Source organism: Panicum virgatum, chromosome 5K (genome assembly GCF_016808335.1).
Source record: "Panicum virgatum strain AP13 chromosome 5K, P.virgatum_v5, whole genome shotgun sequence".
Lineage (NCBI taxonomy): Eukaryota > Viridiplantae > Streptophyta > Magnoliopsida > Poales > Poaceae > Panicum > Panicum virgatum.
In genome coordinates this window covers 22,005,684-22,076,716 of record NC_053140.1, presented here as the reverse complement: position 1 = coordinate 22,076,716, position 71,033 = coordinate 22,005,684, and the positions used below count along the sequence as shown (strand labels likewise).

The following is a 71,033-nucleotide window of genomic DNA, read 5'->3' as shown; positions in this document are numbered from 1 at the left end:
ACACATGGCCAAAACAATGCACAACAATAAGCATACAAGCAAACACTAACAAAAACTAAGGAACAGTACATCAATTCATAAAAACAGCACACTAAACTAGTCTAAAACTACTCTACGCATTACAACGATCGCGTGGATATAAAGAACGCTTAAAACGGAGCTAAAACGCATAATCTAGGCTTAAAACAAGTTTCAGGGACTTATCTGCAAGAAAAATAGAGTTTCTGGGGGTTTTCTGCAAAAACCGAGGACTAAAATGTAAAAACTAGAAAGATCCGAGGGCCAACGAGCAAAAAGGCCCTAACTGGACGGCAGGTTCTATATTTAAAAAGCTCAGGGGGTTCGTGTAAAGTTCTGGGCTGAAAAGGAATTATTTTTTAATACAGCTGGATTGCGGGTTTATTTCGAGAAAACCCAGGGACTCTTATGCAAAAGAGCCTGGCTGAAGCGGTACGCACGGATCTGATCCATTGGATCACGATCCGGCGGCTGAGAACAAAACGGTTCAAGATCTAATCTTAGCCGCAGGAAACAGATCCGACGGCCGGGATCAAACGGGCGCGCGGGGCGGCGGTGGAACACGCCGGAGTTCTATCTCCGCAGCGGCGCGCGGCTCGGGCTCGCCGGAGTTGGCCAAATCCGGCACTCTAGGGGTCGGTTTGAGTCGGGGAAGGGCCGGGGAGCATGCCCGCGGCACGCGTGATACACTGGTGGCTCTAGCGAGGCACGGGAAGGCCCGGGGTGGCGCGCGCATCAACGGCAGCGGGTCGGCATGGCGGAACATCGCCGGTGAGTGGCGTTCTAAGCACTGGAGTAGCCTACGATCTAAGACAACCGGCGCCCAAGAGAAAGGGGATCCAGGCGGTGCTCACCGGGCGTGGATTGGGTCGGGGACGTGACACAGCGGGGTTGGCGGCGAGCTCCGGCGGCGAGGATGGCGCGGTGTTCTTGGACGGGTCGCAGGCGTGCAGCTTCGGGCTTCCTGGTCCTGCGGATCGACGCGCGAGGTCCCTGCGGTGAGGCCAAGGGGTTCAGGGTGGTCCAGTACTCAACGGTGGTGAGCAATCCCGGCGGTGGGCCGTGTTACCTGTGATGGAGCTCCGGTGAAATTCCGGCACGTCCGTGGACCGAGGTTGGAGATGGTGGCCGCGGGATCGTTCCTGGGCCCGAGGCGAAGCCGGTGCGTTGCTTGGCCGGGGCTCCGGTGCTGCGGGGAGGCGAGGTCACGGCGGCGCAGGTGCTCTACGCTGCGGAGCGAGGGGAGGCGGCGGCTAGGGTTGCGGCTAGGGTTGTGGGGTGGCGGCTGCGGATGGGACGAGATGCAGGAGAGGCCGGGGTTCACATTTATAGGACGGCTAAGGCCTAGGCGTGCGTGCCCGAGAAGGATAGCTTGCCGGGGATCTCGGCGTGACGGGCGCGGCCGTTGCGCGAGGTTGAAGGAGGGCCTGATGCGCGGGCCATGGTTGTCAGCGGGGCGCGGGCCGGCGTGCGGGGAGCGGGCGTGGGCTGGCGCGCGGGGTGCTGCTGGGCCGTGCGGCTGAGGGGAGAGGGAAGGGAGTGGGGTGAGCGTGGAGCGAGATTGGGCCGAGTGGGAGGCGGGGTCGCGGCCCGTGCCCGGTGGAGCTACTTTGCAGTGCTGGGAGTGGGAAAGCGAGCCGGGTGGGCCAGGAGGGAAGAGGAGCGGGCCGTGGTTTGGACGGGCCGTGTAGGAGAAGGGAAGAGAGGAAAAAGGCTGGGCCGCTGGGCTTCGCGGGCTGAGCTGAGAAGAGGGGTTGAGCTGGGTTTCCTTTCTATTTCCTTCTCTCTTTTTCTTTCCTTTTCTATTTCTTCTCCTATTCCATTTCTAACTCAAACTCAAACCAAATGAATTCAAATTTAAATTTGAATTCACTCAAGCACTCAAACAAAAATAAATGCTCCAGCATGATGCAACAACAAAATTAAACCTATGATAAAATTTTAATTACTTGAGGAACAAAAATTTGATTAAATGCAAGACTAACACAATAATCCTTAGAAATTTAAATAAAGCCAATTAACTTTATTATAAAATGCTGGAATTTAAATTAGGGTGTTACAGACCCTACCCCCTTAAAGAAATCTCGTCCCCGAGATTTAGCTGGGCTGGCTAGCAAAGAGATCTGGATATGTCTTCTTCAGCTCATCTTCTCGCTCCCAAGTAGCCTCAGCTTCACTGTGGTGACTCCACTGAACTCTGCACATCTTGATGCGCTTGTTCCGAGTAACCCTTTCTGATGTCTCCAGAATCTTCATCGGATGCTCAGTATAAGTCAGATCTTCCTGAACCTCTAACCCATCCAGTGGTGCCTGTTCTTCGGGTACTCGCAGACACTTCTTCAGCTGAGATATATGAAAAACATCATGAACTCCAGAGAGACTGGGGGGTAACTCCAGGCGATAAGCAACTTTGCCTTTCCGCTCTAGCACCTTGAATGGTCCCAAATACCGAGGTGCTAACTTCCCCTTGACATTGAATCTGCGGATCCCTCTCATCGGAGACACCTTCAGGTTCACATAATCATCAACACTGAAAGTCAGGTCTCTCCGTTTGTCACCAGCATAGCTCTTTTGTCTGCTCTGTGAAATCCTCAAATTTTCCCGCACAGCCTGAACCATCTGCTCTGCATCTTCTATGATATCAGGGCCAAAGAGCTACTTCTCACCAATCTGATCCCAATAGAGAGGAGTCCTGCACTTTCTGCCATACAATGCCTCGAAGGGGGACTTCTTCAGACTGGCCTGGTAGCTGTTGTTATATGAGAACTCAGCATATGACAGGCACTTATCCCAACTAGTACCGTACTGAATAGCATAAGCTCCCAGCATATCTTCCAACACTTGGTTGGTTCTCTCTGTCTGCCCATCTGTCTGAGGGTGATAAGCCGTACTAAAACGCAGCTTCGTATCTAACGAATCATGGAGCTGCTCCCAGAATCGAGAAGTGAACTGAGACCCTCTATCAGATATAATCTTCTTAGGCACACCATGTAAGCAGACAATCCGAGAGATGTACAACTCTACAAGTCTAGCACCGGAGTAAGTAGTGTTCACTGGAATGAAGTGAGCAACCTTCGTCAGACGATCCACTACTACCCAAATGGAGTTGTACCCTTTCTGAGTACGAGGCAATCCCACAATGAAGTCCATAGTGATTTCTTCCCATTTCCACTCGGGAATCTTCAAAGGCTGCAACAGACCTGCTAGCCTCTGATGCTCAGCCTTGACATGCTGACAAGTGTCACAAATAGCCACGTACTCTGCCACTGAATGCTTCATCCCATACCACCAGAAACATTCCTTCAGATCATAGTACATCTTCGTGCTGCCCGGATGAATAGAGTAAGTTGTATCATGGGCCTCACTCAGAATCAACTTCCGAAGATCATTCACATCAGGTACACAGATCCAGTTCTTGTACCACAAAGTACCCTGATCATCCTCTCTGAAGTGTGGGGCCTTGCCCTTCTTGAGCAACTCACGGATCTCCTGCAGCTTCTTATCTTCCTTCTGATGCTGCCTGATCTCTGCCTCTAAAGTCGGTACTGCCTCGAAAGCTGCACTCGAAGTATGATGCAAGAAGCCCAGACTCAACTGCGAGTCCTCGCATAACTCTGGAGGCATCTGGAAAGCCACAGCCATGTTGATATAGCTCCTCCTGCTCAGAGCATCTGCTACAACATTGGCCTTGCCCGGATGATAGTGGATCTCCATGTCATAGTCCTTGACTAGCTCTAACCATCTTCTCTGCCGCATGTTCAGCTCATTCTACGTGAAAATGTACTTGAGGCTCTTGTGATCAGTGTAAATATCACACCGCTGCCCATACAAGTAATGCCTCCAAATCTTCAGAGCATGCATAACTGCGGCTAACTTAAGATCATGAGTAGGATAGTTCAGCTCATGCCGGCGTAGTTGCCGTGAAGCATAAGCAATCACTCTGCCCTCCTGCATCAGAACACACCCAAGACCATCCTTCGAAGCATCACAATATACCGTGAACCTCTTGGTCTGGTCTAGCAGAGTCAGGACTGGCGCCGTAGTCAACCTTTTCTTCAACTCATCAAAGGCCATCTGACGCTCATCAGTCCATACGAACGCCGCATTCTTCTCCAGCAAAGAAGTCAAAGGCTTCGCGATCTTGGATAAATTCTCAATGAATCTCCGATAATATCCAGCTAAGCCCAAGAATGACCTGACTTCCTTCACTGTCTGCGATGTCTCCCACTCGAGCACATCCTTCACCTTGCTCGGATCAACAGCAATACCTCCCTTGGAGATGACATGACCGAGGAATGGAACCTCGTCAATCCAGAACTCGCACTTGCTGAACTTGGCATACAGCTGATGCTCTCTCAATCTCTGCAAAACGAGTCTCAGATGCTCCTCGTGCTCTTCTTCTGTCTTGGAGAAGATCAGAATATCATCAATGAAAATCACCACAAAGACATCCAGATAATCCATGAAGACCATGTTCATCAGATGCATGAAGAAAGCCGGGGCATTAGTCAAGCTGAAAGACATGACTGTATACTCATATAGCCCGTACTTGCAGGTGAATGCCATCTTCGGAATATCCTCAGGACGGATCCTCAGTTGAAAATAGCCCGAACGAAGATCAATCTTCGAGAATATACGAGCACCTCGAAGCAGATCAAAGAGATCCTCAATACGGGGCAGTGGATGCTTGTTCTTGATAGTGACTGCATTCAGCTCCCGATAATCCACACACATCCTCTTCAAGCCATCCTTCTTATCTACCAGCAATAATGGAAAAGCCCAAGGAGAGAAGCTGCGACGGATATAGCCCTTGGCTAGCAACTCATCAATAGTTTTCTTGACTTCTTCATGTTCTATAGGTGCCATACGGTAGGGCCGCTTTGCAATAGGAGCTGTGCCAGGCAAGAGATCAATACAAAACTCAATGGCGTGTTCAGGCGGCATACCTGGCAGATCATCCGGAAAGACATCCGGGAATTCCGACACCACGCGAATACCGTCTGTGGGTCTAGCCTTCATCTGATGAAGAAATCCCGAAGGCTCTGAAGCACTGACTGTCACCTCTTGGCCTTCAGATGCTGTCAAGTGAACTGCCCGATGAGCACAATCAATTCTGACTACCCACTTGGCAAGAGTATCCATTTCCAGAATCACATCGATACCCTTGGTGTCTAGCACCCTCAGATCAGCACTGAAATTTACCCCCCTTATGGCTATACTGACTCGGGGGCTAACAGTATGTGATCTCAACTCCCCTCCTGGTGAAGAGACTAGCAGGCACTTCCTTAATGCAGTGATAAAGAAACTATGCTGCTCAACATATGACTTGGTGATGAATGAATGAGTAGCACCGGTATCAAAAAGCACTGTAGCTGGATGGGAGTTGACCATGAACGTACCAATAACCACATTAGGAGCCTCGGCCACTGACTCGGCTGTCACGTGGTTCACTCTGCCCTGTGCTATCGTCCTGGACTGAGCTGGGCGTCCCTGTTGTCCCGCCTGCGCCTTCCGAGGGCAAGAGTTGGCGTAGTGCCCCGGCTGGCCACAGTGAAAGTAGACGCGTGGAGGTACCAGAGCCTGCTGTCCGGTAGGAGCTGCCGGACGTGGAGCCTGCGGTGCTGGTGGAGCAGCATGAGCCGGAGGTGCCGGTAACCTCGGGCCCTGCCCCGCCTGCTACTGCTGTCGAGGCGGGTACTGCTGCGGCCTCTGCTGGAACTGCTGAGGAGGCCGGGACTGCTGCTGCTGGTAGTGCTACTGGTACTGTTGGGGCTGCTGGAGGCGAGGACGAGTGTTGCTGCCGGAAGCAACAGGGACAATCTTCCTCTTCTTGTCCTCCATCTCATGGTGCTTGCGCTCCGTGTTGAGCGCGCTGTCAACCAGATGGTTGAAGTCGTCGAAGCGGAGGTTGAGCAGTGCGTACTGGAGGTAGTCCTCAAGGCCATCCATGAAGTGCTCCAGCTTCTTGCGATCATCCGCAACCTCAGTGGGGGTGTAGCGAGCGAGCTGCAGAAAATGATCACGATACTCCGTGACCGTCACAGTCCCCTGCTTCAGTGCAAGGAACTCCTTCTGCTTCATCTTCATAACACCCACGGGGACGTTGTGGCTGCGGAACCGCTCCCGGAACTGGATCCTGGTAAGAGCCTCGCGGTCCTGAACTGGGTGGGACTCCCACCAGTCCAAAGCTGCCCCTCGCAGCTGTCCTGCTGCGTACAGGACTCGCTCTCGGTCATCGCACTGGGCGATGTCCAGCTGACGCTCCACTGCTCGGAGCCAGTCGTCAGCCTGAAGAGGGTCGGACGTGTGAGAAAATGTCGGCGGGTGACCCCTCAGGAACTCAGCACGCCTGTCGCGAGGCTGCGGTGGTGGAGAAGGCGGAGGCTGAGTGTGAGCCTGCTGGAGAGCCTGAACAGCATTGTTCGGGGTGGCCATCATCTGCATCTGGAGCTGGAAGTACTGCTCCAGAGTCAGAGGCGGAGGCATCAGGATCCCGGTCCCCTGGGTGTTCTGCCCTTGGTTGTTCTGCCCCTGCTGGTCAGAACCACGCCTGGTGTTCACCATCTGATTTTGGACAAAAGATTTCATGGGTAAGGATATTGCAGGATTAAATTCAGATGGATATGATAACGTTTTGCGGAAAAAGACTCAGACATGATAAAGTAGACAGGATAGAGTGGACTGTTTTACCCCCAACGATCTAACTCATTTTATTAATTAGTTAACTTTAACATAAGAGTGATTTCCTTTAAACAGATTTAAACTACTAAGCTATGCAATCATTCAAAAAATCCAAATCAAACATGTAACATAATAACAAGCAGACAATTTCACAAACTAGCCGAGTTTAACACACGACTCGACTAACACAACGCGTCGCAAAACGTGCTATCGTATTATTATAAAAGGGTCACCAAGCTCATACTCATGGTGGGCAGATGACTGATTCAGGCCAAAATCTACGAAAACTATTCTTTAGAGAGAGAAATCAAGGCAAGATGAGTAAAATGCATAGAATTCAAGGGGTATAATAGTGAAATAGTTTCAGCAGGCAAGGATTGAAGAGAAGAGGTCCTAAAACTCGACCAGTTCTATCTAGGCTTCGTCCTACAGTCGATATGGCTCTGATACCACTCTGTAACATCCGGTTTATAAAAGAACATAAACCGAGCAATCATATACGTGCCAGGATCAAGTCACACGTATATACAACAGAATGAACAGTATATCACATCACATATCACGAATAAGACATAATAAAGCGAAATACATTATTTATTACATTAATGACAAAATGTCTGATACAGCGAAAGCGAAGTACAAAAATACGATAAACTCTCCGAAGCTGAGCAGGGTGCCACAGGGATGTCGACTGGGAGACGAACGCCTAGAAGTCCTCGTTCTCCTGGAAGCTCTGAGTGAACTCCCTCGCCTCGGCAATAACTAAGCAACAGTAGCGTATCCAAGAGGAAAAAGTAGTGAAGAGGCAAGCGTGAGTACACAACCGTACTCAACAAGTATAACACAAACTATGAGGCTCTAAGGTTGGCTGACTTAACTGCATTAGCTTTTAAGTCTTGGAAAATGTTTATTAAAGCTAATTACAAGTGGATGAATTACCATTAACCCAGTTACATAGTAATTAATCAGAGTTAATTAAGAAGCTACTAAAAACCAAACCGAACCAAGCCACCCGGGGAACCTGCCTCGTCAAAGGAAAATAACCCCACTAATCAAAAGGAGGATCTGGGCCGCTCATGACCGTGAGCACGGCTAGTATACCAGTTTTACACTCTGCAGAGGTCGCACATCTTTACCCACAAGTCGTGAGCTACGCTAGAGGTTCATCACACTTCCTTAGGTGAGATGACTAGCAAACTCACTACGAGGCCGTTACAAAGGATCACGTTGGTAAGGGGTAACCGCTAAGGATTCTGGCAATGCTACGATAGGGCCCACCTCGAGGGGGTACAAAACAAAAACACAGACCAAGCCTCGTAGCGTAGGGACCATTGAAGCTCACCACCCCTCCTGCCCCATCGGTAAGTTACTCCCGAACCAAAATGACCTAATTAGTAAGCCAAGACCGTCCCATTCCGGTCTTGTGGTTGCGCTGTTGTCCCAGGTTGTCGTTCTATGAACCGGTCCTTATGGAGAGTGGCCAACTAGGCAATAACCACCGTGCTGACCCCCTAAACCATGTTTCTAACAAAACCAAATTTTAACGAGACGTGAGACCCTCAAGCAGGCCACTCCCAGAATTAAGTTGCATATACCATTAATTAATTTAATTAAAAAGGACAATTATGGGTGAGAGCGCAGCAACCTAGCACAACTAACCAAAATGCAACCCAAGGTGTATATAAAGGATATAAAGTGGCTAGGAGAGTCCTTATAGGCATACAATATTTAAATGCAGTATGAAATTGTATTTAAAGTGATAGGTGGCGTTCATGTTATACATGCCTTCCTCGTACTGCTCCTGCTGCTGCTCAAACTGGTCGGAAGACGGCTGCTCCGGGTACTGGTACTGGGGCTCCTCAGATGGATCAGCGTCTACTCACGAACACATGGCCAAAACAATGCACAACAATAAGCATACAAGCAAACACTAACAAAAGCTAAGGAACAGTACATCAATTCATAAAAACAGCACACTAAACTAGTCTAAAACTACTCTACGTATTACAACGATCGCGTGGATATAAAGAACGCTTAAAACGGAGCTAAAACGCATAATCTAGGCTTAAAACAAATTTCAGGGACTTATCTGCAAGAAAAACAGAGTTTCTGGGGGTTTTCTGCAAAAACCGAGGACTAAAATGTAAAAACCAGAAAGATCCGAGGGCCAACGAGCAAAAAGGCCCTAACTGGACGGCGGGTTCTATATTTAAAAAGCTCAGGGGGGTTCGTGTAAAGTTCTGGGCTGAAAACGAATTATTTTTTAATATAGCTGGATTGCGGGTTTATTCTGAGAAAACCCAGGGACTCTTATGCAAAAGAGCCTGGCTGAAGCGGTACGCACGGATCTGATCCGTTGGATCACGATCCGGCTGCTGAGAACAAAACGGTTCAAGATCTAATCTTAGCCGCAGGAAACAGATCCGACGGCCGGGATCAAACGGGCGCGCGGGGCGGCGGTGGAACACGCCGGAGTTCGATCTCCGCGGCGGAGTCGGGCTCCGAGCCGCGCGCCTTCTTCTTCCTCATTTCAACCTGTTACGCAGGGTTTGTTTCGAGTACGTTCGTTCCAGATAACGAGGGCTTCACCTTAGACGAACTCGACAGCTTGACTCTAGAGTCACCTGACGCGCACGGGGACCCCGATGTCTTGGGGTATTCACAGCTAGGAGTAGCACCATTTTGGATCTCTCAGCAACAGACACCGCAGCCCCATTTGCGTCCTGAGCGACAGGTGCTGTCTCCGGATCATCTCACGTACTCCGAGGGCCATGTCCGTGCCCAGTAGAGGGCTAAGAGGATCAGACGCCCTAGGGGTGGTTAGATATATCTGATGTTTGTATCTCTGATGTTTATTTGTAATGAGATAGCTGTGGACCGCTTATTTGTATCCGATATTTATGATTGTGGTAGTTTACTTGTCATTTGTTTATATAGATACTATTGATGTGAACTTGTTATGTTTGTTGGTTCCATAATGCTCGTGAAATAAGAGAAGTTCTTGCGAATTTTTTCCGTGATTTAATGAAGGACAAGTTAGGTGCGGTAGGAATTAGCGGCCGAGATCCCGCCGACGATGATGACGACTACCGCATACAGTGTAAATTTCGTGACACGCTCGAATAGCTCAAAATAGGGACCATAGTATATCTAGCTGCGAGTACGAGATCACAGCTTGCCACTGCTCAGCACGGCAAGCACGGATTTCCGACATGTCGCATTGTTTGCCCAGACATACGTGACAAAAGATGACAACCCAATAGCATCGCCCTTTCACCATTTCAAAAAGATGTGACAACACGGGAACCACACCAGTTCACCTTAAAAGCAGTCTCTCTGGTGAGGACGACGAACCTGTCATTCTACAGCGAAGGTCTGTGGCGTGTAGTGAGGAAGGTGGCATCTATGCGCGATCGACCGAGCGGCAGCAATGCAGGAATCTAGGCTTTTCAGTGTTAGGTCAGCTAGCCTCTTCACTGTGTTGTCATGTGGGCTTGTCAGGTGCATTTACACTCCACACACCGGGTATCAGACCTTTGTGCGCCTATAAATACTTCGAAGTTTATGAACTCCCAGCAACACTCAAACACCAAAGCTCATTGTATACCCAATGTCTGGAGGTGGGTCTAGCGGGAAGAATTACTACGATTTTGGGAAAGAAAAAGGGGGAAGAAAGGGAGACCCCATAATATGGGAGGGGCCTCTTGGACCTGATTCCTTTCCGGAACCAGTGTTTGAGTTTCCGCCACAGCACAAGAGTGAATTTTCCAATGAAACTCCTCTTCGACAATACAATAACCATAGAGAACCGTGGCCAAAATGCAGACATGGTGAGGACTGTTTAGTGCAGATGTGCACCGACGGGATGGATGGCGGTCGGCATTTCTTTAAATGTCCACACGCATGGGTAATACTCGGTTGTTTCATTTCTTTATCTTCAATGAGACACCTTACCTGAAATTTGTTTTGCAGTCTTCTGATGCTCCAGAAAACTGTGGTTTTACTAGGTGGGTCGATCCTGCACCAATTGATTCAATTCAGAAGTTCATCGAGTACCTCTAGATAAAGATCTTTGATCTGGAATGCAAGGTGAACCATTATGAGGAAGTGAGCGAGGGTAACAAAGACGACGAAGATGATAATACCAGCAATGCTGCCGGTTCACAGGATGAACCATGCAGTATTCCTTACTGCAACTGCCCTTGTCACAAGAAGAAGGGCCCCACGCCTCCGGCACCACCGCCTGCACCACCTACAATGGGTGGATACTGCGGAGAAGGCTCAATGCAGTTTGCTACGTGGGGGTATGGCTACTAGGACTACCCTAGTGTTAGTGACATGCTGCATCGTTTGTGTTTATTGTGTTTTTTTAAATTACCTAAGGCATGTTAGGTTAGTCCAGAATTTGTTTACAGTAGTTTGCAACGGGTTCTGCCATGCCACTGCATGTGTGATGTGTGTTTCATTACCGTTGTATTATGATGTAAACTTGATGGTTCACATTATGTAATGTATTTCTTAGTTCTTGTTTCTTATCGTTATATTAATTAAATGTGTGCTTTTTAGTATTCTAGTGACACGAAAAGCTCCGAAAATATTAAGGACAAGTTCAAAGATTTCATAGATTCTCGGCTACAACTGTAAATTAATGGTAAAAGTTACAACACATAGAGTCAAGCTCTCAACTGAAAATATAAACAACTAATTGCAGTGGCATGTGCACGCGACAAGGTAATTTCTTGTTGCATCTAAACCCACCATGCCTTATGGAATGTAAAATGCCGGAATTACATGGTACTACTCTACTGAGTGCACCGAGGATATTTGCCCTTTCTAATTGCTTCGGGCCCGGCTTCATTCGCACGGCATGCCCTCTCTCGCTTTCTCTCCCTGTCAGCTTCACGTTCCGCCGCCGCCTTACGCTCCACCTCCTCCATCCTCTTGCGGATCTCTTCTTGCTCTTTCTTGCGCTTCTCCTCTTGCTGTTTCTCGTGCTTCATTCGGCGCCAACGTTCTGCAGCCCACCTTGCTTGTTGTTCCACAAAGTCCTTTGGCTGCTGCGACTGCACGGTGTCGAACGACTGCATAAAATCACAAAGAGGCGGAGGAGACTTTTTCCAACAAAAGTTAGAATCATAACTCAATGTTAGGTCACAACCAAAAATAGCGTCTGTTGTCCTGCTACCTTGGCCCGGTCTTTGCCGTATCGCTTAGGTGGGTCATATTCGTAGTTCTCATACATAAAGAACCTCATGCCGTAGTCATCTCATAAAACCTCAGATTGCATGAACTTGCATAACGAACCGCAGAAGCACATTGGCACATCAATTCCTTCGGATACGGTGGCTTCACACTTGCTCCACGGAATGTAGGTTGATTCTGACGAAGACATTGACGCTATAGTGTGGTGCGCCAAATGACGAACAATGATTTCAATAATGCACTTATCGTATACCAAATCGATGCGTGAAAATATAGTTACTGTCATAATTCTATTGCCTTATGTTGCAATATCTATAAGGTACTGTCATAATTCTATTCTAATTTATAATTAATTTAAAAATAAGTCTGTAATAGTACTGAAATTGTAATAATAAACGAGTGTTCTAAAGCACCAAATCTAATTCAGCTAATCCGCTAATTAAATTAAATTGTTATACAATATCAACGGATTCATACGGAAGTTACCGGTAGATCACAAGTGCGGAATTCGACAGAGCTTCGCCGTTTTTCTTCTCCTCACCCCTCTCTTTTTTCCTGAATTTTTGGGCTCAAATGAGAAGGGAACGGAGACCAGAGCTTATATAGGGTGGGAGACCCCCGTCGCCCGTGGGGGGGGGCCTGTCGCCCGTCCAGGGATCTCTTTGTAAATTCCAAAAAAAATTATATTAGGGTCCTGTCGCCCGTTGCTCCCTGTCGCCCCTGGGCCGGGCAACCGGGGTATACTTTTGAAATTTTTGAAAACGAACATATATTTTTGAAATTTTTATATTTTTGAAATATAAAAAAGAAAAAGGCGCCTCACTTGGCTTACCCATCAAGGCTAGAGGCCGGCCCAGCTCGGGATTCAGGGCCTCAGGGTGTGGTCCAGGAGCTCAAGTCGCCATCAAACAGGGCCTTCGGTGGACCGAAATTGGAGTCGGAGTCTTCTCCGCTCTCTCACCACCACGGCGGCGGCGACGGCGGCGGCCACTTCCTCTTTTTTTCCATCGGTAGGCCAGCCCCTGGTGGTCCCTTCCGAAGAAGACAAGCGGGAGGAATCCAGAGCCAGTAGTACTCTCCAGGTCGCCGCGTCGACTGGCTCGGTGATCCAAGTTTCCTTTTTTCTTCTTTTGTTGGTAAGAACCCTAACTAGATGACTTTTCTTGGAGTAATTTGTTCTGGGAGATAGATCTGTTTACAGGTTGCCTGCTTCTATGAGCTACCGAATCCAAATTATGCTGTTCAATTCCGATTACGCCCTCTCTGGCTTGTGCAACTGGTAAAGTGTGCTCTTTGCTGATATTTCCCATTGATTGATTATTGTTCAATTCAGGTTATAGGGAAACCATTCTTTGTTGTTTGGCTATTCTTAAAAGTTTAAATGGGATCAGAAGGACCTTCAGCTGTGACTGTCCATGTTACTGGATTCAAGAAGTTTATTGGAGTTCCTGAGAACCCAACTGAGAAAATAGTGAGCAATCTTCAATCTTATATGGAAAAGAAAGGCTTGCCAAAAAACCTTGTACTCGGCAGCTGCACTGTTCTCGAAGCTGCAGGGCAGGGTGCACTTGGCACACTATATGAAGTTTTAGAGTCTGCTATTTCAAACAGACAGGAAGGGTCGCAAATAATTTGGGTTAGTGCTCACCTTAGTCTATATTTGATAGTCTGCACTAATATCATGATTTGTGAAGCAGCGTTCCTTTATCTTTCACCTGAAAAGTTTTGTTTTGCTACTCTTTGTTTGTGTTCTCTTGACCAGGAGGTTAGCATTAAAACTGCCTTGGTTCAACTGGCATGCTTCTTAATGCATTGATAACTGAAACTATATTAAAAAAGACTGAATTATCGATTCTGTAGGACTCCATGAATATATAAACTGATATTCATTTTTTCTGGATGACTTCGTAGAAAATTGCTTCCTAGATAAAAGGAACCTCCCAGTTCAGGAAAAGCACAATGAGGATGTGCCATTTCCTACTTTTTTGCAGTTTTCATTAATTTGTACTTCATGAATATGCATTTGACTGTGTGGGCATCTAATGCTGAAGCTCTACTCTTTGGTGGAGGCGTGGAGCTGATGTTGGTTGTTGGTATAGTTGATCTACTTTGTCTTACAGCAAAGCTCCATTTAAACATTCAAATATTTATATTCAATGATGTCCAGATTGCAACAGTGAAATTTATGAGGGAATAACATAGAGATAACTGGAAACCAATGCTTCAGCTGCCATCCATCTCCATTCTTGTGTTGTCATGTTTTATATCTGAAAAGGTCATAAAAGTTTCTAGTTGTATCCAATGGCACATGAATGAATTTTTTGTGTGTATCGTTTCTCAGATCCACTTTGGGGTTAGTGGTGGTTTACCAAGATTTGCGCTTGAGAATCAAGCTGTTAATGACGCCACATTCGCTTGTCCTGATGAGCTAGGATGGAAACCTCAGGTTGCGTTTTTGCGCAATTGTCAATTTTCATGATCTACACTTACAGACAAATGTTGTCATTCTATATGTTTTATTTACTTCATTGTTTCTATGCAGAGGGTCCCTATTGTAGCATCTGATGGAAACATCTCACGGGTTAGAAAGGTAACTGTCAATTATGAAATATAGCTAGAAACTGCAGCTACACTTTCTTTGATGTCTTTTTGCATGAAATTCTGTTCCTGTGAATATTATCTCTAACAGTATTTTTCTTTCCAAGTTAGCAAAGTTTATAACTAAGCTACCTGAAAAATATTTTATTTGTTGTACATGGCAAAAAAATCTCTGATTGTAGAAGTACTGGAAACTTTACCTTGCTGGTTTAGTTCTCTTTAAATTACATAGCATCAGCTAGTGAGGAAAAAGGGATACGATAAATGTCTGTCATCACCTGATTGCAGGAAGAAATTATATTTTAGGTGACTACGGCATGCTCTCCATACTGATAATCATTTATGCCAATTTTGACAAGAGTTGTTGGAATAGAGAAACTGTATTCTGGAATCAAAATATTGTTCCTTGTTACAGAAACATTACTTGCTAGATAAATGGGTTCTCTATACACACATTGCATCAATACAAATTCGACTTTACGGCTTATGATTGTGAGTTTGTGACTTCTGCATCTCATTATTGAAGCATTATTTATGTTATGGTTAACTTGTTATGAATCAGACTACCCTTCCAGTTAATGAATTAGTCAAGATTCTTCGAAAGATTGGCCATGATGTGATGCGTTCAGATGATGCTGATCGATTTTTATGCAACTATGTGTATTATCATTCTCTCCGCTTTGCCGAGGAACATGGCATCAAATCTCTGTTTGTGCATGTGCCCCTCTTCTCGACAATTGATGAGGCAGTTCAGATGCATTTTGTTGCTTCCCTTCTTGAAGCTGTTGCTAGCTTGAACTAGACAGCAGCTTGTTTCCAGGTGGGTCTAGTTAATCCTTTGGTCCATTGATTATGTTGTAGGAAGAGCCTGTATAATCTTACTCTGTTTTGTTGATTTCTTGCTTGCAGATCAATGGTTGTATGATGTAACCAGAGATGTAAGATGGTGTGGTCTTTGGTGTCATTGTTCTTGCTCTATAAAGAGTGTGTTCAAGGAAGGGTTGGAAACATGGAATACATGCACCAAGTACAAGAAGACAATTGTGTATGATGACATTTTTGAACTTTATTTTGCACATTTTCTAGAAAAAAAATTCTTACTGTTTATAGACAAATATATACCCCGTTGATTCAAAATACATGTTTTGACCAATTATTTATGAGAAAATATGAAATTTCAAAGTTTCAAAATACTTATCATGGCAAATCCAGAAATATCTATCATATATTGTTGTTACTCTATGTAATATTTATATTAGTGATCAAAGTTCTAATAGTTTGACCTACAAGAATCCTGAAACGACTTTGGGTTTGAAACGAAGACTATGCAATTGACACCAGCTAGACCTGAAGCTCTGAACATTACTACAGTTTTTGTCTAAGATCTGACAGTCAGGGTAGAAACTACGATCACAACAGCTAGAGGAAAAAGAGAGTACAAGTTTGCCATCCCAAAAGCTCTACTTGTCTGAACCTGGTACATTTTAATTCAAAACTAAGTGAATTATTTTGAAGAGACTTAAATAAATAACAGAACCACGTGAATTTAGATAAATAACAATTGAAGACAACACGGTCAGTGGTTTCAGGAATTGAACAAAGTTTGCATCCAGTATCCTTTCCACGCTTTTCTTTTTAGGCTGACCCCCTGGCTGTAGCCTGTTCTTGAAATCTATCCAAAGAAACACTTCAGTTTCAATGGTATTTCGCTCCACAACCTAGCTGTCTTGGGTAGGAAGTACTGTTCACGCCGTGAACAGTAATAGGGTCCAGATATTAGGAATGATTAGATTATATTGGTTTGTTATTTTCTTAAATTTAGAGATTGGTTTCTTAAGGGTTAAGTCAGAGTTTCTTAAAGTCAGCCCATCTATATAAAGATGGGATTGTATCTCTTTGAATGAAGCAATGAAGAAAGAACAACCAATCCAAATCCCCCAAATACTGTAGTCTTCCTCCACACCGACTTTGCCCGGCCATCTTCCCGGCAATGGTTATCCTCCCTATCCCCAAATGAACTAAGGTTCATAACATCTGGTATCAGTTAGCTTTGGTTTCGATCTGATTTCATGGCTTCTGCTACCGGTGATCCATTATCATACGGCAATGTTGCGCACAGATCCAAACCGTACTCTTGAAGTTGAAGGAGAGCTTGCGGCGTAAAGAAGCGGTGGTGCGGCTACAGGCGGCGGCGCGTGGATTCCTCGCAAGGCAGCGAGCGCGGCTTCTACACGGGAGCAAGCGAACATATTGTTCCTGTCTCCATCCGTCGGAGGTGGTGGCGCCACTCCAAATCGGCACGCCAGTGGCCATCTGCTGGGAGCCGCTGACCGTCATTCCACGTAGGGACAACATCGTCGGAGGACTCGTGCTTGCGGTGCCGCTGGCCATCTACTCGGAGCAGCAGGACGTCAATCTGCGCAGAAAGGCGATCACGGGTGGAGCCGCTCCGACAACCATCCACACGAAGCCACCAGTCGTCGTTCTGCTCCATGTTAGTAGCTCCGACTCGTGCTTGCGGTGCCGCTGGCCATCTACTCGGAGCAGCAGGACGTCAATCTGCGCAGAAAGGCGATCACGGGTGGAGCCGCTCCGACAACCATCCACACGAAGCCACCAGTCGTCGTTCTGCTCCATGTTAGTAGATGTGTACGTTCTTAGTCTTGGCTCTGGATGGCTAGAGGCAAGTTTGGTGGTTTTCCATGGGATCCAGAAGAAACAAGCATCACGTGCAGATCAGAGCTACTAGGGGACTATGAAGGCTAGAACCATGGCCTCCACCAGACCACCACAGCTCGAGGGCGAGCTGTCTTCGAAGGAGGGAGGAGATGTCATGTGTAGGAAGTACTGTTCCGTGAACAGTAATAGGGTCCAGATATTAGGAAAGATTAGATTAGATTGGTTTGTTATTTCCTTAAATTTAGAGATTGGTTTCTTAAGGGTTAAGTCAGGGTTTCTTAAGGGTCAAGTCAGCACATCTATATAAAAATGAGATTGTATCTCTTTGAATAAAGCAATGAAGAAAGAACAAACAATCCAAATCCCCCCAAATACTCTAGTCTCCCTCCACGCCGACTTTGTTCGACCATCTTTCCGGCAATGGTTATCCTCCCTATCTCCAAATGAATTAAGGTTCATAACACTAGCAAAGCTGGAACCTGTGACCTGTTTTAAGCTGCTCAAATTAATAAGCTACCTTTTTTCTTTATTGTTGACCATTCTAATTTTCTTATAATATTTTGTTTAATGTTTGGCAATCTAATTTTGCACTATAGTTATTTTTATATCCAGTCACAGCACTAATCCGCAGGATGATGATGGCGGTGACCTCTATTGATGTTGTGCATCCATATTGGTCTGAACGATTTGGAAAATGCTCCTATCTTGAATTTTTCAGACCTTCCCTGTACATGCAACCCTATCTTCTTTCCTTGCTCTATTTAATTCTTAAATATAGTATAATAAAATATTGTTCTTCGACTGGTCATCATCTTTTTGAAGGAAGCTATTTTGACATTTGCAAGGCCGGGTTTGAAAGCAACAGTATGCTATGCAGTAGAGCTGGGACTTGGGTCGTGCCGTGCCGGCCTGGCCCGGCCCTCTTGTGTCTCGAGCCGTGTCGGGCCTAGATTTCAAGGCACAGTCAGCACATCGTGCTATGCCGTGCTGGCACGACAAGTCTTTTATTAAGTCCAAGCACGGCCCAAGCTCGACCATCCAGATACTTGTAATTAGATTCTACATGCATCTATGGACAAATGTTACTATTGCAATTAGGAAGCATATAAGCTATGGATGGTTGGTAAAAATATGTGATTTTCTTGAATAAATATTTACTTCCATGATTGCTGTTAATTAGAAAGGAAGATTAACTGCTATATTAGAACAACGAGCTAAGTATGCGTCGACAGGCTATTTTCGTGCTGTGCCGGCCCAAGCACGGCTAAAAAAGCGGGTCGTGCCATATGGCCCATTGTGTTCGTGTCGTGCCGGCACGGCCCAAAATATTTTGTGCCGTGTCGTGCTTTGGGTCGTGCCAAATGATCATGCCGCAGTCCGTCCAAAAATAGCATGACCCAAATTGCAGCTCTACTATGGAGTCACAATAAAGGTGACAAGTGCTTGCAGTATGGCATGTAAGTATGAAAATTCTAGATATAGCATGTGTTTCCAGAGATAACAAGTCTTCATCTAAACTCTAAACTTTGAGTGAACTTGCGGCCCATACTCTCCAAGGGCAACATTATTTTCCATATTTTGAGCACGGAAAATTTGAGTGAACTTGCGGCCAAACAGGTGGCTTTTTAGTATAAGGAATTATTGTTGACTAGGATGTGGGTGAGTATGATTTTACCAAATATTAATAATTATTTAGTTGAGATATACATAATATTTATTTTTCATAACGTAGCAATCTACTTCAATCCAAATATTTACTATTTAAGTTCTTCAGAGTTATTTTATGCATCCAATTATTTTTTAAACAATCATTGGTTAAACACGTGCTAGGATACGGAGGAACATCAAGGTTGTCGGAACGGAGGGTTATCGGAACGGTGAGCCTTTGTCTTAGTGGCAAATATCTCATCTGACTTGGTTAGAGTTTTGGTGGCGAGCCCAAGTTTTTTTTAGAGAACAGGAGGGGGAGATCCCCTGCTGAATATATTAGAAATAAAAAGTGATTACAAAGTTATTACAACAAATTAAGCAGAGCAAAAATTCTGTAGCAAAAAAGACATCAATGGGGCATTCTGTAGCAAAAAAGACATAAGTGGGGCATTGGTGACCGAGAACATATCCTTAGTGGAGCTCCAACATGGATCAGAGGTGTTAGTTATGTACCGATACAACATGGTATAAATCATCATGCTGATTTTGCATCCTCTCCAACCCACTCTTTTACATTTTTATATTTCATACTTGCAACTAAGTGCCTCTACTTTTTTAGAGTAGTTTTTACTAGGATTGATTATATTAAAAACTTTTTACGGGTAGTTTCCTTATTTGCATATTTAGATAGTATGACCTAACTTATGTTTTGTGCAAAACAGTGAAAGATAGAGGTGTTGTTTAGTTCCGGGGGCTAAACTTTAGTCGATATCACATCAAAGAGAATCTTAGTATTTAAAAATATTAAATAAAGGTTAATTATAAAACTAACTGCAAAATTTTAGGGCTAAATTGCGAGACGAATCTAATGAGATATATTAATCCATGATTAGCGGACGGTTACTGTAGCATCATTGTAGCAAATTATAGATTAATTAGACTCATTAGATTCGTCTCGCGAATTAGTACTCAGCTGTCAAAAAATATTTATAAACAGATTTTATTTGATATCTTAAAATAGTAAGATTTCTTTTGATGTGACAGGGACTAAAGAAAAGTCTATTGGAAACAAACAAGCCCAGAGTCACTCTGTTCAGCTGAAACTAGTCAACAGTGTTTTTTCTCTTACACTAAATCAGCACCAGCTACCAGCCAACCAGCAGTACTTTTCTCTCACAACAAACACTACTACAAAAACGATTTGTAGGAACATCCCGATTTTTTCAGGGACGGACCAAAATTTCACCCGTTGCTACAAATGGAACGGGGTTACTATAGCATCCGACCCGCCCCTAGAAAAACATTTTTAGGGGCGGGTCACACCAGCCCCTAAAAATGAGCGCCATTTTCAGGGGCGGTTCATGGCGTCACTCGCCCCTAATAAGAGCATTTCTAGGGGTGGGTGACGCCATGAACCGCCCCATAAAATGGCGCTCATTTTTAAGGGCGGATCATGGCCTCACTCGTTCCTACAAATTCATTTTTAGGGGGCGGGTGATGGCATGGCCCGTCCCTACAAATAGTTCCACACAAAAAAATTATAACTTTTTCATATGATCTCGGATGAAGTAAAATTTTATATCAAAATTATAGAGAATGACGAGATCTAAAACTTTGTAGTTGATAACTTTTTTCATTTAAAGTCACCTAGTGGTCCCAAAAAATATTATTAGTTCTCTAATAGCTATAACTATATAGTATCTGATATAACTCAAGTCATACTTTGAGGTTTTCACAATCTTAACCTTTGTATACATTGAAATATACTTGACATATTTTTTTGTTTCTATAGTTCACAATAACTATAGTGTAGAAGTTTCATATTTTTAATTTATTTTCTATATGTAAATAATTAAATGAATTTTCAGATAAAATAAAAAATATTTTTAGGGGCCCGCCCCTAAAAATGTGTTTGTAGGGGCGGGTGACGCCATCACCCTCCCCTACAAATCAATTTTCGAGATAATATAAAATAATAGCATACCTCATAGAGCCACAAGTGCTTGTGTAGTGTAGTGGTAAGAAAGGTACGCGCGAGCCTGGAGGTAGGCGGTTCGAATTCCAGTTTATGCAAGTGTGTATATTTCGTCAAAAAAATCGTAGCTTGATACTACAAGGCTAGCGGTGGTGGCTGGTTGACTAGGATAATTTTTTTCTTTTTTATTTTACTGTTTTTGATTTTTTGAACTTTTTTATTTTCTAGACAAGGATTTGAATGACCCGCCCCTAGAAATCGATTTTTAGGGATGGGTCATGCCGTGACCCGCCCTTGAAAATGTCATTTGTAGCTGCGAAAACTAGGGGCGGTACCACATTCGCCCCTAAAAATACAATTTTACTCGCCCCTAAAAGTCGATTTTGTAGTAGTGAAATCAGCACCAACCACCAGTCACAACAAAAAGTTTTAGTTTGGCTAATTCCATATACTGTTGCCATATTTATTTATTAAGTATTGAGCTAAGACCTAAGAGTAGAATAATATTGGAAAACTACATGTCCCTTGACACCACCGTATGAGTAGAACTAGTCCTTCTAAATTAATAACAAAACATGTATACATCTCATGTTTGATATGGTTTCAACTTCGGTTCTGTGCTTCTGTACCATAATTATAGACCATGACAATCTAAATTTTGAAGAGCCACAACAAAAAGGCTTCTCATGAAGATTCTCAGTCACATAAGCAAAATAAGCATAGACTATAATGCATCCCTAACATGTAAACAAAACTAAGTGTCTATCCATCAACTCGTAGTAGCTTGTGCAGATAATGTTCTTTTGATTGTGGAAACTTCAGCATAAACGTCCATCATTTTTGGTCGCTCTTTTGGTGTCTGCATAGAGCATGAGAGACCAAGCTTAACAAGCTGCATAATGCAGCTATATATTCCCATGATTGCGTGGCTTTCATGGTCTGGTTTACTCTCCATACCTTCAGATCTGAAATTTGTGATGATATTAGGATCAAGTATCCCATGAATCTTTTGGGGAAATGCATTTCCAACAAATTTCTGAAGGCTCAAACCATTATTAAACAACTCATCCGTTGGCGTTTCCCTGTGAGCATTTCTAGGATGATGATTCCATAGCTGTAGACATCACCCTCTATTGAGATCTTGCTCCCAGTTCCATACTCTGCATTTTGTTTAACATTGACTATTAAAAATAATAAAAAGGTTTCTTTTGAAAAAGCAAATAAAACGTGGATGATATTATGGATACGCAATAACATTTGTAGTGACGAGAAATATTAATATTATAAATGATTACCTGGTGCAATGTAACCAATTGATCCTCTTGGTCCAGCTAAGCTTGTAGAACTAGTAATACTTGAAGAATTATGGCTTTGAAGGAGCTTAGCTAACCCAAAGTCACTAAGACGGGCACCCATGACATCATCTAGAAGCACATTGCTAGGCTTCAAATCACAATGGACAATAGGAGGCACGCAACGGTTATGTAAATAATCCAATGCAGCAGCTATGTCCACTGCTATTGTTACTCTCGAGTCCAAACTTAACGGTCTTCTCATTTCCGAATAAATCCAGCTCTCTAGGGTGCCATTGGCCATATACTCCATTATAAGAGCCTTGAAATCATTCCGTTTGTTGTCCCATGTTGAGCATGCAGAAATCACCCTTACAAGATTACGATGGCGAGTGTTTCTGAAGGCCTCGCACTCAGCAACAAAGCTTTTTGGCGCTCCAAGTTCATCAAGCTTAAAAACTTTGATAGCAATAATACCACTTGCTTCCGACTCAAGTACACCCTTATATACTGATCCATATGTCCCTGAACCAAGCAAGTTGTCTGAAGAGAAACCATTTGTCGCTTTGACTAAATCAGCATAGGAGAAGTTTTTCATCTCCATGAATGATGGATGATCTGTTCGTTTAAATCTCTTTCTGCACTTCAAGAGAACAAATATTACACATGAGGAAGAGATCAAAGCAAGAGCCACGCTAATCCCAGTTATCATTCTTAGGTTGTGGGAGCTGCGCTTTCTTGATGATGCAACACAAAGTGGCAGTTGTGACATTGGGAAACTGGAGCATAACATGATGTTCCCTTGGACAAATACCTCACTAGAATTTTTAAATATCCCTCCTTTTGGCATTTGGCCCTCAAGATTGTTGAAGGACAAGTTGAGAAGATTCAAAGAATTGAAGGACTGGAAAAGAATTGGAATTTCTCCACTCAAGTTGTTTCGAGAGAGATCAATCTCAGCAATACCTCTCAAATTGTTGAAAGACTCAGGAATTCTGCCGTCAAGAAAGTTACCCTCCAGGTGAAGGGACTCTAAGCGGACACAGGCACCTAGACTATTTGGAATGTGGCCAGAAAGATGGTTGTTGGAAAAATTTAGTGAGCCTATGTTGATCAAGCCACCAATCTCCTGTGGAATTTTTCCAGAAAACTGGTTGTGGGACAAATCGAAACCTTCTGTTAGGGAGGTAAGAGAGAAAAGCTCTCTTGGTATGCTCTCATTTATGGTGTTATATGAAAGGTTGAGAGTGATTAAATTTTCTCATTTATGGTGTTATATGAAAGGTTGAGAGTGATTAAATTTTTGCAGTCACCTAGCGCTCTAGGAATGGCTCCACTGAAATTATTATCTTGCAAAAGTAGCTTGTACAGTTGACGGAGTTTGCCTATTGAAAGTGGAATCTGTCCAGAAAGTTTGTTACTTGACAAATATATGTAAGTCAAATTTGCAAGATTTCCAATTGAACCAGGCAGATTTCCGACAAATTTATTCTGCTCCATTCTAAGCTGTAAGAGGTTTGTGAGGTTCCCTATCTCTGGTGGTATGGTACCAGATATCTCATTTGCGTGCAGCCACAAGGCCTTAAGGGTTGCAAGATTACCAACTGAACTAGGCAAATTCCCTTGCAGTACGTTTGTTGCCAAAGACAACACCTCCAACTGCGTGCAATCGGCGAGGGACCGTCAGTTCAATAGGTCACTCTGAGCTTTAAACTTGTCGTTGGCCTTCTAACAGACGCCTGTTGATGATGTGCCAATCGTTGGTTTAACCGACGCTCTGTTCCGACGGGTGTCGGTTCAACCGGTCCTGAACAACTTCTTCAGCTCACCGAAACATCTCTGAGTAATGCCGAGGTCAAGGCACTAATGCCTGTGGATGCACCGTCGGTTTAACCGGTGCTTAAGGATTTCTTGACTTGGCCTTCACTTGCATAATCCAATGCACTAACACACTGCTGTCGGTTTAACCGGTGACCAAGTGTTAGTTTAACCGGTGCTCTAGTTCTGCTGACACTTATCTAAATCGTCACGGCGGCCACTATGATTTGAGCATCTCGACGGTGAATTGGACACATCTCGACGGCGAATTGGACACATTGGATTTCATCTATGGGACCTAGAAATCTACAAATATGATTTCACAAATTTGCTAGTCCCGTTGATTATATTGTCATATAATCACCAAATTTACAAACAATGGGCTAATGAGGTCATGTTTCTTACACAATCTCGAACCTCAATATATAACTCAATAATCATCGGGCTTCAACGATTCCTTCTTTTCTTTGCCCCATATGTACAGCTATGAATATGACAACAAATGTAAGCGGGTCTAACGACTTGTGTGTGTGACCAATTGTGTCGTCTCTGTCACTCGTTGCTGGCACACGAAGTTTCCTTTCACCAAGAAAGACAGCTCAAGCGATCCACCAACCACCCAAAGCTTCATTTCGGTGACCCATTGTGTTGAAGAAGACCCATGACGACCGGAGTAGCTGACTGTGCATGATTTGACATACCACCAACGGTTTCGGAGATTGATAGAAATATCCTTACGTTGCTACGCACTAATAATCGTCGACAGGTCGATGCTAGCTAGTCGTTTACGGGACAAATCAAAGTTGTTGAGGTATCTTAAAAACCAGTATTTGCCATGGAAGGTAATTTTGCGTGAATGACCAAAGAATTTCCAAATGTTTATTAGAATAAGAAAAATAAAAGAACAAAAAGAAGTAGTACAGCTAGTTTGTCGAGGGGTCCGAGTAGCCAAGTGGAGCAACCGGGAACAAACAAACACTACGGGAAACAAACGAGCAACTGGGCCCGTTTGGTGTGCCCTCAACGGCTTTAAGCTCCTCCTGACATGTACTCCCTCGGTCTTGAAATGTAAAACATCCTAGAGTTCAAATTTTGTATTTAAATATAAGATATTCTAAGTTGAGAGTGGATCAAACCATCTTAATTATACATCGTTTTCAGGTCTTTCCTAATGGAAAAACATGCGTGCAGCTATGTAGGGGGAGGTGCATGTGAAGGGGCATGCTACTTTAATTATCACATATTTGGTTACCCAAATAGAGTCCCAATGCTTAATAATTAGGAGTAGAAGAGTCTTTTCTACACAATTATAATCTGTCTTAAAAACTTCAGAACGTCTTATATTTGAGGATAGAGGGAGTATACTGTAGAGGTACTATGCAGTTCTATAGCAAAAATGTACATTTACTCTCTTTGGTCCAAAATGAACCCGAAAAGGGGAAAAGCGGGTGGAGCAAAAAAAAAATGGCTCTCCTCCTGCTCAGGCTCCTGCGCGCTACGGAGGAGAAGCCGGAGCCGGTCACATACGGGCCCGAGAATGGCGAAATGATTTGGTTGCTCTTTGCATCTTGTGCGGCCATGCGAAACGCTAAATGGAAGCGTTGCACCTCCTTTCTAAGAAAAGCTACTTCTAATTTGTTTTCTAACTAGAATGTCCTTCAATTTGGCTCCTTCGGAAGGTAAGGTCAGTATCAATGTGTAGTTTTATTATTGCATAGTTACCATGATTTGAAAATTTGGTGACCGTGCCGGATGAGTGTAATGATGATGAGTTCCTTTACCATCTCATAAAACTCCTCATTTTTTTCATGATGACCTCACCAGTGTAAAATTTATTGTCTGTGAAACTCTTATGTAACCTCTACCGAGACTGGCTTTAATTTATTCAATTGGTAGTGTGTGTCCACTCTCGCTAGTTCCTTTTATTCCACATTTCCACCCAACCAACTTTCTGTCAAACATAGGCATCGTTCGTTCCTCGGAATGCATGGAGCTCCATGGTATTATAAGTACTGGAACTGGTATTGCAATTTGAGCATCGAACACACAAGTTCTTAGGCGTAACTCTCCTCTCCAAAGGTAGAAAGCACATACTGCATCTCAGTAACAATGGCAAAGAACTCCTCGGCCTTCGTTCAGCTGCTGCTTGTCCTCCTCACGTTACTGGTTTTTGTTGCCGGCATCCTCGCACGAGATGGACCAAGCACCTGCGCCAACAATCGTAAGATATCACTGTTGCCTTTTCTAAATAGACGCAACAAGAGGTTCCGTTGCGTAAATTGTCTTTCGAACTTCTAGCTGAAGTCTACTTCATAATTTGTAGCAGCTCGACAGCAAGCCTGCCCTTCAATCCCAGGTAAAGGGAAGTAATCGTAAGCAGTGGGTCCGTGGACGCTAGGGCGGAATCCACGAGCCGTTTCTACATTATTTGCAGCAGGATTTGGAGGACTCTTCTGTTGGCCTCGCAAGTTTACTACATCAAACAATTATTTATACTTTGTATTATTCAGGTGCATGCTTTTTGTGTGTTGTGCTAATGTCGGCGTTGTGGCCTGCTTTACCAATAATATAGTATTACGATGGACAATTGGACAGTATATCTGCCCATACAATTAAACAGTTTGGAGAAGTTTATGAGTACACATGTATATGTGTGTTTGCACCAAACTGTGCCAGCGAACAGAAATAGTAAATGCATTACTACGTGTTAATTACATCTTAATTACGTACCAGGTATAGACTAACGAGTCACAGTACAAATGATGCTCTCGACTAATTGCATTAAATATTTTGTACAGATCTCTCTGTCCTTCTATATCTAGGCCTCATTTAGATGCAGGCCGTAAATTTTTTGAAGTGGAATCTTTTCACAAGTATTAAATATAACCTAATCACAAAACTATAATTACAGAACTCGTATGTAAACTATGAGATGAATTTATTAAGATTAGTTAATATATCATTAGCACATGGTTATTGTAGCAATTAATATAGCAATTTAGTGTCTAACAATGGTCTAATTAGACTCGTTAGATTCGTCTCGTAATTTACAAGCAAACTATGCAATTAATTTTTTATTTCGTCTAGATTTAATACTCCATGCATGTAAAATTCTCATTCGATGTGATAGTTTTGGAATTTTAAATTTTGCAACTAAACAAGGCCCTATTTCTAATAGTAAAATATTGCCTCTCTTGGTGATTATCATGGCTCATTTCCTCACTCACTCACCAAACATTCAAGCTCCTAGCTTGGAGATATGCTTCCTTAAGCACTTCCCAAAACGTTGGAAATTTGTGTCATCGAACTGTGGAGCCATTCCTAATGAATCCATCCCTTCGCTGACAAGCTAACATGGCGGTGAAGCCTAACCATTCCAGTGATTTGGTTTTCACAATCTGCCAATGGAATTGGCATATGTTTGCGAACTAGTTAGTTGGCCCGTGCTAACACTACGGGTTAAAAAAATAAACATATTTAAGTGCAGCATCACATAATTGTACTCTCAGAAAAAATGCATACAGGGTTGTGATAAGACCAGGAGCCCGAGCCAATAGCTTGAATCTATTCTCTTGCAAATCCATCTATACAATTCCACAAATTGAATGTGTTTTAATTTCGATGTCAATGGGATATGTTGATAAATTAACTGGAACTAACATCACATGCATGGAAGAAATATGCAGAAACAGAAAATGGAATTTATAAGCAAGTGCGCCCGTGGTAATGCCACGGGTAAGCAAATAAATGCAGCAATGCTAATTATCTTTGCCCCTCTTAACTTTTGAGCATATTGCATCTGCTCAAAAGTTTTACAAAAAAGTTAAGACAGGACTTTATAAGCAAATTAAACTGACAATATAAATAGGGGAAAACATAATTTACTTAACATAGATTATGGTATAGGGAGGTGAGTTATTAGTACCTATGACCAAACCATGGCACCAGCTAAGAATGCAAGGGTGTGTATTATCTCATTCTCACCAGATCTCTGCAAAAGAAATGATCAGCAAGTGTTTAATCTCCACTCATCTTTCTTAAACAAGTTATAATATTCCCGCTTATTTGGATGCACACTGGTAGCGGCCCGGGGGCGTTCGCCTCACAAGCTATATAGTTTTATCCGGAAATAAGAACTGATAAAATAAAAATTTTCAACAGAAAATCTAATGACTATAGTCAGCAGGAGCCATGTATTGGCAAGAGTTGGTTGCATTATCAGATATGCACACCACACTGACCAATTAACATCCATTATCATCAATCATGACAAACATTGTAGCGCTTCCATTTTTTTTTTGAAAACTGTAAACATAGACAAACAGAAAATATAGTTTGCCTAGACCCCAGGATTGTGACTCTCATGCTATATTAGCTGCAGTGTCCTAGCTTTACCACATACAAATCTGTATTTTCCTAATCCTAATCATGTTCTCTAGTGCTTGCCCATTGCTGTACAGCTTGGATTTGGAGGAAGAAACAGAGTAGGTCAGGATGCAACGCCAGGTTCTGCTCTGGTTTGGAGCCGTGCCTTGGAGTAGAAGCATAGGAATGAAACGTGTTGTTGCTGGTTGCTGCTTCGATTTGTATCTGAGGCCGAAGGGTGCGGTTGCCGCTGCTCGATTTAGTGGTGCTTGCAATAATCGACTGAGAGAGAAGTGGGAGGTTCTCGATGATTTCATCTGACCTTTCGGGGAAAGAGTGGAATTGGTCACCGAGAAGCCGTAGCCGCCGGCCCCGAGCCTGGCCCCAGCGTCGCGCCCGCTTGCATCAGGATGATGAGGTGCTGCTGCGTTTGTCCGCTCCAACGTGCTGCTCTTGATCTGGAAGAGAGAGAGAGAGAGAGAGGGAGAGGGAGGGGGGGGGGGGGGGGGGAGGGGGAGGGGGAGGGGGAGAGGGAGCGGGAGGGAGAGGGAGAGAGAGAGAGAGAGAGATGGGGTGCAGAAATGGCAGTCTGATTAGTTATACACCATGTACTTCAGTGTGGCACTTGTTCCCAAAAAAAAAGTGTGGCACTAAACTTCTGGTAACCCTTGATCACCTTGTTCACGGCATCAAGGAAATCATTTTCAGTCACTGTTTTCCTACGGGCCGGAATGGCATACATCCCAGCCTCTGTGCATACAGTCCTTATATCCGCTCCTGTGATAACAAATAGGTAGATGTAAGGATCTGAGTGTCTTAACAAAGAGGCTTCCAGTGAAAAAATCCTTTAGCAGAAGGCATGCAGGAAAAAAAAAATGACAATGTATACACTCACCAGTGGAGTTAGGGCAGAGCCGTGCAAGAAGCTCGAAACGAATAAAGATTGTTCCAATTCAGGCAGAAAGGTTAATCAAATCATACTTTTAGCTCAGCATCAACAAACAACCATTCAGGCAAAGTTCCAATTCCTTACCAGCAAAAGGAGTGAACATAATTTGATTTTAGATTGATTTACTCAGAGCACTGTAGTAACTATCTAGCTTTTACTCAGAGCATATCACATAAAAAAAATGCAGAAATCAATATTGGTTGTTAACATACTGCCCTGCTCGACATAAATATCTGTGCAGAAAAATCTGGAAAAGGAAGTAAGCAATAGGCAAGATGTCAACATAATTCCATTACCTCAAAAGATATTACAAGCATCGCTTCATCCTCTTAATTCCACTTTACCGATTTGCTACTGAATACACCAAAGTTTGGGTTTCTGCAACATTAAGTATTCAATTGAAGAGATGCGGAAGGAGAATGGATTAATACTACCTCTATGGCATTCTGCCAAACACATTCTGCGCAGCAGCTCAAGCTCTTACCATGCCGACCACGGAACATGTTCAGGGTGTCATGGAGTTGGATTCGGCGGAGGCATATTTGGTTCTAGCTGCAATTTTCGTCACTATGATGCAAGTTGTGACTGAATCTGAAACCCATAACCCATTTCAATCTTCCATCTGCCCCCTCCATCAGATTCACATATTTGAGGAGAGAAGGGGGAGTAGAATCCATTAGGCACCTAGTCTGTTTCTTGCACATAGCAACAATCGATCATCAGTAAAAAAAAAAGAGATTAGAGAGGCCAGAAGAGCGGTTCTTGTCACCATTGACAATTTCACGAATACCAGGAAGAAACGGTTCACATATCTCAGGCAGCCTCTTTCTGTAATGCTCCGGCAGTACATCACATCGATGCAATGCACTAGCACAGCCTACAAATGTTCTATCAATCTGGATTGGATAAACAACATGATCAAAAAGAGAAGCATTACATGAACATGATCAAAAGAGAACCTAGGAAAATGATAATTCAAAGCAGCTGCATCCAACACAAAAAAAAACACAAGATAAACAAGCATTACAAATTTATCCTTGACAATGTCAGACTGAGATGCAGAACTCTTTGCAGGATATGTTTTCTCCAGGTCCAGTGCAAGATATGTTTTCTCCAGGTTCAGTCAACCAAAAACTGAGTTAAACTAGTTTGGATTTCAAAAGGAGCATGGGATAATTAGCTAAATACTATAGCTCCACTCCATCCTTAAATAGCATTTGACTAGTTTCGGTTTTAAAGGAGTGAACTAATTTGCTGTCCTTTAATGTTATATATTTAAGATGGAGAGAGTACTATTTTTTTATTGCACGAGTAAGAAGCAAACCTGGACCACCACTTTTCCACGCTACAGACTTGTCTTCAAACTTTATGAACTCAAGCAGAAAGATAACCTGGTAAGAAAAGTTGCATGATATTAGATAGAACAGTTACAGAGTATTATTGATAGCCAAGGCGGTAAACTATTAAAACTTTAAAGCAAGCACATGGCTTATATGATCAATCCTGGGTGCGATGCAAATAAGAGAAGGCAACGAGAGCCAGTGCTAGTGAAAGCAAGGTAGAATTAGAAGTACAAACATTATCAGCAACTTCATCATTGATAAACCACGACCACAGATTCTGCAGTAACACAGAGAAGGATCATAAGAAGTTGAATTAAAGTGATTGGCCTGCAAGCAAGGGCGGCTTAAAATGGGTGTATACATACCTTTGGTCCTTTGCATAAATTCTCGTAGACATGGAAGAAATCAAATGAGAGAGTTCAAACATCATAATAAAAAATATAGAGTCCACGCATCAAGTTTAAGAACATCTAGTCCATACACCAAATATATTACAATGCTTGACAAGAACGATACGATCTAGACATTACACCTAGATTATGCTGTACTCAGATCCTGGCTTCACCACGTAGTCCACAAGCCATCCAGCTAGTTCTTCTTGAAGTGCTACTAGCTCGCCCATGAGCAATTCACGTGAATCCAACTCAGTGTTCTGGAAAAAAAATGACACAACAACAAGATATTAGACAAGTTAGAAAATTCAAGACACAAGAACATATATCAATTAACCATTTCATACAAACCATTTCGGCGCTTCTGCAATCGCCGGTGTAGCAGTGCATGTAATGCATTACATAGAACCCACAGTGATCGTTGCCCGGAGGCTGCTTGAGGATGTATTTAGCCTCTTCTACAGTGAAGTCTCCCCAAAAAGGTCTATGGATTTTGCTTTTCTTACGGTACTTAGCGAAGGCCCTATATATGAGCGAAATTATGAAATAGAAATTGCATGAATAAGACACACGACATTGAAATATCGTATAAATTCACTTGCTTTACTTACTTGTTGACGACATCAATGACGGGCTGGATTAGTGATAATGGCCTCTTTCGTGAGTCATAAACCTCGATTCGACTATTGTTAAGGTTGATATCGAGTAGGACATGATGATAACTGTATATAAGACACAACAAAGCAAATTAATAATAACCGTGGTGAGAATAACTTTGATATGGAATTAAAAAACAAACTTACAAGCAATTGTATGAAAGAAGTATGGATCTTTTATCCTGCATGGAGAGGAAAGCTTTGTACAAGTAGTCAACGGTACTTGGTAAATTGACTGTGTTCTCATGTACGGTGCTAGGGTCCAAGAAGCCTATATTGTTAATCCCACATCGTCTACATTTGTGTGACTCCATTCTAGAAAAAAATAATGAAAAGTTAAACATGCTAATGAGTGATAAATGATGACAGATGATCAGTAGTGAGGATACTTACACAGTCCACAAGGTCATAATTGAGACGTCGAGAGCACGCTGTTGGTAGAAATGATACAAGTGCTCGAAATCAACCCACACTCTGCCTTCCCCCTTATGAAGATCTTCATCAAGATAACTTGCCCCAAACAGCTTACTTTTTTGCATCTTGTACCAAGAATGCAACTGTCGCATTCTTGTGGGTAGCTTCGGGATTTGTTCTGGGGCCACCAGATCTTTCCCCAATTCAAATTTCCAGATAATCGGTGGTAGTGGCAATAGTTGTTTCCACCAATCTTCTCCATACTCAATTTGAAGAAGTTCTAACTCTGTCATGTTGTTTTGTTCACAAAATGCGGCCCGTTCAGCTACATTTAACTTGTGTGCAGCTCGGGTTCCTTCACGCCACCTCTCTATATTCATAGTTCACTCATAGTCTGAAAGCGGAGGTTGATTATTTCCAGTTTGCGGCATTTTCATTAAGTTTAAGAAATGGTCCATTGCACCTTTGGGGACTATGAAGTCCTCCTCTACTTTCTTTCCTTTTTCTTTGAGCAGCGATGTTATGCTTCCACTCACCTGTTTCTTGCCCGTCCCTTCACATGGTCCCTCTGGCTTTTCTGCCGGTTCTGAATATTGCTTCTGAGATGATATTTTCTGTGTTCTCGATGATGTCCGCCTTTTTTTAGGAGGGCTAGGAGGAGTTAGCTCTCTTTGAGGTGACGGCGGGCTTGATTCTCTGTTGGACTTTGGTGAAGGAGGTAGGTCCCTCTCCGGTGACTCTCGAGGATCATCATCGGATGACTCAGATTCTGATTCAAATATTATGTAGCGTTTCTGCCACGCCACAAATCCTCAGATGTTATCCCCTAGCAACCTACTGTCATCACCGGGGATATCCAACTCCACATTTTTGTATTTCCTCTTAACAAGAGAATCAACGGTAACCTTTGCATAACCTTCAGATAAAGGGCGATTATGCAGCATAACCCCTTCGCCGGTTGGCCAAGCCTGACCTACAGCCACCTTCATATCAAAGAACTTCTGATGGATGTATAGCTTGCAGGTTGTTGGTTGTGTGATCTTATCCACAGGGAAGGTGACTCCAACATCCTCCTCAGGCAACGCAGTGCTTCCACAGCTACTCCGAACCAACCCTTGTGGACTTGTAAGATCTGGCGCAACATCTCTCATTGCTTCTCCTGGTGACAAGGGAGCACCACGGGAAAGTGATTCCACAAGCTCAGCCCGAAACTTCTCATTCGTTGCATTTACTTCTTCACGGACAGCTTGTAAAAGACTTTGCCACTCGGCCTGTTGTTGAGCATTCCTCCTCCCACGGCTCCTGTATGTGCCCAAATGTTCGGGGAAGGCACACCTCCATGGAACATTGCCGGTCCCACGTGTGCGCCCTGGGTGCTCTTTGGATCCAAGTGCTCGAGTCAGCTCATCGTTCTCCCTGTCTGGCACGAAAGCGCCAGTGGAAGCAGCCTCGTGTGCTTCCTGAATCTTGTGTCCAAGATCCTCAGCATCATGATCACGAAAACCAAGGGAACCATCAGGATTGTAGTACGCACCCCTCGCTAGAAGATACCTCACGGCCCGAGGATCCCACCCATCTGTCTGCAGCGTAACACCACTATGGACCAGCCTCTCTGCTTGCTCCTCCCACTCGGGTATTTTTCTAATATACCCACGAGAGCCGGTCTTATGGGGCTTATCATTTTTCCTACAATTCTGTGAATTTGTGGCGCTGCTAGCTTGTGCCTCCTCTGACCTCTTGTACAAGACAAACTGTTCACAAAAAGGTCGTTGGTTCGGAAAATCCTTCCAATCTGGCTCAGTTTCATTCTTCACATGCTTGTTCAAGGTAAATTTGAAGTATCTGAAAGAGTTGCCCATGAGAAACAGTGCTCGACGCCGTGCTAATGGCTCTGAATCCTCGGGGAAGATGAACTTTTCTTTCAACTTGGCCCAACATATTTCCTTGATTGAGTCCGGTACCACCCAAGTCTTATCCTTCGCATTCCAATACCTGTACGTGATGGGCACATTCTCCTTCACCACCACCCCAATAGCTGACTTGTATGGCCCCATCACCTTGACAGGAGCGACGGGCTCACCTAATTCATCGAGCTCGGTAATAAGAGACCGACCCTTAGGCATCTTGTTCCGACCTCGTTTGGCCCTACCGGCAGCTGATGTTGTGGTCTCTTCCTCAGTCTGAGCTGGCGCCTGCACATATGTTGAACAGTTATTTCCTACAATTGACCAATTAGAAGAGCACACATATATGCGACACTGAATTACCTCATCATTTTGGTTGAGGTTTAAGTACTCAGAAGGGCTTCCATCCCCTCCACCCTCAGTATTACTATGGGCCCCTCCATCATCATTCTCCGCATTATTCTCAGCTTCAGCTTGTTTCCCACGACGAGACTTGAATCGTGAAAATCGCCCCATTATACCTGAATTTGAAGCTGGTTTAACTTTTACATCAAAATTTGCCAAAACAACTTACAATTTGGAACAGAGGAATTAGCAAATAAACTGAGATTTTAGGCTTTAAGCTGATGTGAGGTCCATGTCGAATTCGTTGCAGGGTTTCAAGTCAAGAATAGAGGATGTGAGGGAAGAAATCCTTCGGAAAAGGAGGGCCGGGAAGCTGCCTGGGGACACCACCAGCATCCTCAAGCAATGGTGGCAGCATCACTCCAAGTGGCCATACCCCACGGTGAGTGCATTGTAGCTATCATGCATGCATCCAAGAATGCAACCAGCCATCTGCTGCCTGCTACTGATGATGCATGGTGTGGTCGCTCTCCACATATTAGCTGTTCTCCATCGTTGCTAATGAGTTCTCCAATAATGATTCGATACATCCCTCCAATGATTATTTCTGAAACACATGCATGTATGTATATGTGTGTGTAGGTGATGGATCGGAGATCGAGCTGCACAACAAGGCATGGCCTGATCCATCTTGCTCTTTCATTCAGCAAATAAAAAAAGGCTAGACTGATCTTCTTGTATACTAATGCTACTGCTTGCTAGAAATGGGAGTATGCAACGCACTAAGACCAATGAACAGATTAGGATGGAAAAAGGGAACTAAAATACACTTCTTCAGAATTTATCATATGCTGTTTGTCACATCATCAAATGAATTCAAGATACTGTCTTAATGGAATGCATAACCACAGAAGCTAATCTAAGATGGACAAACACTTTAGTCAGTTGAAAATCAACCAAAGGGAATCGGGGCAGCTGAACTACCCAACTGATGCCTAAAACCTATTTTCTGAAAGGCTGTGCTTATATAAGCAGCAGATCTACCCATGTAACCCCCGTGACCTTGACTACTTTAACTGAATTTTAAGGAAAACCATGGTAAAGTAGGTGATTCAGTTATAAGTTATGCATGCCGAAGCAGAACACATATGACCTTGACATCCAAGGCTGCATCAGAAGCTTTTGAAGCCAAATTGTGTTTCTCTCCAGTTAGCATAGGACATGGGGTGTACACATGTACACGCGATAATTCTTGCAAACGAAATCAATGCTAGTAGGTAATATATTGTAACTGGATTCAGATCCGAACACAAATAGTTTTGTTAGGGTTTAGGGTGCTCCGTCTCGCACAGCGGAAGGAAAGAGAAGGGGGCGGACATACCTGGAGGATACGCTCGTCGCCGGCAAAGCGCTGGGCAAAGACAGGACAGATGGCGCCGCCGCTCGGCCCAGTCGTCGCCGCCAGGGAAGAGAGATCTGCTGCTTAACTTCAGGGATGGCGGTGCGTCCGGGGCTCGGGGACGGGGCGCCGGTGCTCGGGGATGGCGGCGCCGGGGCTCGGGGACGGGGCGCCGGTGCTCGGGGACGGCGGCGCCGGGGCTCGGGGACGGCGGCGCCGGGGCTCGGGGACGTGGCGCGCGTTTGAGATTTGGGGCGGTGGAGTGGCGACTGAGAATTGGGGCGCGCGCTAGGGGAAAAAAGAAAAACAGGGCTCCACCGTCGGGTCCAGCCCTCACCCGGCGGTGTTGATGATCTACACCGTCGGGTCCAGCCCTCACCCGGCGGTGTTGAGTGTCTATACCGCCGGGTCTACTCCCAACCCGGCGGTGTTGAGCCCCTGCAGGCACTTCACATGCCCACTTCATTCAAGACAAAGTGGAGGCAAATATGGCAGCAATCCATTCACGACATATAATTAATAAGTTTTACACCATACGAAGTGGAGGCATATAATTAATAAAAATACTTTAATTCTTTCTAAATATTACATGGTTAAATTAGTACATAAATAGTGAAAATATAGCTTCAATTGACGATGAGGGCCTCGTTATGATCAAGTCGCACATAAGCTGGTTCTTCTCCCTCTTCAAACACAGGTAGGTCGATATCGGGTCCAAGTGGAGGCATGTCCTGAAATCCCTTCTCTTCATCCTCGGTCATATTTTCAACACTGACGATCTTCCTTTTCCCTTGCAGCACCACATGTTTGCCCTCATTCGCTAGGTCCTTTGCATAGAAGACTTGGACTACATCTTTAGCCCATATGAATGGTTCATCCCTATACCCTATGTTGGTGAGGTCAACGACCGTCATGCCGTACTTGTCCGTGAACACACCCTTAGGAAGCTTGATCCACTGGCACCGAAAAAGAGGGATTTTTAGTGGTCCGTACTCTAGCTCCCATATCTCTTCTATGAACCCATAATATGTCTCCAATTGACGATTGTCGTTGTAAGCATCGATACGGACACCACTATTTTGGTTGGTGCTTTTCTCATCTTGTTTTCTAGTGTAAAATGTGTATGCATTTATCTCATATCCTTGGAACTTTAGGACCGTACTAGATGGACCGATGGCCAAAAGATCTAGTTGAGCATTGCCGGTATCGACACCTGCTAATTTAAGTCATAACCAGCCTCCAAACTCCTCTTTATGTTGTTTTGTGAGCCATGCTTCTGACCTACCGCGATATTTACCTTGTAGTTCTCTCTTGTGCATTTCAATATAAGGTGAGACTACAGATGCCTGCTGCAGAACGGTGAAATGTGCCTGATTAAAACTAGCCAGGTCATCGATACGAACTGATTGCTCACCAATCATACCTCTGCCCCCCAGCCTTCCCTCATGACGAGATACTGGAACTCCCATTCTATTAAGATCCAGGTAGTATGTGCAGAACTCAACTGCCTCCTCTGTAGACCATCCATTAACCATGCACCCTTCTGGACGATATCTATTCCGAACATATTTTCTTAGAACACTCATCAACCTCTCGAAAGGAAACATCTGATGCAAGAAGATTGGACCAAGAGCTTTTATCTGGGCAACAAGGTGAGTGATAAGATGCACCGATATATCAAAGAAAGTTGGTGGAAAATGCATCTCGAGCCGATTAATTGTGTGAATCAGGTCTGCTTGCAGCTTGTCAAGTGTGTTTGGGTCTATGACCTTGTGTGAGATTGCGTTGAAGAATGAGCACAACTTTATGATCGGATCTCTGACCTTCACGGGAAGCACGCCCCTCAGAGCAACTGGGAGCAACTGTGTCATAATGACGTGGCAGTCATGGGCCTTCATGCAGCTCATGTTGAACTTTAACTCCTTCATGTTCGCAAGCCTTCTGATGTTTGATGAGTAGCCCGTTGGCACTTTGAGTTCGTGGAAGAAGCTACAAATTTTCTTTTTCTCAATTTTATCCAAGGTCCAAGATGCAACCGGAAGCTTCGTCTTCCCATCATGTTGAGTAATTGGATGCAGCTCACTTCTGACATTCATATCTCGCAGGTCCTGTCGAGTTTCAAGTGAGTCTTTTCCTTTACCTTTCATGGCCATTAATGTTCCGAGCGTGCTCTCGGTAACATTTTTAGTTAGATGCATGCCATCAAGTGCGTGACGAACAATCAAGTCTTGCCAATAAGGGAGTCTCCAGAACAAGGAATTTTTTTTCCACAACGAATCAGCTGGAGCGGGTACACTTCCTTTGCCCTTTCCTAGTACAACTCTTAGTTTACTAACCTTCTTGTATATCTCCTTCCCATCTAGAAACTTGGGAGGTAAACGTTCATCCCTTGTACCATCAAAGGATTTCTTGTTCCGGCGATATGGGTGAGCCTTTGGAAGGAACCTACGATGACCCATGTAAACCATTTTGTTGCTATTCTTCAACCATCTTGCGTCGGTATCATCCAAACAAACCACACATCCCTTGTAACCCTTCGTTACTTGGCCTGCTAAGCTACCAAGGCCGGGAAGGTCTGTGATTGTTACAAACAACATTGCCTTCAGAGTGAAGTGTTCTCGCTTGTACTCATCCCACACCTTGACACCATCGTTCCACAACTTCATTAGATCATCCACCAGTGGTTCCAAATACACATCGATATCATTTCTAGGTTGTTTTGGCCCTTGGATTAGTAATGGCATCATGATGTAGGTCCGCTTCATACACAACCAAGGAGGAAGGTTGTATATGCAAAGAGTTACAGGCCACGTACTGTGTTTGCTGCTCACCATGTTAAAAGGACACATCCCATCCGTACTCAAACCGAATCTTATGTTTCTTATTTCCTTTGCAAACCGATTCTTGTATTTGTAGTTGATAGCTCTCCACTGTGAACCATCTGCAGGGTGTCTGAGATTCCCATCAACGAGTCGATCTTCGGCATGCCACCTCATTAGCTTGGCAGTCTTCGCGTTTGCAAACAACCGTTTCAAACGAGGAATGATAGGAAAATACCAGACGACCTTGGCAGGTGGTCGTTTGTTGCGGTCACCTTTCATTGACAATGCTGATTCAGGACATTTGTACCGTGAAGCTGAGCACACTGGACATGCATCCAAGTCTTCATATTTGCCGTGATACAAGATGCAATCCTTAGGGCATGCATGGATCTTTTGTACCTCCAGTCCCATTGGGCAAATCATTTGCTTCGCTTGGTATGTGTTTTCAGGCAACCCGTTAGGGCTTGGCAGCAACTTCTGCAATAAGCTTAACAAATCATCAAATCCCTTGTCTGACAAACCATTACTAGACTTCATCTCCAATAGCATCAGGTTTGCTTCAAGTTTAGACACGCTGCAACTTGGGTAAAGTGGTGTTCTTGCATCTATCCTCATCTGCTCCAACTTCTTCAGATTCTTTTTGTCAAGAAAGTCCGGTTCCGCATCACGTATCATCTGGTCTAGTGCATCCACAGCATCATCAGCAACTAATGTTTCCTGCATGGTTTCATTTACGCTTTCATGTTCGGTTTCCTCTACTATTTCCGGGTTAGTTGTTTCCTCCACTGTTTCATGCCTGTCCTCATGGACGGAGTGCATTGTCTCACCAACCTCACCGTGCTTGTTCCAAACTTGGTAGTTGGGCATAAAACCTCTAAATAACAGATGAAAGCGGATCTGCTCAACATTGCCAAACTGCTTCTTATTTTTGCAATCAATGCATGGGCAATACACGTAGCCATCATCTTGTAGATTCTTGTGTGCCTTGGCAGTCTGCACAAACGAGTCCACACCATTGACAAAATCCAAATTTCCAGCCTTTGTACCGTACATCCAACCTCGATTCATCTATGCACACAAGAAAACATCCAAGAATCTGAATTTAGTAAAATTATCATCTCAACACATAGATTTTCATTTTATCAAGTTTCGTAACAAATATCACACTTTAAGGCCCATCTAAATCAATTAAGAAAGAGGCTTTACTTCAATAATTAAAATATCTACTTCAATTTTTGTCAAGTTCCTTATCATCAAAACTAAGAAATGCCATCTAAATTAATTAAGAAAAAGCATTTACATCTCGATCATCAAAATTAATAAATATCCTATAAACTAATTAAGAAAGACCCCTTACATCCCAATCATCGCAATTATGACAACAATCTAACCATAAAGAGCTAGTTCTTACCTTGAATCAAATATGTGAAGTCCAGTCCTCAAAATTTAATGAGCCTCCATGATGACTTCATGATGAGTGTTCATGAGAATTTATCCTAAAGTGAAGAAAAAGAGACTCTCCTTGATCAATTCATCACAAAATGAATGACTAATCCTAAGATAAAGGCTATGAATCAAATGGATTGCTAGCTACAAACCTATCACAAGTTGGTTCACTCAAACAACAAAAAAAGAAGCCCCAATGATGAGAAATGATCCAAAAATGGAGAAAAAAGCCCTCCTTGATCAATTCATCACGAAATGCATCATTAATCCCAAGAAAATGGGTACAAAGCCAATGAATTGATGGCTACTAACCTTAGAATAAGTTGGTGGAGCCAATACATCAAAAATGGTGAGGTTTCATGAGAATTTCGGCAAAATCCGGCAGCAACAATGGAGGAGAGAGGTGTGGCCGTCGGGTTGGAGAAGAAAGGTGGTAGGAGGAAGGAGGGGTTGGGGTTTTGTACTGTACAGGCTTATCACCGCCGGTTTGTAACACGAACTGTTGGTGATGCTTCTTATCACCGCCGGTTCGTGTTACAAACCGGCGGTGATATGCCCGCAGGACATCACCAACGGTTCGTGTTACGAACCGGCGGTGATAATCAGCATCACCGCCGGTTCCAACGGCCACTACGGCCACCTACTCGGGACCCGGCGGTGATACCTCATCACCGCCGGTTCATGTTAAACCGGCGGTGATAGCCCATTGGCAATGGCCAATTCTGTAGTAGTGATTGGAAACCCGTGTCACCGAACCGTGGAGATATGCTATTTCTAACCACTTTTCTAATGTGTTCCACAAATTTTGAATGAGTTGTGGTTACAGGAATAAATATATATATAATGAGGCAAAATGGGCAAAATACCCCTGCCGATCGGCCTCACCTAGGCCGGCCGTCCTACCATCTCCACATAATATACAATGTGACTAATCCTGGGGGCAAAGTAGCACATTTTCCTTACTCCTATGCTACGCCAACCGGTCTTGACTAGGGCGGCCAGCCGGCCTATCAACCACCGGGCTTCAAACCAACGCAACCAAATACTGACTTCACGAGGCAATCCAAGATGTTCATGAGAAGGTCGGTGCCATGTGTCATCACCCTTAGGCTTGCCGGCCTATGGGAGTTCGGCCGACCCCACTTAGCCTATCAGTCTTAGCCTTTGCGTGAAAGAAACTTCAACTGTTTTACCTGCCTATAGCGTATGCAACCATCAGTCACCAACCTTCTAAGCACTATAGGCACCCGATCAGGCACCCGATCGCTCACTTGTAAAAACATACCAAGGAGCTCTCTTCTCTCTTTACATTCTGGAGTAGGTTTAGTAGTTGGTAGTTAGAATTGAGTCAAACTTGTCTCGGGATTCCAGAATCATCATCAGAAGTATGGTATAAGCTCTTGCATCTTCTTTATATTTTTGAGTTAGATTTACTTTTCACGTTTACTTATCTTTCCAAGTTTTCTGGCTTGCGAGCAGAAGTAAGTTCCTCTAGCTTGGGCCTTGTTCTCTATCTAGTTTTATTGGGTTCTTATCTTGCGGGTTTTCTCGCCCGGACTAGAAACTCAAATCAGTTCTCTTGGCTGAGTGGGATTTCTCTTGTACGCAACATGAGAAATCCTAACAACACTGAGTGCATGCGTCGTTGTACTCCCTTCTCATCCATGTCTGAGTCCTTCTCTGAGGCTACTGAAGCAAGTTCTGAGTTCCCGATAGTTAGTTAGAAGCAAAGTTTAGTCTAGCGAGACTAGCTCAATAGTTTAGAAGTATTTCAGGTGTCTTATCTCTCTCGTTGTCCTCTCAGCTGCTTACCTCTTTGAGATGTAGAGTCTCCTATGTCAGACGGTCATTACCTTACTATTTGTCCTATCCTTTTTCTCTGGCTCACCCCGACTAAATTAATTGGCTGATACAACTAGTAAAGTTTGTCATTCAATTCATGATACTCTTTAGTCATAGTGCTTCCCCGAGTAAATTTACAACACCTTGAAATACTCCAAGGTGAAATACTACATCGGTAATTCTGTGCTCTTGCGTAATACACATTTCTATTGAGCACAAGAAACACCAACTAGTATTTCTGGAGTCGTTGCTAGGAAGCAATTGGCTGGAGATATCGTCGAATAGTTTTATAAAATTTACTATTTTATCACCGCTAATTTTAGTGGGCTTACCGTTGCGCTGTTATCCTCATAATTTTAGTTGACCAGTTTCAATCTACCGAATAACTTCAACCCTAATCCAGAAAGAATTGGGAGAATTGTGAAATGCAGAGTCGTCCCAAATCAGAAGAAGTACTTGGGGTCAGAGTTCAACATGATCAGCTTCATCACCCATGGCTCAGAAGATACTCCATCAATTCTCAGCCCCGTCCAGCAGCCACATTTGTACTAGCCCGAATCATGATCAAGGCTCTGAAGGATTTGAGCTAAATACAGGACTGGTGAACATAGTCCAAGGAAGCCCCTTGTGCGGTAAGGCATCAAAGGATGCCAATGCTCACCTCCGGAATTTTCTAGAAGTGAGTTGTACCATTCACCCCAAGGGCACTATGATTGACAACATTTGTCTTTGACTGTTCCCATTCTCTTTGCTTGGGAAGGCAAAGATGTAGTTTTGCACCAATAAGAAAGCATTCACCACATTGGATGCTTGCTCCAATGTCTTCCTGGCCACGCACTTTCTAAGGCAAAACCAACGCCCTGCGTAACAGGATATCTAATTTTCAACAACTCCAGGATGAAACCAGTGGAAGCCTGGGAACACCTCTAGGAGTACGTTGCAGTATGCCCACACCATGGCACAGAAGAGTGGCTGATCATCTAGAACTTCTTCTATGACCTAAACCAATAAACGCAGAATCACATCGATGCGGCAGCAGGAGGATCATTTCTCTCCCTTGGAGTCGCACTTGCAAAGATGTTTCTTAATAAGATTTCCTCCAACCAGAGTCTGAAGGGAGATAGTCAGTTAGCTAGAGTAAAAATGAGTTCACCAGATTGACAGTGTCGAGATATTGGCCGCCAAGATGGATCTTCTAATAAAAAATTTGGAATCTCCGCACCAGGAGGTGAATCAGTTTATGGAGTCTCGGATCATGCGAGACTTGTGGATCAGGGTACTTGGGCAACACATGCCCGTTGACTGAAAGAGGATGTGAATTTTGTTTTAAATAATAACCCCGACAACTCAAAATAGCATCCTCAGCAAGGTTGGAATTCCAAGCCCAACCTCCTGTTCAGCCCACGGTAAGATAACAATTTTAGTAATAGCTTTCATCCTAAGTTTAAAGATCTAGAGTACGCCAAAAGCAAATAAATGATAACATTAGTAAGAAGTTTCTTGCTAATGATAAAATTCTTCAATTTTTGGCTGGTCAACTAAAGGGGTTTAACTCTGTTATTAAAAATTAGTTGTATTTTAATAAAATGATAAAAACTCAAGTAGCTCAGCGTGTTGCCAAGACGCGTCTCTGATGACTATGCTCGTACCCTTGCTTGCAAAATACTTTTAATTTAAATATGCTACATTAAGTGTTAGCTAGTCAGGTTCCTCACCAGTTTCTTCTTCCTCATTTCCATGTACCTAACATTTTCAGAGTTTCAATCAAAGATTTAAAGACGGAAAGAGACGATTTGTATCACTTGGGGACCAACTCGATGGGCCGTTGGATAAAAGAACTTGACTGAGAATTCACCTAATTTCTTCCCTGACGTCAACAGAACGATCCACCTTGCTCTAAATAACCACGAGGCATGGCTAGTGAAGTATTAGGTAATGACTTAATTATGGCGAGCCATACTTTTATGCTATTGCACAGCAGGCTAAAACTAATATCCACCTCCACGAGCCGTAGCACATGTAATCAATTTCAAAATTTAGAAAGGTATAATTCTTAAACCATCAATCAGATTCAAATTTCAATTGCACAGTTATATTTCTTTCGAAGAGACCTTCAAAACAAGACCCCACTTGTATATGTTTCGATAATATTTTCCAAAGACACCTAAATTGCTTTATGTATAATAGAAACGTACCAGAATAAATTAGTTAAAATGCTCAATTAATCTACTAAAGTTGCCTATTATTAATCATGTTATATACCTTCACCTACTACCCAACAAAGGTGTTTACCCACGTGTACTAATAACACCAAACAATCTATCTTCATGATATGAACATCAATATCCACTTAATTGAAATAAGATGAGTGAAGCAACTTTTTAAAACATCATGAGCAACTTTTTTTAAAAGTCATGAGCAAATTAGAATATAATAAAAAGTATTTTCTTAGCAAGAAAAAATATCACTAAAACATATTGATGTGGGGTCTAGTTTGGAAGCTTTTGTTGACACGAATGCTATGGTGCAATCAGATTTTGATTTGGACGCTCGATTGTGAGGCTATGGCTTTTTAAAATTTTAAAATCGTTTACATGCGCTGATGATATAATCCAAAATTCGTTTCTCCCTCTCACATGCATACTTTGTTTATTTCTATCTGGTGTCACATGCATGCAAGTGTATCGGAACCCGAACAAAAACCAATTTCTTTGCTAGGAAAGGAAAAATAGCCCCATAAAACTAGTTCTCTTTGAGGAAAGGGTAGGCCGTATAGGTGGACTAAATTACGGCATGCCGTAAGTTAGCTATGTCCCTAAATAGACTCATGATAAGTGTAACAAGAGACCGTGATTGATTCCTCACCTCTCTTATGGATTGAATCTCGATCTCCTGTTGTATTTATCATGAGTCAAGTTCATTGCAATTAGTTTCTAGTCCCGAATATATTCTGGCATGTTGTTGTACCTATCATGAGTTTCTTATTGTCGCTATCATTCCCGGCTTGGAGCCCTGGATACATGCGTAACCGAACAAGACCTTAGCTTGTATTCTCACTTCCTCAGTCATTACGTAATTCCATGACTCTTATAAATTTGACTACATGGGCAGCTTTCATGGTCGTTAAAGGCACCTGGTCCGAATTTGTCACGAATCAGATATGCAAACAAATGTCTGTGGAAGTCAGGGTAAAGGCGCGTGCGCCGCGCCCGTGCATTCACATTCGAACCACCCTTTTTCTCCCAAAAAAATAGAGGTTCCTTCGTACCGGATTGTTTCCAGGCAAACTGATGAAAAGAGCTGCTAGCACACAAGAATGGCCGCGGCCATCTGGAACCCTCGATTATCGCGCTTGAACGTACGATTCCTTCTTTTTTTCCCCCCACGTGTGCCTCTACGAACATGGAAACAAATGTACGTGTTTCATCATGTATCTCGAGGATCCACACGGTAAAGGAGTCACTCGTTGCTGGCACCCGAAGTTTCCTTTGACGCAGGAATTGAAGACAACTCGAGGATCCACACCAACCCACCATGAAGACCGGTGTAGTTGTTGACTGTGCTTGATTTGACGTATACCATCCAAGGTTTGGAAGATCGCGAGAAATATCCTTTTATATGCTGCCAAGTACTAATAATTGGGGACAAGTGGATGCTACTCGTGTTTGAATGCGTGGAGGCTACGCTTTATATAAGCGCTCGAACTGGCATTACATTTTGAGCATCGAACAGTCACCAGGGCTTAGGCACATCTCGCCGAAGGTAAAGAACTCTTCGATTGAAAGCACACACTGCATCGTAGTAACAATGGCGAAGAACTCGTCGACCTCCGCCCAGCTGCTTCTCGTCGTCCTCATGTTACTGGTTTATGTCGGCGGCATCCTCGCACGAGGTGGACCAAGCACCTGCTCCCGTAAGATATAGCACTGTAGCCTTTCCTAAATAGACGCAAGAAGGTTCCGTTGCATAAATTACGTCTTTCAAATTTCTAGCTAGCTGAAATCCTAGTTCATCATTATTTGTTGCAGCTGAACAGCAATCCGACTGCCCTTCAATCCATGGACGATAGGGCGGAATCCACGGGCCGTTTCTATGCGGTGGGATTTGGAAGAAGATTCCTTTTGGCCTAGCAAGTTTACAACATGAAACAACTATACTCTGTGTTCTTTTTGCATGCTTGTGTGTCGTGCTTTACCAATATAATTAATATTTGCCCATACTACAATAAAAAAGTTTGGAGAAGTTTATGAGTACATTATATGTGGGTTTCGACCACTGTCCCGGCCGCTAACAGAAATAGTAAATACCTTACTATGTGTTAGGTACATCTTAATTACGTTCCGGGTAACTGACGAGTCACAATACAAAAGATACCCTATACGATCAGTGGAATCGAACATTCTGTCAAAAACTCAAAATCTCTCTATCCTTCTATATCTACGAAATAGAATAGTTAGTTCCGGTTGCTACAACCGGGACTAGAGAGTGCAGCAAGGTCAAGCACCACTACCCGCAGTCTGAAGAACTTGAACCCAAGACCTCTTGCTTCGTGTATAGCTTCCTTACCACATGCGGGTTATAAGTTGCGAAGCCCATACAGAAAAGGAAAGTGTTTCACAAGCTCGAAGGAAATGGAACATAACTACATAAGCACTATATTCACCAAAAATATAAACCCCGTACAGTGAAAATGGAGAGGGTATTTATACCCCCGATCTCCATTACATAATCCTATAGGAATGCCCATACCTGCCCACAATATTCAGAGGTTATTATTCCGGGTTGATGGATAATTCCAGGGGTCCGGAGGTTCTCATCACCTTGGGGTCCATGTTTCCTCACGTGTTATCATCGTTGGTGGTCCTGGGAAGCTTTCTGCGCCTTCGGAGGTCAGCATGCGGCTCCTTTGCTGTCTGGCTATCGACCGGGAATCTCGGATCATTGCAGAGCGAGGCCTCCGGATGACATTGGGTTCTTTTTGTTGGGATCAGAGGTTACGGAAGGCCTGGCCTCACGAGGAGAACATTTTTTTAGATAAAGGATTAACCTAGCCTCTATATCTACAAAATTGTGGATATATACAGCCAAACGTTACAAGAGTTCTTAGACTCTAAACCTCAAATGAGGGATTTCACAAAACAAAAGAGTAAGCTGGAAAACAAAGTACGAATTCTAGAAGACTAAGCTTCAAACTTCTTCTTTGTTCCCGCTCCAACCTTGCAACATTTTTGTACCAACATTAATCCATCACATCTCTCGTTTGCTTAAAAACTTGATGTCCGGATCATCTGTTGCTTATCAAATCTCTTCACCCCTTCATATTGACCAATATCGCCCTCCTAAGGACTCCAAAGTGACGCCCCAACAGGAGAGCAACATCAAGATGTCACCGTCGCCCGAACCAACAACACAGTTCTTCGGTTTTCACCTGGAGCAATCCTTCGGTTTTCACCTGGAGCAATCCTTGCAGATTGAGGTTTTCACAGCAACGCCCTCAAGAAGGAGAACGATGCACTATGGCACCGTCGTTACCGGCAACGGTCAAAGACTGAGCAAAGACTTTTATCCGAAAACCTGCAAAACCCGACGACCACCCACCTCCAGCATCCATAGCAGCGCCGAGGAGAACATATGCCTGCAGTAACCTCCGATCAATAGAAACGAAGGCCTGTAAGGCTGTATTAGCTATCGGAGGCTACCGTCGTAACCTTCTGTGCGCTGTTTACCACTCATAACCTTTGCTACTCCCACATTGGAGGTAGCAATCCTCAATAGTAGCCAACATGGCGAGGGCCGACACAAAGGTCCTAACCCTCGAAGAGAGCACTACAAAAAAAAAATCTGTTGATCCATAACGATTTTAGCTCTCTTTTCCCATCTCACACCATGATCTCTCGTGCTCTTAAACTCCAGCAAAGGAAAACCCGAGAGCACACAGGAGCACCGTTCGCCATGGCCATAAGCCATGTGCTTTTTGCAGTAAGCTCTCAGATGTATCCAATTTTGTTTCACTTAATTCTTGTGTCTTATCCTTCCACCGAACCACATATATTCAATACCTGCAAGTCCCAACTTATTTTCAATCCATGATCTATGATAAATTCGCGGGCACTATTTATAGTGTCAAATGAATCTTTCCAGCTAGTCCTTATCATGTATCTATGTTTTATCACATTTAGGTTCCTGCAGCACTATTTAGCCCTTTTAGTTCCATAGCACCGTTTTCAGTGTTTCTTACTTTCTTGTGATCGTAGCTTCGAGCCCTATCCTTTAGTGCGTTCTTGTAATGCTTTTCTTTTGTTTAATGCTTTGTTCTTAGTTATGCTTGTTTCTTGTATGTACGTGTCCGATGCTTGTTGCGAGCAGGGTTTTTTTTTTCCCGGCCGGTTAACCCAAACCGCCGGCCGCCGGTTCTGGTTTACCGGACCGGTTGGACCGGTAACCGGTGGAAACTGGTTGAATTCAAATCCAAATTCAAAACCTCCCGTGCAACCGGTTCCGACCGGTTTACCGGCCGGTTTGACCAATTTACCGGCCGGTTCTACCGGTTTACCGGCCGATTTGACCGGTTTGAATTTAAATCCAAATTCAAAAGCTCCCGTGCAACCGGTTTACCGGCCGGTTTGACCGGTTTGACTGGTGGGCCTTAATGGGCCGGCCCATTTTTTTTCTTTTTCTTTTTTGATTTAACTTTAAATCACCCGCAAACTATATAAAATGAATGAATTTTTTAGAAAATTTGATACCATTAGATTCATCGCAACTCGAAGTATTTTTAGGATTTTTTAGGTTTTTTTCATTTTTTAAATTTAAATTTAAATTTTAAATTTTGATCGGTTGGGTACCGGCCGAAACCAGAACCGGTCCGGACCGGTTTGACCGGTATCCGGTCAAACCGGACCGGTTTCCACCGGTTTGATGAACCCTGGTTGCGAGTAGATAGGAACACAGTTCGAGAGCTGTGAAGATGAAGAATTGCAAGAACAAGAGCTGAAGACTATGAGCAGTTATTATCTAGATTTAAGGCACGTATATTCCTTGATCATGTTTTGTCCTAATAATATTTATTTACGCTTGCATGCATTAATTTTGACGGGTACCTATTATCCTTATTGATTATCCTTGTCCTTGAATAGCCCGGTTATTTTATAAAATCTTTTGGATAGTTTGCTTAGCTGCTGAATAATGGTTATGGGTGATTTACAACAATGATACTTGAGACATGAGACTTTAATGAATATCTTTTGGAACAATATGATGAATTTGTGAACTTGATTAAAATCAACCATAGAGCGACCACCCGGGAAAACAGCACAACCACAAGGACTACATGGCTCTGGTCTTGGCTAACTAATTCGATGACTCTAGCTTGTTAGTAGCTGACCGAAAGTCGCATGGGTGGGGGGGCTGTGATGGGTGATCACTGCCTGCCAATGGTGCGTTCTATGTTTTGGGAATTGGTCATGCCTTGGTGGAGGGTCATCCACGCAGCTGCTGAAACCTTAGCGGGCTACTACTGGTTAGGGAAGTCTTTGTAAAGGCATCGTAGCGTCCCTATGCAATCACACCTAAGGAAGTGTGGTATTGTGCCTGATCAGCACATGCGTGGTTGAGTTTAAAGTTCTTTTCAACTTTTACACGACTTGTGGTTTAAGTGTGTAACCTCTACAGAGTGAAAACTGATATATCAGCCGTGCTCACGGTCAAGAGCGGCTCGGACCCTCACATGTCTACTTAATGGAAATCATTAATTAATTCAGTTATTTATTGTTCCAAGCCAATTGTTTATTCAGACATATACTTCTTTTTCATAAATATGGGATGGTTCATACTTGATTTAGTAAATAGGGTGTTAATGTTTAACTTTTAATTAAAATGCTTACCGCTTTATTCAGCCAATCTATATCCTTGTTTTAAGCCTTTCATGTCATTTATTTCCAATATACTGTTGAGTACGACATATGCTCACCCTTGTTATACCAACACTGCTCAGAGAAGGAAGTTTCAATGAAGCTGAATATGCTGCTGAGTTCTAGGCATATGCAACCCCCGGTTGACCGCCTGTGAAGTTTGGAACTGTCATTTCCAGAATAAGCTGTGTACCTCTGATAGACTTTTATTCGTTGTAAGTCTCTTATACGTGACATTGTTGCTCATTATTCCATTATGACGTCACTATATGTATGGAACTTGATCTTGGCATACATATAGTTATGCATTCGGTTTTCTTTTACAAACCGGGTGTGACACCTCTGCCAAAAACGTCACCCCAAGCGTCGGAGTATGGCACGAGCCGAAGGTAATGAGAGTATTGTTGTTATATGTATATTATTTTCATTGGTTGTCATATACTCCCTCCATTTACTTTTCATAGCTCAAATATTCAAAAATGATAGCTATATTTGCTATTGACATGAGCTGTGGCAATAAATAGCACTAGTAATGAGGAGTTCCCAGTTAAAATATTGAAGGACCAATAAAAAAGTCTATGTTGCATTTATTAGATTGATAAGCTCACTTGGTGCCTTTGGTCATTGTGCCATATGGAAATATATCAATCAAAATTGAATGGAGGTAGTATGGACTTCCCCTCCATTTTACTGCATGCTTTCGTCCTTCGTTCGTGTAAAAGGGTTAACCCAGGATTGTAATGCTTCTAGAGTTGGCTATTTCAGCTAGCTCATCCCACTATCAACTTTCTATTTGGGACTATTCTTGAACTACCATGCCTCATGCGTGGTACTCCAACTATAGCGCAACTGGCCGATGGACCGGAAGTCACTACCGGAATCCCATGATATGCCGAGTGCTAGAAACACTCGGCGAAGGCCAATAAACACTCGGCAAAATGTTTGCTGATGGCCAGTCTCGGCAAAGGTGACACGACAAAGAGAGGGTCGGCAAACAGCTCTTTGTCGAGTGCCTTTCCTCGCGCACTCAGCAAAGAATCTTTGTCGTGTGTTATTTAGCACTCGGCAAAAAAAATTGGAAATTTTTTTAAAAAAACAATCATCGGAACCGCCGCCGGTCCTCTCGCCAGCCGCCGCTACTGCGTGCCCCACCTCCATCATCGCCCTTGCACGCTGACGCCCTACCCTGCTCCTCCCCCTTGCGCGCCATCGCCAAGCATCCCAGGAGCGCCGCCGCCAGATCTCGCATCGCCGTGCCGCTAGAGGGATCCAAACCGGCGCCGCCCGAATCCACACCAACCCGCTGTCATGGCCTGCCTGCCGCCGTGGCCCTACCGGATGAGAGAGAGAGAGAGAGAGAGCCTCATCCACCACCAATGCTACATTTGAGCATGGCCTCAAGAGAGGGGCGCGTCGGAGCTTATGCTAGCCGCGGCCGCTGCTCCTCACCTCGCCGTCCCTCCTCACCGGAATAGATCTCCGGTGAGGGGCGAGCGGAGGGCGGAGGAGAGGAGCCGCGAGAGGGAGGGCGCCGGCCGCCAGGGAGAGGACCGCGCGCTGGGCCTAGGAACGGGGACCGGCAGCGCCGGGAGAGGGAGGGGAGGGGGTGGGGGCGTCGGGAGAGGGAGACGGAGGGAGGAAATCTGATGGAAGTAGGGGATGGGGCGTCGGGAGAGGGGGGAGGGGGCGTCAGGAGGGGGAGAGAGAGAGAGAGGGACGGGGGCTCTTTTATGGAATACGGAGGGAGGAGATCTGACGGAAGTAGGGGATGGGGCGTCGGGAGAGGGGGGAGGGGGGCGTCAGGAGGGGGGGAGAGAGAGAGAGGGACGGGGGCTCTTTTATGGAATGTGAGTTTTTCGAGTGCCCCAGATCTGGCACTCGGCAAACTTGTGGTTTGCCGAGTGCCAGATCTGGGGCACTCGACAAACTCTTCTAAATTTATTCTGATTCATTTTAAAAAAAATATTCGCGGAGTGTTTTATTTTTGCCGAGTGTCATATCTTTTTTTGCCGAGTGTTTAACTTTTGGCACTCGGCAAATCAGTTGTTTGCCGAGTGCTATTTCTTTCTCGAGTGTTTTTTTGTGGAGCACTCGGCAAACAAGCTCTTTGCCGAGTGCCCGAAGGATAGCACTCGGCAAACAAAGGATTTCTGGTAGTGAGTTACATTTTGGAAGGTTTCAGGGAGTGATGGGCTGCACGCAATTGCAGCTGCTCAGCTAGAGAGGGTATGTATTTTATTTTTATTTTTCAAGAGGTGTGTGTTTGTCCTTGTTTTTGTTAGTGATTATAACGATGGCCTTGTTTGCTTCGTGTAGGAGAGCAAGATTGATGGATGCTGGTAAAACAGTGGAAAGGACTTCGAAGGACATTGCTCGAGGATCTGAAGTTGTTGATGGTGGTGAAGCTAGGCTTAGTGATCCGAAGGTGTAGGGATAGAGAAATGTTTTCATGAGAGAAATATGAACCGTTGATGACTGATGTAATTTGTTCGAAACTTTTGGTCAGGTGCTTGTGGTTGTGAGGCATGTTTCTAATGTTCCTCCACTGCGTGCGCACTGTGAACGTGTCATGGCGTCTGGATATATATGCGTGGGAGCTTTATAGCTTTGCTCACCCAGGCGCTAGTGTTAGTGAATCCTTGCAGATTTGTACGGTGGATCTGAACTATGTTGATTGATTTATACAATCATGCATGCAACTGGTGGATGTATGTGAATATTCTGTTTGAGCATTATCAGCATTGGATGAAGGCTTGTCTCCTGCTTTGTTTGATAGCATCTCCTCTACTTGCACCATTCGATTTGGGTAAGGGCTTTCTTAGTAAACGTCTTACCCTTCATAGAATTGGTCGCCCCAAGGTGTTAATCTTATTTTCGGGTCATTAGACCTTTGTTGTTATCGAGGAGCTTCAGATTCAATCATGCAAGCGCGTTGTCATTGTAACTCTGGGTGACAGAGACTATATTTCCAAAAGTGTCTTCCCCCTTCCTTGTCTTTGTTACCCGGAGGTAATGTTGTGAGGGGGAAAGATTTTTGCCGATTGGCTCCGATTGCAAGGACGATTTTTGAGAAAAATTAAAAACATCTTTCTAGCCTTTGCCCAAATTGAGCTGGCTTTGTCCTTTTTGACATAAGCCTTTTGTAATGATGAAGAATCTTCTCTAGCGCACTATCGTCGTAGCTTCGGGTGACGGGTACTACTTTTGAAACACGTCTCTCCCCTCCATAGTTCCTGTTTCCCAAAGGTAGTGAACTAAATGGATTCATGTTTGACATGAATTGGGGAGCAGAAACAATTTTTGAAAAATGTCCCCCCCACCCCTTGTTTGTGCCGCTCGAAGGTATTAGGCGGTACAGAGAAATATTTTGGAAATTGTGCCAAGAGTGTTTTGCCTTGTGTGTGTGTGGGTGGGGGGGGGTGAGGATAGCCCCTTAGCTTTAAGTCTAGTTGGCCCAATGTGCTTTGGCTTCGAGCCCCTTACGATCAACAACCCCTTGGCATTTTCAATGATTATTGCACTTTATGTTAAGTTGGACGAAGGTGTCCTTTGGCTTCGAACCCCTTAGAGCCGACAATCCTTTGGCTTCGAACCCCTTAGAGCCGACAATCCTTTGGCTTTTTGAGTGATTATTGCACTTGCGAAGGTGTTTTTGGTTTGAACCCCTTAGAGCCAACACCCCTTGGCTTTTTGAGTGCTTATTGCACTTTTCACATAAGTATGCAAAGTTCACGGAGTATGCGAGCTTTGGTAACTTAAGTAAATTGAGCATGCAGTTATGCAATGGTCGATGTTTGCAACTTTATAGTTGCTTCAACTGAAGATGTGAAATTTTAGGGGATTAAACTCTTTGCTCAGTTTCAGAGTTTACATTGGGCCCGCCTCGTTAAAAACCTCACCTTCGATGTGGAGTCCCCGTTTGTGAGGAAAAGAGTAAGGCTCTTGAAGACTAAAGAAAGAAGAAAGGAAAATATGAAAGGTATGGAGTTCCTTATAGATCTGCAACCCATACTTGCTTACAATGTTAGATTAGACATAGTATTTTTTGAGGCTATTGGCATTCCATGAATGCTCTAGCTCTTTAACTTCGTTGTCTGCCAGATGGTAGGATCCTAGTCTATTTCTTTTTATCACCAAATATGGTCCATCCCATTTGGATTGGAGTTTGCCAACGTTTTTGGCATTTGGTTTTCTTTTTAGGACCCAATCTCCCACTGAGATGTCCTTTCTTACAACTTTTTTGTCTCTCCATTTTTTGGTTTGTTGCTGGTATTTGCTATGGTTCTCTTATGCTTGTAGCATATCAAGCTCTAAAAGAATTGCTTCTTCCGAAGGTTGCGCTTCTTTCTTCTTGTTTAGTGACATGAGGCTTCGATGTTTGAGCTCTTGAGGGGTTCAGCTCCATAGAGGTGTCTAAATGGTGTGAACTTTGTTGCCTTGGACTCGGAGGTGTTGTGCGACTATACAACTTTTGACAATTCATCTGCCCACTTGCCCTTTTCAGATTGAACATGCATTTTATTGATGCTTGAGAAGATTATCCCATTTGCTCTTTCGATTGTCCCATTTGATTGTAGATAGTAGACAGAGACAAATATGACCTTCATACTGACAATGTGACAAAATTCTTTGAAGAACTATGAATCAGATTATTTGCCATTGTCAACTGTGAGCTCTTTGGGTACCCCAAATCTGCATATGATGTTTTGCCAGAAAACTTTGCGAATTCCCTCAGAGGTTATGTTCACTAGAGGCTTTGCTCTGATATCGATCTGGTGATTGGTGAAGTATTCAACAACAACGACTGCATACTTGTACTTGCCTTGAGCTGTTGGGAGGGGGCCAACAAGGTCCATCCCCCATCTTTGTAGTGGCCATGCAAGATATATTCGCTGTGAAGGTTTTGAAGGTCTATTTGACTTGGGTCCCATCATTTGACAAGCTTGGCACGTTTTCACAATGTGTTCTGCGTCGTCTCTAAAAGCCGAAGGCCAGAAAAAAGCTTGTCCGAAAGCTATAGCTGCAAAGGGTCTTATCCTGATATGTGAACCACAGAGCTCCGAGGGGTCTTATCTCTGCTTTTTTTCTCTTGTTTTTAATTGTTGGGGATCACTGCCTTCGAAGAATAGGACCCAAAGGTTTCAGTCTTGCCAGGAGTGACTCAACGATAACAACGAGGACATTCAATCCTTGCAATCATCTTTCTCCCTCAAACTTCTTTTCAGGGTGAAGCTCAGATGGACGAAGGTCCTGAATGGGCTCTGAAAGGCGAACCTGAGCCACTCGAGACCTTCGGGATCAGCATTTGAGAACTCACTAGTTGTCGATATCAAACCGGCATCGATAACCACAAGCCTGAGGAACTTGGAGATCACCTTCAGGAGCCCGCAAGGGAGCAAATATTTCAAATCTATGAGGTTTTGAAGGGTTTGAACTTGGGACCTATTGCCTCATGCGTACCTTCCTTAGCATTTCATCTATACAAGAATTATGATTGGAAGAGGGATGCTTTTCCTTTTAAACTAACCAATGATAGACCTTTAGCACCGAATGGTAACACCTACCAATACTAATATGTGTGTTTAATATGTGTGTTTCGAACAAAGGAGCCCAGACCCTCCCAGTCGCAAAATGGTAAACACATTACCTGTTAATTATTTCTTAAACAATGACTCCAGGTATAGCTAGTCACAGTAGAAAAAAGACTGAACCATACTGGCATCAAGCATTATGTTCATATATCTCCATCTGTCTATATCTATTCGTAATGGTAAAAAAAAAGGTGAAATAGCTTATAGCCTAATGCTAAAAAAAGGTGAAATGGCTTATAGCCTAGTGGTTACAAAAGACTCGGTAGCACATGAGGTCTTGGGTTGAACTCCCCATGGGAGCGATTTTTTTTAATATTGTTTAGTCTTCGAAGATGCTCATAGGAGTCAGGATTGCATACGTCCGTTCATTGTGAGTGTCTGAGTTATACTGTGTAATTGCAATGTTAAACAGAAAAGTATTTCTTGGTTCGTCATCCCTGATCCATCCCACGACATGTGGGTGCATCACCACATGCCATTCTTACTATTACTAATTGTAGACTTATTAGGAGCCTTAACGAAATAACATAAAGTTACTCTCTAATCTTCATCTGAACAATAAGCCATTATGAAATAATAACTTCAAATACTTCCTTACATTTTACCAACAATACTTACCTAGAACAAGAGATACATTTATGAGCTATTTGAACTACTATTTGTACCTTGAGCTACTGATAAAACATTTCACATGGACAAATACAATTGAAACTACATGATACATTCACATTTAAAAAATAACTATGATACTTTCACTAATTTACTAACTTTTATTATTGAAATGGAAAATGAACTAACCATATTCCAATTTCACACTGAAATTATATTTCACAATATCACATGTATATTATGATGGATAAAAAGAAATAACTGCATTCATATACTCACACTCACATATCCAATTTGACATTCAAGTTACATTCATATTCAAATTTCACATTCAATTTACATTCACATCGACATGAAATTTCACATTCAATTTATATGCTTGTTTTTTCGCTGGCTAATTCACTAACCATATTTAATTTTCAAATTGAAACTAAATTCACATTCACTACATAATGTTAATTCACTAAATTAATTGCTAACTAAATTACAATCACATTCATATTTACATATGTGTTGATATTGGAAAAAGTAAATTTAACTTGTACTAAATAGAAATATTTAAAACCCGATCTATTATTGTACCACTAATCTTTTATCGTGCATTTTTATGGGTGGGTGAGTGGATGACCCGCACATGAAAATATCATTTGTAGTGGCGGATCACCCCTAACCCGCCCCAACAAATGCTTTTCCAGGGGCGGGTCGGTTGTTACAGTAACCCTGCTCCATTTGTAGCAAAGGATTACATTATTATCCGCTCCTAAAAAATCGGGGCATTGCTACAAATCGTTTTTTTTTAGTGTAGGGTAATTTGTTGGAAGGAGCTATAGGCTGGGCCACGCTTATAACTTTGTCGGTAGTTAGCTTGAAAACATCCCTTCATCCTTGTAACCTTCTACTTCATGGGTCATGATGAGATTTGGGTCCAATAGCTATCACAGTAGACATTGCGTGTAGCAATGCAGCTGGGCCTCGAGACGTCCGATAAATAATAGAAATCAAAGTTGAAGATAAGCATAAGGGACCATGACACTGCTAGAAAATCTAACATTTGTACCGGTCAGCAACCCCCGTTTAGTACCAGGCGGCTGGCCGGTATCGCCTGGTCGGTACTAAATGGCATGCCATTTAGTACCGGTCAAAACGCCCGGTACTAATGTGACCGTTTAGTACCGATCGGTAACACTGACCGGTACTAAACGGTTTTGCATGCAAAAATTAAAGAAAAAAGGGATGAGCAAAAAAAGTCACAAGTCACGCGAATTTTTCACGCGTAAATACACGTGCGCGGTCGCGAGGATTCGAACCCATTACCTCCGGCCTCGCGCGTTGCTTCCTTACCATCTCACCTATGCATCACATGTGACTAGGTGAGAGATGCTTTCATTTTGAACCAACCTGTGGAGGACCATTTAGTAATAGTCCAAGCCACCGGCCGGTACTAAATGATGCATTTTAGTACCGGTCGGTGTTACCAGCAGGTACTAAATGGACGCGCCATTTTAGTACTGGCTGGTAACACCGACCGGTACTAAAATGCGACATTTAGTACCGGCCGGTGGCTTGGCCCGGTACTAAATTGACTCTGAGGGCTTTCAAATTTGGATCCGGTACTAAAATGATATCGGGACAAGTTTAGTACCGGACTAAATTACGACCGGTACAAACAGCCAGGGACGAATGAGACATTTTTTGGTAGTGTGAGCAGAGAAACGTTAGGACCCGAGTGTATAACAAAGAAAAGAGCAGAAATTTTCCATGATTTGGATCCATTTTTCCATATGAAGAAGCCATTCAGCGTATGAAATTCCCATGAAATAGCTTGAATTTTAGAGGAATTATACCAAGAGGTAGGCCTCCTGGAAAGTTTCCTTTATGGCACATTCTCTTATCTAGTTCTCATGTTTCTTCTGTGCACACAGTTCAAACGGCCATTCCAGCCGTTTTCAAGTGTTTTTCATTGTTCCATAGAATTGAATGTTTCAATGTTTCTCCTATTGCTCCAGTATTTTGTGAATCCTTTGGTCCATAAAGGACCTATATGGAGACATCCACGTTTTGATTTTCTTCGACCAATTTACTCATATAGATTTAAATCCTCATCAGTGTTCATGCATGCATGTTCCCCGTATCTCTTTGAGACACATGAAGTTTACTGTAGAACCATTATATATTGATTCAGGAGAGAAGCTAGTGCCAGAGATGTTCCTCCCCAGTACTAAAATCACATGAAATGTGTGCATGTTGGCATGTTGCATGTCGTCTTTACGCTACAGCTATGCAATTTGTCTAGTAGTTTAGTCAGTCCTCTCGCGTGGTTGTTGGATCACCGAGCTAGACGACATTAGTCCAATAATCCTAATCGATCGAGCTCTGCGTAATCATATCTGTTCGACAGTACATGCTGTCAGAAAAAAGCAACGTACCTGTACAAAACAATACGTGTCCTCTTTATTGGCGTTCCCGAGAGAAGCACTTGTGTAGAGTATGGTTCATGAGCTGCAAAAGGAAGCAGAGAGGATGGCTTAATCTATGGCGTAAACGTGGCTAAAGCACTCTGCCAGCATGACTACCCGAGTTTGGTTTGGTTGCTCGTAGCCGCCGCGTAACAGTATTATATATAGCTCCAGCCAAATAAAGGTACGGCTAATAATACAGTATCCCAAAACGGCTAATAATACAGTATTATAAAGAATTTGGAGACCGGGCGGGGAAAAGTTAGCCCCGTCTGTGTCGGTTAAGAACCGTTCGTTGTCTGGCCCTGTGATTGAGTTTGAACAGTATTAACCGCATACCGGGAGTAGGAGGTAGTCGAAACCGGTAAGCCGAGTACTGCTTTGCTTCGAAAGTATAGGAACCCGCACCCAACTCCTGGGGCGAGTTGAGTAGTCGCGGAGAATTGGGATGCATATGTTTATTTTTGGTGGTCTCATGTTGAGCTCGGCTGACCATATGTCGTTGGGCTGGTTCCTGTAGTTCGAGGCGAGGAGGGGAAAAGTTGGTGTGTGGGGTCCGACGGTGCTTTTACGTGCCGTGTTGGTTAGGTCCATCTTGCAAGGTTAAATCGGATCGATTCGCCGTCAGTCGCTCTCGGATATGAGCACCTTGATCGCAGCACCGCATCGTAGTAAGGCTATATGAAATTTTAAGTGATGTTTGGAAATGACTATCATAAATTATTATCCCATGTTTTGTCATGATTTGCTTAGCAGGTGCAAATACTAGTTAATGATTCTTGTACATTAAATTTGGAGCTAAAAGTGGAAAAATAAGGACTTATTTTAGAAGCTTTTTATGCAAATTAACCACCTGCCAAAAAGCTTTGCATGTCTAGATATGTGGGCTAAGTTATACCCACTGGTCGGGTAAGCCTAGCTGAGTATTAGTATACTCAGAGTTTTTTGCCACAATTATTATTTCAGGACACCCGGACGTCGATTTCTGCCCCTGCTGCGTTAAATTCATCCGCAGAGATGCAAAGGGGTGGGAAGTAGTGGAGAGAGACCCTTAGGCTAGGGCTTTGTCGAGGTGTACCCTTGGGGCTGAGTGTGCAACCTTTCTGTTTTGCGCAGACCGGTCTGATCGGTCTTGATAGATCAGAACTGGTGAAAGTTAGAGTAGTTGTAGGATCTTTTATATTCGAACTTCAGTCGTATTTATTGTAAAGTTAGTCTTGTAAATTACTTATGTATTTGAACTCGGCATGTAAAACTTAGTATTTCGTGTCGTGATCGCTCTCGTATTTTTAAGTATTATGCCGTGCTTGTACCATCTGCGCCCCCCTTCGCGTGGGACTACCGGTGTTGTTTCGATCGGGCCGTGGGTTGAGAAAGGATCGCCAAATTAAGCCGTTAAGCTAATGCGCCTGATGTGTTCAAATGACGGCCATTACGTTTAATTAGAGTTTTAATTTGGCGGTTCTGTCACAGCTGGTATCAGAGCCGAAACGCACTAGGGGTGGTACGAGTACGACTATTTTGTTAAAAATTTCTTAAGTTAACAGTGAATTTCTGATTTTAAGTAAATTGGGTGGGGTTATTCGTACTAAGCCCTATAGAGTTAGTATTAGAGTCGCGTGTAGACAGTGGGGTTAGGCTGAGAGGTTACCGTAGGGCGATTATGCATCATGTCATTCATTGTTTTAAAATTTATGCATTTTTGGAGGTGGGAACGGTGCGAACCATCACGAGGGTAACCGGATACTCCGGACATAGGTCCGGATAGTCCGGGTGGGTTGTCCGGATATTCCGGAATAGAATCCGGATAGTCCGGATTGGGGTGTCCGGATATTCCGGATGATAATCCGGATACTCCGGATTTGGTTGCAAAAGATTCCTGGCTTTTTGATCTAATTTACGCTTCCTGCATTCTTCCATGGTTGATTGTTTTACAATCAAAATTATGGGACTAATCGAACCATGGCTGGATACAGAATGGGGGAACCACCGAACCCTCCGGATTTGGCTCAGGCCATTGCGGCCATGTTGACTGGGCGCGACGAGCAGACGGCACTCCTTCGTCGGCTCGTGGAGCAGGGGGCAGCGCCACGGCCAGGACACCACCCACCACCTGTTCCTGGGTACCAAGAGTTCCTGGGGACCCAGCCGTCGCTCTTTCACAAAGCGGACGAGCCATTAGAAGCCGACAGCTGGCTTAAGACCATCGAATCCAAATTCACGCTATACCCATACAATGATGGGGACAAAGCTGCCTTTGCAGCACAGCAGCTCCGAGGTCCCGCACGTACGTGGTGGCACAACCACGTGGCTATGTTTCCTGCTGGCACTCAATTCACATGGGCAGAGTTCAAGGAAGCCTTCAGGGCACATCATGTTCCAGCAGGGGTAATTAGAAGAAAATTGACTGAGTTCTTGGCACTAAAGCAGGGCAACAACAGTGTGATGCAGTATGCCCAGACGTTCAACACCCTATCCCAATATGCTGGTTATCATGTAGACACTGATGAGAAGAAACAGGCGTGCTTCAGGCAGGGGCTTAGCAGCAAGCTCCAGGATCGCCTGGCAATGTTCAAGTTCAATACATTCAGTGAGCTGGTCAATGGGGCTATCATTCAGGAGGACGCCCACCTGGCTCATAAGGCAGAGAAAAAAAGAAAAGCACCGGCAGCAGGATCTTCGAGCAGCGCCCCATAGCGGTTTCGCCTTGTCCAGTCAGGCTCACAGAGAGCCCCCTTTCAGCACCAGCCACAGCAGCAGTGGGGGTATCGGCCACCCCAGTACACAAAGCCTCAGGGGACGGTCAGGCCTCCTGTTCCTCAGCAGAGCGAGCAGAAGGTCTGGGTGCAGCAGCCGGGGGTACGCCCCAATTTTTTTCCGTGTTACAACTGTGGGCAGCCGGGGCACTTTGCACGGAACTGCCCGATGCCACCAAAACAGGGCCAGCTATACGGTCAGCAGAGCCAGAAGCAGCACGTGGCTCATTTCAAGCCGGGGCAGGTGCACTACATCACCCTCGAGGGTATTCCTGAGGGCGCTCCAGTGATGGCGGGTACGTTCTCAGTAAACGATCGACCCGTTACAGTATTGTTTGATTCAGGGGCATCCCATACTTTTATTAGCAAAGAATGTGCGGTTAGATTAGGGCTGAAGATAGAGAGCATGCCCAAACCGTATCATATTTACTCACCTGGGGGGAAGTTAATCACTAATCAGTTTGTCAAGCAAGTACCCCTGCAATTGCATGGAAATTTTTTTCCTACAGCCCTGATAATGTTACCAACACAAAGGATAGATATTATATTGGGCATGAATTGGATGGAAGGTCAGGGAGTTAATCTGGACACGACCTCACAATCTGTGCACATCAAATCTTCTATTCATGGTAGTATGACCTTGAACTTGAAGGATCACATGTCAGTGACTCCCACAGTCAATCAGGTTGAGGGCAAAAAGTTAGCAGACATACCAGTGGTATGTGAGTATCCGGTTGTCTTTCCGGATGAGTTGCCTGGAATGCCTCCTGATCGTGATGTGGAGTTTGCCATTGAGTTGCAACCAGGCACGGCACCCATTTCCCGAAGACCCTACCGTATGCCACCCAATGAGTTAGCCGAGCTAAAGAAACAATTGCAAGAGTTGCTCGATAAGGGTTACATTCATCCTAGCACTTCGCCTTGGGGCTGTCCTGCACTCTTTGTGAAAAAGAAAGATGAAAGCCTCAGGTTGTGTGTGGACTAAAGACTTCTGAATGCCGTCACAATCAAAAATAAATATCCCCTTCCCCGGATTGATATTTTGTTTGATCAGCTATTCGGGGCCAAAGTATTTTCCAAGATTGATCTCCGCTCTGGCTATTATCAGATAAAGATTAGAGCTGAGGATATTCCCAAGACGGCTTTTTCCACTAGATACGGACTTTTTGAATATCTGGTCATGTCTTTCGGGCTAACGAATGCCCTTGCTCATTTCATGTATCTCATGAACTCGGTGTTCATGCCCGAGCTAGATAAGTTCGTCGTGATTTTCATTGATGACATCATGATATTTTCCAAGAATGAAGAAGAACATGCAGAGCATCTCCGCATTGTGCTTCAGCGCCTGCGGGAGCACAAACTGTACGCCAAATTCAGTAAATGTGATTTCTGGGTCAAGGAAGTCCAGTTCTTGGGCCACATCATCTCAGACAAGGGGATTTCTGTTGATCCTAGCAAGATTCAGGATGTCCTGAATTGGAAGACTCCCGAGTCTGTTTCAGAGATCCGGAGTTTCCTTGGGCTAGCAGGCTATTATCGCCGGTTTGTACCGGAGTTCTCAAAAATTGCTAGGCCCATGACTGAGTTACTCAAGAAAGGGGTGAGATTTAGTTGAGACGACAAATGCGAGCAGGCCTTCCAGACTTTGAGAAAGCTTCTGACGTCTGCCCCTGTTCTCGCTCAGCCAGATATTACCCGGCCTTTTGATGTGTATTGTGATGCATCAGGTATGGGTCTCGGCTGTGTTCTCATCCCTATTTGCCTTCGCCGGATATTATTCGGCCATTAATACTTGTTGTAATGCACCAGGTACGGGCCTAGGCTGCGTCCTTATGCAGGACCAGCGAGTGATCGCTTATGCCTCCAGAGCCCTCAGACGACATGAAGAGAATTATGCCACTCATGATCTGGAGCTGGCAGCAGTAGTACATGCATTAAAGATCTGGCACCATTATCTTCTGGGCAATCCTGTCCACATATACTCGGACCACAAGAGTCTTAAGTATATTTTTACCCAGAGTGAGCTCAATTTGTGCCAGAGGCGGTGGTTAGAGTTGATAAAAGATTATGATTTGGAGATTCATTATCACCCGGGTAAGGCGAATGTCATTGCGGATGCACTGAGTCGCAAGGCAAGTTGCAGTTGCACCTCAGGCTCAGTGGTGCATTAAACCTTGTGCCAAGAAATGGAAAAATTAAATCTGGCTATTGTATCTGAAGGCACACTTACTAATCTTACCCTCACACCTACACTCAGAGATCAAATTGTGGAGGCTCAGAAAAATGATGCGGGCATGGATAAGATCAGGCAACGGCTCAGTGAGAATGATCCTCAGGTGCAGTGCTTCCATCGAGATAGTGAGAGGGTTCTTTGGTTTCAAGATCGGTTAGTAGTGCCTAAAAATTTTGAGCTTCGGAAACAAATCCTTGATGAGGCTCATCTTTCCCGATATTCTATTCACCCGGGCAGCAACAAAATGTATCAAAATCTGAAACAGCGATTTTGGTGGACAAGGATGAAGCGGGAAATCGCTAGGTATGTGTCAGAATGTGACACTTGTCGGAGGGTTAAGGCGAGCCACTTGAGACTAGCCGGCCTTTTACAACCCTTGAGTATTCCATCCTAGAAGTGGGAGGACATCAGTGTGGATTTCATTGTCGGCTTACCCAAAACATCCAAGGGGTACGACTCTATTTGGGTTATTGTGGACCGCCTTACGAAGTCAGCCCATTTTCTTCCTGTGAAGACCATATATAGAGCACAACACTATGCTGAGTTGTATATCAGTCGGATTCTTAGCTTGCATGGGATACCCCGGACTATTATTTCTGACCGTGGTGCCCAGTTTGTTGCACGCTTCTGGGAGCAGTTACACTCAGCCCTCGGTACTCAGCTCATTCGTAGTTCAGCTTATCATCCTCAGACGGACGGTCAGACAGAGAGAATCAATCAAATTCTGGAGGATATGCTGCGAGCCTGTGTACTCTCTTACAGTAAAAAGTGGGATGAATGTCTGCCACTTGCAGAATTTTCTTACAACAACAGCTACCAGGAGAGTATCAAAATGGCTCCTTTTGAGGCGTTATATGGACGGAGGTGTAGGACACCATTAAATTGGTCGGAAGCTGGGGAGAGAAATTTCTTTGGGCCTGATATGGTTCAGGAAGCTGAGGAGCAAGTTCAGCTCATACAGAAAAATTTGAAAGCGGCTCAAACCCGCCAAAAGAGTTATGCGGACAAAAAGCGGCAAGCTATCTCCTTCCAAGTGGGGGATCAGGTTTATTTGCGGGTATCTCCAATGAAGGGGGTCCAGCGGTTCGGGGTCAAAGGAAAGCTCGCACCTCGATATGTTGGGCCTTTTCCCATTCTTGAGCGATGTGGGCCGGTAGCATACCGCCTGGAACTCCCTGCCCGATTGTCCGCGGTTTATAATATTTTCCATGTCTCTCAGCTCCGGAAATGTCTCCGTGTTCCAGAAAAGGTGATTGACGTAGAGAAATTGTAACTGGAACCCAATCTTGTATATCCGGAGCACCCGGTGAAAATTGTTGATTTCAAGACCCGGGTTACTCGGAATCAAACCAGCAATTTTTATAAGGTTCAGTGGAGTAATCATTCCGAGCGGGAAGCCACTTGGGAAACAGAAGAATTTCTTCGATCCAAATATCCTGAGTTGCTACAAACTCGTCGAGGTATTTAACCATTCCCTCCTTGTGTTAAATTCTTGCACCTACGCAATAAATCTCGGGACGAGATTCTTTTTGGGGGGAAGATTGTAACACTCGAGTGTTAAAAACTGGGCTTAACTGATTAATTAGTGACCTGAGTTAATCCGTCACAAATCAATTCGAAACTCTGCTCAAACTCAGTTTCATTTCCTGGAGTCTGGGGAAGCCGGAACTTCCGGAATTTGGACCCGGAACTTCCGGAAATATCCGGATACTCCAGGTATTGAACCGGAAACTCCGGATTAACCCGGATACTCCGGGTATTCTTCCGGATACTCCGGACCTGGAGTGGTATATCACGTGTTTTGGGTTTGGGACTGTTCCCAAACGTTATAAATCGTTATCACTCTCTCCCGTGCTCCCTCTCACTCTCTCCCGTGCTCTCTCTCACTCTCTCCCGTGCCCTCTCTCACCCCAAACCCTAGGGGTTCAAAACCCTCTCTCTACCCTTGATTCAAGGCCCACGGGAGCTTCACTTTGGTGGTGGATCATCTATCCCGCGTGCTCCATCCCTGGACGGCTTGGGTTCAAGCCCTTGGTGCAAGAAAGAGCTCACCCCCAAGGTAAATAAGCTAGGGTTCGGCAAGCCCCGTGTTCTAGGAGGTTTGAATCGATTTCCTTCGGTCAATCATCTTCTTAAGGATCAATCTACTAGGGTCTATGTGGGATTCGATTTTAGAAGGTTGGTTTCGCTAGAAATCAGAGTTTCAGTTTTGGGGGCGAAAGTTGTGCCAAACCCGGATACTCCGTGTATTATCCCGGATACTCCGGAAACGTCGTCCCGGAAACTCCGGGTTTAGGCCCGGAGACTCCGGATTTGGGAACCCGGAAACTCCGGGTATTAATCCGGATATTCCAGGTTTTGCAGGATTTTCGAACGTCGGGAGGTTCGGGTAGCAGTATTGGTGATCGGTTAAGGTTTATTTCAAAGTTTCAAGTTATATTGCATACATTCTCATATCATATGCATACGTGTAGACGCCGCCGCTGAAGGAGTCGTGTACGAGGTGGTTGCGGAGCCACAGGAGCTGCAGGGGCAAGCCCCACAGCAGGAGGGTCGCGAGGAGTCGGCCCAAGGCCCAACTCACCCTAGTGTTGAGCAGCAGACGCAAGGCAAGCCTCGGTGCACATTCTTTTATTTCAAACTATGACACCTATATTTATGTTGCTATTACTTGTGCATTAGGTTTAGGAATTTGTTGGAACCCTAGTTGCATGATCCCTAGGTTCTCTCGAGTTGTACTAGTATGTAGAGGATGATAGAAATGCTATGCTTAATAGAACTCAGTAGAAGACGAGTGATTTCGAGTCACTCGCGAGATATAGGGTATTTAGTTATTTTGAATATATGGAATATTGAATTAGGTAAGAAAGGAAAAGAATTTGGAGACCGGGCGGGGAAAAGTTAGCCCCGTCTGTGTCGGTTAAGGACCGTTCGTTGTCTGGCCCTGTGATTGAGTTTGAACAGTACTAACCGCATACCGGGAGTAGGAGGTAGTCGAAACCGGTAAGCCGAGTACTGCTTTGCTTCGAAAGTACAGGAACCCGCACCCAACTCCTGGGGCGAGTTGAGTAGTCGCGGAGAATTGGGATGCATATGTTTATTTTTGGTGGTCTCATGTTGAGCTCGGCTGACCATATGTCGTTGGGCTGGTTGCTGTAGTTCGAGGTGAGGAGGGGAAAAGTTGGTGCGTGGGGTCCGATGGGGCTTTTGCGTGCCGTGTTGGTTAGGTCCACCTTGCAAGGTTAAATCGGATCGATTCGCCGTCAGTCGCTCTCGGATATGAGCACCTTGATCGCAGCACCGCATCGTAGTAAGGCTATATGAAATTTTAAGTGATGTTTGGAAATGACTATCATAAATTATTATCCCCTGTTTTGTCATGATTTGCTTAGCAGGTGCAAATACTAGTTAATGATTCTTGTACATTAAATTTGGAGCTAAAAGTGGAAAAATAATGACTTATTTTAGAAGCTTTTTATGCAAATTAACCACCAGCCAGAAAGCTTTGCATGTCTAGATATGTGGGCTAAGTTATACCCACTGGTCGGGTAAGCCTAGCTGAGTATTAGTATACTCAGGGTTTTTATGCCACAATTATTATTTCAAGACACCTGGACGTCGATTTCTGCCCCTGCTGCATTAAATTCATCCGCAGAGATGCAGAGGGGTGGGAAGTGGTGGAGAGAGACCCTTAGGCTAGGGCTTTGTCGAGGTGTACCCTTGGGGCTGAGTGTGCAGCCTTTCTGTTTTGCGCAGACCGGTCTGACCGGTCTTGATAGATCAGAACTGGTGAAAGCTAGAGTAGTTGTAGGATCTTTTATATTCGAACTTCAATCGTATTTATTGTAAAGTCAGTCTTGTAAATTACTTATGTATTTGAACTCGGCATGTAAAACTTAGTGTTTCTTGTCGTGATCGCTCTCGTATTTTTAAGTATTATGCCGTGCTTGTACCATCTGCGTCCACCTTCGCGTGGGACTACCGGTGTTGTTTCGATCGGGCCGTGGGTTGAGAAAGGATCGCCAAATTAAGCCGTGGGTTGAGAGTAGTTTTTCGTATCATGTCACGGTAGCATTCGGCTAGCTGTTGCACATCATCTCAAATGCATACTGTCCTTTTGTCCTGCTGTAAGCCTGTAACCGAGATACTCCTGTGTATTTGACTCCATGCATGCATCTAAACTTATGTGTTATACGATTGCTTCATGTATTCTTTTGGCTTATATAAAAGAGGTTGCCCTTTGCATTATGTATCTGTTAATATGGTTGAAGAGCTTATGGGTAGCAGGCTGGTACCAAGTAGTAACCATATTCTCAACCATGCATGTAGGACTCCATAAAGAAACTGATGCTGCGATGCCGCTAGAGCATGCATTATGTGTTTAAGGACCACAAACCGAAATATGAGGGATATTTACAGGTCGTCGAGGAATCTTGGAAGCCCCCCCTGCCTTGGTCGACCCCTGATATTGATGCTTTCCATTGTTTAAACTTCAAATTAAGGAACACGGCTAAGATGTTGAGGAGCTGGAGCGCAAAAAATATCGGCTCAGTTCGTCTGCAGCTCGCAATTGCGAAAGAGATTGTTTTAAGGTTGGATGCGGCGCAGGACATTAGGTCCCGGGCACCACACGAGTTAGCCTTGCGACGGAAGGCAAAGCTCTGTTCCCTGGGTCTTCACTACAAAGAACATTGGTTAAGCAGCGTGCACGGATCACTTACCTAGCCGAGGGGGACGCCAACATAAAATTTTTCCACTTACAGGCCTGTCATAGGAGCCGGAAGGGGCATATTTCAAAACTGAAATCAGGAGAGGTCGTGCTTTTTACGAATGAAGAGATGGCTAATGCAGTTTTTGAGCACTTCCACAATATGCTGGGTACTCCTGGGGAACAGCTCAATCTTCTTAACTATGAAGAACTCGGTTTGAACGGGAATTTACTTGATCATTGCTTCAGTGAAGAAGAGGTCTGGCAAGCAATTGGAGACATGAACACTGACAAGGCACCAGGGCCAGATGGGTTTACTGGTATGTCCTACAAAACGGCTTGGTCGATGATCAAAGATGACATTATGCATGCCTTCTAGGCCGTTTGGTCGCTTGATGGTCGGAGTTTCTACTTGGTGAACCAGGCATACATGACCATGCGTCCTCTGTTGGTAACTATAGACCGATAAGCTTGATACACAGCTTTGCCAAACTACTCACCAAGGTGCTCGCACGCTGCCTTGCACCTCACATGCAGAAGCTCGTCAATTATAATAAAAGCGCCTTCATTCAGGCCCGGCTAATCCATGAAAATTTTAAAGCTGTGCAACTTTCGGCCAAACTGTTACATCGGATGAAAATACCATCAGCCCTCATTAAGGTCGATATTGCCAAAGCCTTCGATACGATCAACTGGCGTTTCTTACTGAGCCTGGTACGCCACTTCGGCTTCTCTACGCGGTGGCTTGATTGGATCTCGCTGATTTTATCTTCTGCCAGCACAAAAGTCATCCTAAATGGATCACCTGGGAGAAGAATCTGCCATGCGAGGGGATAGCGTCAAGGCGACCCGTTTTCCCCACTACTATTTGTGCTGGTGATGGAAGGTCTAAATGCCCTATTACAATTGGCTGACAAAAGACGGCTCCTGAGGCCGTTACACCCCAAGATCAAGGAGAGAGCTTTCATGTACGCGGATGATGTTGTGATTTTCCTCACTCCACACCAGGAAGACCTGATTCTCACAGGGGGAATTCTAGAGATCTTCGCTGGTGCTTCAGGTCTTAAGACCAACGCGGCAAAATGCATGATTTCGCCAATCAAATGTGATTTGGAGGCAACGGTGATGCTCCTCAGACACTTTCCTGGCAAGATTGACCCGTTCCCGGTTCATTATCTCAGTATTCCACTTGGCTTGAAAAAGCTAAGCAAAACGGCCTTGCAGCCTGTTTCATGCTCGACTCATGTCGACTTGGGAGACGGCCGCAAAGCGTTATTTTGGGTAGATCGGTGGCTGCAGGGGAAGTCGCTGTCCGAGATCACCCCCTGTCTTTGTGCTGCGGTCGGTCCTTGTATAAAAAAAAACGAGAATTGTAGCCCAAGCACTTGAAGGAGATCGCTGGATCACGGATATATCTGGGGCTCTAACTGTACAGGTCATTCTCGATTACCTGATCGTGTGGGATATGACAAGAGAAGTTCACCTGCTTGATGACAGAGCTGACCGTTTATGTTGGAAATGGACTGCAGATAAGGTTTTCTCCACCTCCTCCGCCTACCAGTCCTTTTTCATCGGACAACACCCTGTTGAAGGAGAGAGATTACTTGGCAAGGTGCGTGCACCGTCCAAATCCAAATTCTTTATTTGGCTAGTGCTGCATGACAGATGTTGGACTGCTGCCCAGAGGAAAAGACATGGGCTGCATGATGACGATTCTTGTGCCCTTTGCGCACAATCATCAGATACAATTAACCACTTGCTAATAGAATGCCCGTTCTCGCGAGATCTCTAGTTCAGATTGTTCCAAAGGATTGGCTGGGGTACGGTCTCGCCCTCTATCCAAGATCATTGGCTGGCCGCTTGGTGGACCGACGCCAGGAAGAGGATTCAGAAGGATAATCGGCAATGTTTTGACTCGGTGGTAATCTTGGTCTGTTGGATGCTCTGGAAAGAAAGGAACAACAGAAATTTCGATCGTAGCGTTAGAACACTAGCTGAGGTTCTAGTTTAGGTGGTAGATGAGATCGTTGCTTGGTGTTGATGCGAAAATCCCACTGGATGGGACCTCCATGCTCCATGTACGCTAGGGCCGAGGAGATCTACTTTGCTCCATCATACCGAACCGAATCGGCGCGCGTACGGTGCGCTCGGTGTGCCAGTCAATTTGACTTGCAATTGATACGAAAGGTAAACATTCAATTCCAGGGGCTATCGGCTAGCCAGCCGATATCAATGGCACGCGCGGATCGGCTATCGTCGAGCCGATTTGGGGGAGGCAAGCCACGCCTGTGATGATGTAACCTGCAGACAACACCTAGATCTGGGTCTGATTGGCTATGGTCAGGACGACATGAAAGAAGACGATAATGAGCGGATCTAGGCTGGTTAACTTGTGATAAAAATTTAAAGAAGACTAGATTAAATGAGCTAATCTAGCAAGATCTAAACAGATGTTGATAACTGATGGTAAAAGCAACAACAAGTAAGATTAACGGATCAATTAACCTAACAGATTGAAAGCATCTACTAATAACTTGGTGAGCAAACTAAACCCTGGCGGACGGATCTAGTGAGCTCAATAACTGGTGAACAGTTAGACCCCGCTGGACGGATCTAGCATGTTCGATAACTTGGAGTACCATAAATGGAGGAAGAAGTGATGCACTTTCAACCTGAACCCGTCTACGCAACTCTACTCGGAACTTTTCAACAAGTGATGGAACATACCTGCTGAGAAGAACTCGTAAACAGAAAAAGCTACTGCAACTAAGGGTTTGGCGAAGCCGCCGACATGAATGTAGATGTGCTGAAAAGTAAGGATTTTGTTTGGATGTGGTTGATGAAAGTTTACAAATGACGGAGGTCAACTATTTATAGCCTAACTCTAAACCTCTCTTGCCTATACAGCGAGATTACACTTGCGAAACAAGAAACAAACTTGCCTAAACAAATGATAGAAAATCTAATAGATAATTTGCCG

General features: G+C 44.2%; 3 protein-coding genes, 3 long non-coding RNA genes, 1 other non-coding gene and 1 pseudogene across 8 annotated transcripts; 3 read left to right on the top strand and 5 right to left on the bottom strand.

The window, feature by feature from the left end:
- Positions 1 to 12,799: 12,799 nt before the first annotated feature.
- On the top strand, positions 12,800 to 15,706 carry LOC120706942 (pyrrolidone-carboxylate peptidase-like). 2 transcript variants are annotated; one of them, XM_039991702.1, is made up of 6 exons: positions 12,800 to 13,180; positions 13,278 to 13,537; positions 14,243 to 14,347; positions 14,444 to 14,491; positions 15,062 to 15,319; positions 15,409 to 15,706. In XM_039991702.1, exons 2-5 carry the CDS (start codon positions 13,283 to 13,285, stop codon positions 15,299 to 15,301), a joined length of 648 nt encoding a protein of 215 aa, XP_039847636.1. In that variant the 5' UTR covers positions 12,800 to 13,180; positions 13,278 to 13,282; the 3' UTR covers positions 15,302 to 15,319; positions 15,409 to 15,706. The 2 variants fall into 2 exon arrangements, with proteins under 2 accessions (XP_039847636.1, XP_039847635.1); XM_039991701.1 differs by having other exon boundaries at positions 12,802 to 13,037; positions 13,235 to 13,537.
- Positions 15,707 to 21,342: 5,636 nt separating this feature from the next.
- LOC120706940 lies at positions 21,343 to 29,980 on the bottom strand (annotated as a pseudogene).
- Positions 25,958 to 26,624, top strand: LOC120706941. The gene is made up of 2 exons (XR_005688542.1): positions 25,958 to 26,134; positions 26,237 to 26,624. It is a non-coding gene; the product is annotated as an uncharacterized LOC120706941 (long non-coding RNA).
- A 995-nt stretch (positions 29,981 to 30,975) lies between the features above and the next one.
- LOC120706939 lies at positions 30,976 to 33,187 on the bottom strand. The gene is made up of 5 exons (XM_039991699.1): positions 32,012 to 33,187; positions 31,766 to 31,933; positions 31,574 to 31,684; positions 31,314 to 31,485; positions 30,976 to 31,222 (listed from the first exon to the last, which is right to left on the bottom strand). Exons 1-5 carry the CDS (start codon positions 32,410 to 32,412, stop codon positions 31,103 to 31,105), a joined length of 972 nt encoding a protein of 323 aa, XP_039847633.1. The 5' UTR covers positions 32,413 to 33,187; the 3' UTR covers positions 30,976 to 31,102.
- A 3,119-nt stretch (positions 33,188 to 36,306) lies between these two features.
- On the bottom strand, positions 36,307 to 39,225 carry LOC120709786. The gene is made up of 2 exons (XM_039995436.1): positions 36,978 to 39,225; positions 36,307 to 36,893 (listed from the first exon to the last, which is right to left on the bottom strand). Exons 1-2 carry the CDS (start codon positions 39,223 to 39,225, stop codon positions 36,307 to 36,309), a joined length of 2,835 nt encoding a protein of 944 aa, XP_039851370.1.
- Positions 39,226 to 39,256: 31 nt separating this feature from the next.
- LOC120710596 lies at positions 39,257 to 40,421 on the bottom strand. The gene is made up of 3 exons (XR_005689947.1): positions 40,261 to 40,421; positions 39,914 to 39,998; positions 39,257 to 39,570 (listed from the first exon to the last, which is right to left on the bottom strand). It is a non-coding gene; the product is annotated as an uncharacterized LOC120710596 (long non-coding RNA).
- A 2,226-nt stretch (positions 40,422 to 42,647) lies between these two features.
- Positions 42,648 to 42,752, bottom strand: LOC120710965. The gene has a single exon (XR_005690131.1). It is a non-coding gene; the product is annotated as a small nucleolar RNA R71 (small nucleolar RNA).
- Positions 42,753 to 45,509: 2,757 nt separating this feature from the next.
- Positions 45,510 to 46,043, top strand: LOC120710595. The gene is made up of 2 exons (XR_005689946.1): positions 45,510 to 45,703; positions 45,819 to 46,043. It is a non-coding gene; the product is annotated as an uncharacterized LOC120710595 (long non-coding RNA).
- The last annotated feature ends 24,990 nt before the right edge of the window (positions 46,044 to 71,033 follow it).

Excerpts from the sequence above, each read along its gene's own strand:
- LOC120706939 (XM_039991699.1), bottom strand. The coding sequence starts at position 32,412 with ATGAATATAGAGAGGTGGCGTGAAGGAACCCGAGCTGCACACAAGTTA. Across the intron at positions 31,685-31,765 it reads CTTCTTTCATACAATTGCTT|TTATCATCATGTCCTACTCG; the intron begins GTAAGTTTGTTT and ends TCTTATATACAG. Across the intron at positions 31,486-31,573 it reads GTCATTGATGTCGTCAACAA|GGCCTTCGCTAAGTACCGTA; the intron begins GTAAGTAAAGCA and ends GCTCATATATAG.
- LOC120709786 (XM_039995436.1), bottom strand. The coding sequence starts at position 39,225 with ATGCAGGAAACATTAGTTGCTGATGATGCTGTGGATGCACTAGACCAG. Across the intron at positions 36,894-36,977 it reads GCACAAGAGAGAACTACAAG|GTGTCGATACCGGCAATGCT; the intron begins GTAAATATCGCG and ends TTAAATTAGCAG.
- LOC120706942 (XM_039991702.1), top strand. The coding sequence starts at position 13,283 with ATGGGATCAGAAGGACCTTCAGCTGTGACTGTCCATGTTACTGGATTC. Across the intron at positions 13,538-14,242 it reads AAGGGTCGCAAATAATTTGG|ATCCACTTTGGGGTTAGTGG; the intron begins GTTAGTGCTCAC and ends ATCGTTTCTCAG. Across the intron at positions 14,492-15,061 it reads ACATCTCACGGGTTAGAAAG|ACTACCCTTCCAGTTAATGA; the intron begins GTAACTGTCAAT and ends GTTATGAATCAG.